Raw genomic sequence first — 72,089 nt, forward strand, 5'->3', positions numbered from 1 at the left:
GAGGTAAATAGACAAGCAAGAAAAAAAAGACTACTGTAGAATTCTAGGTATGCCCATGGCAGAAAGCCTTCCTAAGTATATGGGTAGGAAAGGTTCATAGATTGCTACAGTGTTAAAGAACAGAGCCGGACATATGCAGGATTCTTCTCCAAGACACTAAATGACAAAAGCAATTAAATAATGTATCTATGAACTGGAAGTGAATGACATCCCAGCCATGTCCTTCCTCATGTATGAAGACAAAGAAAGAGTTTTTCAGAAAATACACCATTGATGTAACCTTCTTGAAAAAATGTATTTAAGATATACTCTACCTCCTCAAGCTATGAGATGAATAAAGACATAATAATGTCAGAATTGCTTACTTTTCCTGTTACTGGAAACTGTCATATAATAGAAGTAGGGGGGTAAAGTTTTGCTTTTTTTTTTTTTTTAACAACTCCAGGTAGACAGAAAGTATAATATAGTCTTATTTAGGATGTAGGTTAAGAGGAGGTCAAACTTAATGAAAGGAAAGACCTGAGACCAATATCTTATACCTATTTCATTCTTAGGACCCGTTTTCCCCATCAGCTCCTTAAACTTACTGGCCCCAAAGACCAACTTCCACCTCTCCCTTCTGATTCCCTTCAGAAACTCAGTGATTGCAAACTGGAACTGAAGGCCAAGGCTAGGAGACAAGACAGTGAGGTGGGAAACAAGGTTTTAAAGCAATTAGCCTATAAGGAAAGGAGTTTCCAAGAAGAAAAGTTTTTGTTAGTGACCCCGGAGGGAAGGCCACAATTTATGTCCTGAGAGTCAAGAATGAAGGCATTCATGGTTATGGAGAAGCTTGGGGCTCTCAGAGATACTCTGGAACCCCCAGGTCCTATGGACTCTTGAGAATTGGAGAATAATAGTCATGGTACAGAGACAGATTTACTGTGATGCTAATGAAGACTAAGATTCAAGGGTTTTCACCTGTGAATAGTGGATGTTGGTGGGAGTTACAGAGTGTTTTGCAGGAGGGGGAGCCAAGGTGCAATCAAGAAGCATATCTGTGTAGTTCTACTAGAGACCTCAGGAAAAAAAAAGGAAACTTGTGTCTCCCAGGCTCCAATATTTTACTGGCATTTCTTTTCTCATTCAAAATAAGCACTTTTGTACCTAATTTTGAATTTGTAAATTACCTACTTTATCTAAGGATGGTCTCAAAAACTCTGTAAGCTTCAGATCTGTCACCTGGAAAATACCACTTAGGTAGTCCTGAAGAAGACTGGAACTGAACTAAAGAGCTATGCTATACACTTTGCTGGCTTCACATGTATGACTGACTGGTCCCGCTGACATCTCTTATAATTTCAGCTGCATGAAAAGTGATTCTATGTTATAGGTGCATACATATTCATAACTGCTATCTTTTCATTGTGAGTCATATCCTTAACATTATTTTATGTCCTTTTTTGTCTTATTTAAACCTAGTTTATATCCATTTATTCTACCATGTCTCATTAAGAACACAATCTGTTTTCTTTTTACTTGCCTTTACTCTTTTTAATTTTAACTTTGAATCAGATTACTTTTAGATTTGTCTGTTGTGTATAGTACAGAGGTAGGTTTTTCTTTGTCATCCAATCTTTTCTTTTCCACATGTTTTAGATCGTTATCTTCACTTACACGACAGGTGTATTTGAATCCTTTCATAGTGTTACATTACTTATTCTGTTTTAATTAATAGACTTTACTTTTTAGAGAAGTTTTGGGTTATAGAAAAATTGATCATACAGTACAGAGAGTTCCCATTTATATCCCTCTTTTGCTCACAATTTCCCCTATTATTAACAGCTTGCAGTAGTGTGATATACAATTGATGAAATAATATTGGTGCATTATAATTAACTAAAGTCCATAGTTTGCGTTAGGGTCACCCTTTGTGTTGTGCATTCTGTGGGTTTTGACAAATGCTTAATGTCATGTATCCACCATTAAAGTATAATACAAAATAGTTTCACTGTCCTAATAATCCACTGTACTCTATCTGTTTATCCCTCCCTCCCTCTCCTCAAACTCCTGGCAACCACTGATCTTTTTATTCTCTATAGTTTTGTCTCTTCCAGAATGTCATACAGTTAGAATCATATAAGATGTAGCCTTTTCAGACTGGCTTTTTTACTTAGCAATATGCATTTGGGTTTCCTCCATGTCTTTTTGTGGCTTGGCTTGATAGTTTTTTATTGCTAATAATAGTCCATTCTATGGAAAGGAACAACACTTTGTTTATCCATTCACCTTCTGACGGACATCTTGGTTGTTTCCAATTTTTAGCAAATGTAAATAAAACTGCTAAAAAGATTTGTGTGTATGTTTTTATGTGGACATAAATTCAACTTATTGGGTAAATACCTTGGAGCATGGTGGCAGGACCATATGGTAAGATGGTTTAACTTTGCAAAGTTGAGCCCCCAGGTGTTTTTAATCTCTCAAACTAGCCCATGCTCAGTCTCCAGCAATTAGTCAATTATTACTTACGTGTTCCTACCAGCTACTGATGTGAGCTGCCGGATTCTGCTCCTGGGCCTCTACTCCTGGTAAGCTGTGATTCTCTGTATTCACCTCTCTCTTTAGTTTTCAGGGTGGCAGTTTACACTGTGACGTCAGTTATTTGATAGATCTAAGAAGGGTTGTTAATTTCCAGTTTTTTCAGCTTTTATCTTGTTGTAAGGACAGAATGACGACTTTCAAGCTCTTTATTAGTGACTGGAAACTGCAAGTCTCTTCTGTTTTTATAAATACGTGTATTTCACTAGATGTTCTATTTTCTTTGCTTTTTATTCCAATTCTCTAATATTTAAGAAGTTTATTTCTTTTCTACTGGCTACTTGACAGTTTTACTTTTATAAAACGCTCTTAGTTCCTTCTTTCTTCAGTCGCTACCTATCAGTTCCCTATTATGAGCTACAGTAAAATTAACTTACGTTCTACCCGCCACTGGTAGTTGAACTGCACAGTCAAGAATTTGATCTTAGTGTTTGTATTTGTGAAGGTGTTACTATTCCAACTACTTGACTTCTCAGCTGTAAGTGATATCCTTTGACTCCCAGGTATCACAGCTGGTTCTGTTTTCCACCGTCTCTTTTCTTTGGCTCCTGATTTGTGTTACTAGTTTCATTTCTACATTGAGCATATAACAAAATCACTCCATTCTGTTAGCCTTATTCCCACCTTTTTTAAAAATTAGTCTACAGTTAACAGCATTCATAGCTCCCAACAATAATTTTTCTCACATTTCTCTCTTGTTACTTGCTTGACTGCAGATTCTCCTCTAGAACTGTGCCCATTTAAGATTTCTTACTTGTTGGGCTTCCCTGGTGGTGCAGTGGTTCAGAGTCCGCCGATGCAGCGGATACGGGTTCGTGCCCCGGTCTGGGAAGATCCCATATGCCGCGTGAGCGTCTGGGCCCGTGAGCCATGGCCGCTGAGCCTGTGCGTCCGGAGCCTGTGCTCTGCAACGGGAGAGGCCCTTGTACCGCAAAAAAAAAAAAAAAAAAAAAAATTTCCTATTTGTTTTCATAGAAATTGTGGCAAAAATGCTCTTATTATCCCTGTAATCTCTATTCACATCTGCAGTTAAGTCTTTTTATACTTTTTTCTTTGTTTTTGTTTTGTTAATCTTTCCAGAAGTTTATAAATTTTACTGATAATTCCAATTAATCAGCGTTTGCTTGTTTGTGTGTTTGGCATTGTGTATTCTGTCCATTTTATCTTTGTTTCTACCTCCTTAATTCTTCTACCATTTTCTGTTTTGGTGTTTTGTTTTGAGCTTTACTTCATTGTTCTGACTCTAGTTTCTTGGGAAATAAATGATTAAAGCAGAAGGTCTGCACTGCATTTACTCTGCTGGTCAGGGGAGGAGACATCCCTGGAAAAGAATGAAGGCAGATGTCCCAGTCTAATCTCCTTGTAAACATACTGATGATAGGCATAATAGTAAACAAATGAAATGGTTTTGCAGAAAAATAGGCCTTATCTATGAAAGGCTTTTATCAGGGTGTGCCTAGTTATTAAGAATTGCTTAAACTAAAGAAACTTGGAATCTGTGGATTTATAGGACATGATTGCCTAGAAAATCTCATGTAAACTCTAAGCATCTGAGTAGAAAGCAGAGATGGTTTATGGCCTAGATAGCACCTTCAGTATGAGTGCTCTGAGCCAGAGAATTTCTGATGAAGTTGGAAAAAAAAAAAAACCTGAGAATGCCCAGCTAGAGGTCCTAGACCTCTCTCTGTGATTTGACTATGCTCTTTGACTGTTTGCATCCCTAATAAAGCTTGACCTCTTATTCATGTGAGTCTTATTTGAAAATCCAATCTTTTTAATCTCGATTTTTAACTTGGTCGTTTAACTCATTAATTTAAGCCTTTCATATTTTTCTAATATATGCATTAAATGCTAACAATTTTTGTCTCGGAGCTTCTTAGTTGCTTTCTATGAGTTTTATGTAATAGTTTCATTATTATTCAGTTCAAAATATTTTCTAATTTCCAATTATTTCTTTCTGACCCATAAGGGTTTTTCTAAATTTCCAAACAAAAGTGATTTTCTAGTTAACTTTTTATTGCTATTGACTAAGTTAACTGTATTGTTTTCAAAGAATGTGGCTTATATAATAGCAATACCTTGAAATTGGTTGAGTCTTGTTTTAGGGTTAGGTGGTAATTTTCATTAATGTTCAATGTGTACTTAAGAACAAGGATCAGCAAACTATGGCCAACAGGCTAAATCCAGCCAGGTACCTGTTTTTGTAAATAAAGTTTTATTGAAACACAACTACACCCATTTATTTATGTATTGTCTGTGTTTGCTTTTTTTTTAAATGATTATAGTTTTTATTGTAATATTCATAATGCTTATTATAGACCATTTAGATAATACTAGAAAACTAGAAGGGACAAAATAAATCATGAATTCACTACCAGGAAGCAATCACTCTTAATATTTACTAATTTTTTGACATATACTGTGTTTTTGAGGGATGGTTCAGATTATAGTGCACACACAATGTGTTTGCTTTTATACTACAATGGCAGAGTTGAGAAGTTGTGACAGAAATTCTATGTCCTGCAAAGGCTAAAATATTTACCATCTGGCTCTTTACAGAACAAGTTTGCTGATCCCTACTTTAGGAAAATATGTATTCTGCAGTTTGGGGGCAGTGTTCTGTGTTCCATATAGTATATTTGTTCATTTAACCTTATAATTTTGTAAAATTTTTCAGTTTTGCTGTAGACAGATAGATACACAGATAAATGATTTGTTCTTAGATGCACAGAAACTTAGAATAGTTATATTTTTCAGGTGAATTAATTTTTTAAATTTGAATATTGGATGGAATTCTGGCCTTTTATTAATATACATATACTAACCTTTTTGTTTGGTATTTGCCTGGTATGTATTTCAATGCTTTTATAGTCAATCTTTCTGTGTAGTTATGTTTTCGATTTGTCTCTGCTGAACAGCAAAGAGCTGGAATTTATTATTTATTCCAGGAAAATGATCTTTGCCTTTAAAATTTCTTCCATGTGCATTTAATGTAGTTACTGTTATATTTATTTCTAAAGCTTATATTGGACTTTCTATTTGTCCTGGCTTTGGAATCTTTTGATTCTTTTTTGCCCCTTTCTTGCCCTCATTTGAAATGATTGTTTCTAATTTTATTTTTTCTCTTTAACCTAACAGAATCATGTACCTTTACTTTCTTAGAATACTTTCATTCTACTCAGTTTACTTTCCACTTAAACATAATTTTTCAGTTTATTTCTATCATATTTTAACCTCCTCCCCTAAAATTAGTGTTATCGTTTTTTTCTTTTTTGCATGGATTTATTTGTATTTAACTACAGATTTCTACTTTTTTAATTCACTTCTTATTATATTTCAAATCTTCCATATAAAAAATTTCAAGTAAGGAAAAACTTACAAAAAGAATATGGTGGAATTAATAAAGATAAAAGCAAAAGTTAATTTACTAGAACACATACAAATAGCAGAATCGTTTAATTGAATATTTGTTTATTAAAAAGTATAATAAAGCTGTAATCAAGAATAAAATTAACGAAAGGTTTGTCTTTAAAAATCTGATGTAAATTTCATTGCTAAAAATTTTGAAAGCCTCCATCAAATTACTTTAAAGGAAAATATTGATTGCCAAAATCAGCCCAAGCAGTTATAGAAAGCCTGAATAAATCAAAAGTCATAAATAAAATGAAAAAAGTTGACAAAGAACTTCCTTTAAAAGAGTTCTAGGGGCTTCCCTGGTGGCGCAGTTGTTGAGAGTCCGCCTGCCAATGCAGGGGACACGGGTTCGTGCCCCGGTCCGGGAAGATCCCACATGCCACAGAGCGGCTGGGCCAGTGAGCCATGGCCGCTGAGCTTGCGCGTCCGGAAAGGGTGCTAGGCTTTAGACAGTTTAATGTGTGAGTTAGTAAAACCATTCTTAACACAAATAAATAAATCTTATAATATTATAAAATCCCAGAGCATAGAAAAAGATAGACTACTTTAGAATACACCTTTTTTAGTTTTTGGTCCAGCATATAACACTAATGCCAAAATTTGACAGAGCATTAGAAAGAGAAAAGCTACAGATTTTAGATAAAATTCCTTTAAAATGATCAAATTGAATTCAGAGCTATATTAAAAGCCTTAATGTTATATAAGTTTTATTTTAAGAATTTATACATAAGCTCATATTGAGATATCTATTAGATAATTTATCATATCAAAATTTCAAAGGAGAAAAAATATCACATTTATTTGCTGAAAATCTGTGTAACTAGAACCATGATATATTCCTTGTATAAGGAAAAACTCTTAGTAAATAAGGAAGATGATTATATTTCATTAATCTGATAAATATTAATTTCAGACCTGCAACCAGTGCATAGTTAACTGTAAGACACAAAGTATGTTGATAAAAGTCAGGAATACACAAATAGACTTTCCTTACTATTATGTATCATTGTTTCTGGAAATTTTAGGCAATGCAACAAGGCAAGAAAAAGAACAAAGAGTTTAGATATTAGTAACAAGGAGATACAATTGTTATTTGCAAATTTTGTGAATCTCTGTAGAAAAACTTAAAAAATCAACTGAAATAGTATAACAGATAGTAAAGCTTTATTGTGTTTGATTAATCAGAAAATAACTAGGCCAAAAATCATCTTTCCTATTTAACAGTAATTACCAGTTAGAATGTATGAATCATAAGATACTTTCACTAACACAAAAAACAAAACCGTTAAAAACAAGAAAAATAAACTTGAAATATAAAATAAAGAAATAATGATGCACCAAGGAATGATTTTTTTGTTGTTCTGATGTAATACCCTACCAGAGAGGTGCGTGTGTGTTTCACCCCTTTCTTCATCTTTAAGACAGTAAAGATAACATATCTTTGAAGGAATCAGGTAGGTGTTTAGGGCTGTCATCCCTAGAAAGGAGTGAGATGCATGGATTTATAGTAGCTATCCTTTGTTGGACCTAACTCCATTACAGGAAGAGAGGGTTTCATAAGCCTTTTATTTCCATAGGGCTTAAGAAATCATGGAATCCTGGAGAATTATTGGTACAGGCAGAAGGGCAGGGGTTACAGATGCCCCTATTGAAACATATCTGATTCCTTTCAGCCATAGCACCTCCAAAGAACACCTCAGGAGAGGGTGGCTGTGAGTGAGCCCATAAGGCCTGGATGTGCTTTAGGTGAGGAATATCGCTGACTTCAACATTAGGAAACAGGATATGGATTCAATCCGAGCCTAAATTCCTTTGTAGGACCAGTTGATTTGGACAAGTGGCTGAGAAAAACAACCACATTACAGCATAGAGAAGCCAGGCAGAGTTGCAGATGATTGCCGATAGTGTATTCTCTTCTATAAAAGGATAAGTAGGGGTCATGGACAGAGAGGAGGCTTCTCCCTGTCTCTAAGTTGAATGTCTAGAGCTCTCATTTGCAGCTGAAGAAGGCTTCCATCTCCCAGTAATCTTAAACTATCCAAGTGAAGCAAGAGAATTCTCATAGATTTGTAGTGGACCATCTGTCTTGATAAGAGGACCTGGAAAAATTATAATATGATTTTACAAAATAGAGATAGAAATATGACCCTAAATGCATGCTTTGTGTTACTGACAAATTTCTTATATTACAGATGACAATTTTATTGCAAATGAAAGTATAGATATTATGCAAACCCAATTAATGGAATGGGGTTATATTTTTAGCTTGAAAAACAGATTCTGAAATTAACCTGGAAAATAAATGTATCCAAATAGTGAAGAAATTACTTTTAAAGAAGAATAAAACACTGTGATATTATTGTAAAAATCAATATAAATCTTTAGAAAAGAAAGTTAGGTAATAACCATTTATTTTCTAAGAAGGGCAAATACTGGTCTTCAGTAGTTAAATGTTTGAACTAATGACAATAATTTAGAAATATCCTGATTTTAAAGGTAATTGTCTCCTTGAAGCATAACTCGTAATCTTGAGATAAGGCTAGCCTTGATTATTAGTTACAAGAAATGACATTTGCATACAAAAGTTTGATTTATAAAGTAACATTTTATTACAGACAGCAATATTTGTTAAAAAGTTGTAAATAGCTTTGGTTGTTCACTTAAAAGTGTAGACTACTATTTGAAACAAAAGTTTTTAGCAGGTAATCATTAAACTGATGGTATACCATCATTCATCTCACTCCAGTAAACGCAAGAAACAAAAAATGACTGAGAATATATTCTTTAAAATTATAGCTGAACAACTGCTCTATGTAAAAAAAAAATGTATTTTACAAGTAAAAGTTATCTGAAAAGATTAACTTTAAAACACAATGCAGAATATCAATTTGTCATGAGAATTATAGTGCTGTGATTCAGATGAAAAATTTCCGGGAGAGGATGACTAAGACAGAGCTCTTCTGTATCAAATATAAAAGAACTGTTTAAGCAAAATATAAAATTAACCTCCATTTTAGTTTCAGAGGGGAATAGCTGGCCTCTACTGCAAAATTCTAATCTAGGACCATATCAATTTGTATCTTTGCTGAAGAATTTATTAGCTTCAAATACTAGGTAAGATAAAGTTATAAGTGCAACTGTGGGGTTAAGGGGCTTAGGCTCTGAAGGTAGTTTCAACATATACAGTTGACCCTTGAACAACTCAGGGGTTAGGAGCACCCATGCCTGTGCAGACAAAAGTCTGTATACTGCTATCTCTGCCTCAAAAACAAAGGAATTAATAAATGACTCACTCAAGGTCAGGAAGCAGAAACAGTTTAGATAGAATCAGAACTCAAACCCCAGTTCTTTTGATTCCACATAATGTGATCTCTAATCAAACAAACTTTTCCCCACACTTAGTTAATTCAAAGATCTGTAAAATTAAAATATATGTAGTATATTTATTGAAAAAATCTGCATATAAATGGACCTGTGCAGTTCAAACCTGTGTTCAAGAGTCAACTGTAATTTATATTCTGTACACATTAAGAGTTATGAATGTAAAAATCAGAGTAAGTTTAAAAAAGAGAACAGGAAAATTGATCTGTGGTTCTTAAAACTTTAAATATTATTTCAGTTTTAAAAGTGTTTGTCAGATTTCCCTAGGATAATGGTGGTTACTTAAGTAATAATCTCTCTACACATCCTCCAAAGACTATATGGATCCATAAGGAGATATAATAAAACCACCCATAACTTACATCTAGAGCAAAACTAAAAGAAAGGTAACACACAAACTTCAATTTACATGTAATTGAGGAAATAATGTGAAGATTATGCCCCCAAAAGAGGAGAGTGTAGTGGGATCCTGCAGTTGGAGAAATACAGATAATATTACCCCAAGAAAAAGAGGGGTTTACCCAAACTGGAGTGTGAGATCTGGATCAAAGCCACGGCTGTTGGGGAATTGGGAAGGAGAAAAGACATGGAAGCTGCAGAACCAAAGGTGGCAGACTGGGGAAGACGTTGCTTAGGGTGGCAGTGAGACAACCGAAAAGAAGTAAATAGCCCTTGGAGGCTTGATAGACTTGATAGTGAATGGTAAGAAGGAAGAAAATGATGGAAAGTAAGAATCTCATAGAAAGTTCAAGAATTACAGCAGTAGAAGACACACCACAGTGTAAAGTCTTTATAATTCTGTGCACCAGCAGAAAAGAGTATTCCTGAACTAAGAACCCTAGTCAGCCACCCAAACCCCTTGTAGTGCTCCGTGGGATGCTTGTTATTGTTGACTCAAGAATATCCAAGACATCAGGGGTCCCCAACCCCGGGCCGGGCCCCGGACGGGTACCTGTTAGGAACCGGGCCGCACAGCAGGAGGTGAGCGGAGGGCGAGCAAGCGAAAATTCATCTGACGCTCGCATTACTGCCTGAACCATCCACCATCCCCCACCCCCATCCCCACGCCTGCCCTGGTCAGTGGAAAAATTGTCTTCCACAAAACCGGTCCCTGGTGCCAAACAAAAACGCTGGGGACCACAGCAAGACACAAGCTGTTCAAAAGGAAAACACTAGATACAGAAAATAGGCCAAGCAAATCATGTGTATGTATAAATAACAAAAGTAGCAAGAAGAAAAACAACTATAAAATATTTAAATTTGGGTCAATTTTGATATGTTACTCAGTAAATTATTAGACTCAAAAATTAAAGAACAAGCCTCTGGGACTTCAGGCTAAAAGACCAAGTCACAGAGGCAAACAGATATCAACAATAGATTTCACAGCATTATTGATCCTACCACCTTTTCACTCTCTCTCCCCTTGATGCTTTCCTTCCTCTTTTCATATAGCTTAAATTTCATAATTTCAACATTAAATATAATGTTAACTGTAGGTTTTTGTGGGCATCCATTTTCAGATGAAGGAGGAGCTCTTCTATTCCTACTTTGTTGAAATTTTTCTAATCATGAATTGATACTGAATTTTATCAAATGCCTTTTCTGCATCTGTTAAGATGATTATGTGATTTGTCATTTATTTTGTTAATGTGGTCATTTACAGTGATTGATTTTCTTATGTTGAAACTGTCTTACACCACTGGGACAAACTTCACTTAGTCATGATGTGTTGTATATTACTGCATTTGACTTTGTAATAGTTTGTTCAAGTTTTGTGCATCTATTCACAAAGAAGAAATTGGCCTATAATTTTTCTTCCTTGTAATGCCTTCCCCAATTAGTTTTAGTCTTGAAAAATGGGAAGTATTTCTTTTTTATTATCTTCTAGAAGAGATTTTGGAAGTTAGGATTATTTCTTATTAAAAGTCTGGGATAATTTACCAATGAATCATCCATCTGGGCCTGAAGTTTTCTTTGTGCTAAAGTTGAACTGTGGCTTCAAGTTCTTTAACAGATACGGGAACATCCAGAATGTCTTCCTATTTTCATGTTAGTTTTGGAAACAGGACCAGCTTAATGGGCGTGCATTCCATGTGGTCACATGCATTTACAAGGGTCCTGCTCTTGGTTTAATGTTTTATTGTCACCATCTTTAAATTCCTAATTAGTGTTTGAGCAAGGAATCTGCCATTCTCACTCTGTACTGGACCCCTCAAATTACATAGCTTTTCATGTTTTGTCTTTTTTTTTTTTTGCCGTACGCGGGCCTCTCACTGTTGTGGCCTCTCCCGTTGCGGAGCACAGGCTCCGGACGCACAGGCTCAGCGGCCATGGCTCACGGGCCAAGCCGCTCCGCGGCATGTGGGAGCCTCCCGGACGGGGGCACGAACCCGCGTCCCCTGCATCGGCAGGCAGACTCTCAACCGCTGCGCCACCAGGGAAGCCCCGTCATTTTTGTTTTTAAAGGAATTTGCCTATTTCATCTGAGTTACCAAATGTATTGTTATGAATTTGTTAACAATATCCATTAATTCTATTTTCAACAACTTTGTGATTTGTAATATTGTCTGCTTTTCTATTTGTGATATTAATAATTTATGTTCTTTTTCTTTTCTTTAAAATCTTGCTATTAACAAAATACTTGATTAACATTTTTAAAGAAAAAGTTTTGACTTTATTTTCTTAAAATTTATGTCTGTTTTCTAAACATTTTTATTGCTGTTATCTTTATTAACTTACATTCTTCTACATTTTTGGGGGGTGCTTAAATAATGTGTTTAATATGGTTAATTTTCTAGTTTCTTGAGATGGAGGATTGGAACATTGATTTTCAATCTTTCTTCTCTTTAATTACTAATTTAGAAGTATAAATTTCCCTTTGATCACTATTTTAACTGCATCTCAGGTTTTTGATATGTCAGATTTATTTTCACTTAGCTGAAATCTATTCCATTGTGATTTCATCTTTGGCACATGTGTTATATAATAGTATGTGTTTAATTTCCAAACACTCAGAGATTTTCCAACCATCTTTCTAACTTTCTAGTTTAATTTTGTAATCAGGGAATATATATATATGTGATTTTGATTCTTTGGAATAGATTGAGACTTACCTATGGATCAGCAAGTGGTCCACTTGGTAAATATTCCATATATACTTACAAACAATGTTTATTCTGAATCTGTTGGGTATAGTGTTATTTAAATTTCTTATTTCATTAATTTTTCCTACTTTTTCATTTATTGAAAGAACTGTGTTAAAATATCAAATTATATAAATTACAATTATAGATATGTCTATTTCTCCTTTTAGTTATCTCTGTTTTCCTTTCATATATTGAACTTTTTATTAGACATGTAGACATTTATAATTATTATATCCTCCTATTGATTAAATTGAACCTTTTTATCCCTGTGAAAGTCCCTCTTTATTTTGGCTATTCTCCTTGTCTCAAAATCTTCTTTGTCTGAGATTAATAAACTATTTTGGTTAGTAGTGTTTATATGGTATACCTTTTCTATTCTTTATTTTCAGTTATTTATAACATGTATATAAAGCATGTGTCTTGTAAACAGTATTGAGTTGAATCCTGGATTTTTGTTTGTTTTTTAATTCAATATGACTATTTCTTCCTTTAATTGGAGTGTTTAGCCAACTTATATTTAATAATATTACTTAGATAGTTGGGTTTAAGTCAGCTATCTTGCCACTGTTTTCTAATTGTCCCATCTTTTGTTTCTTCATTTCTTTTTTCCTGCTTTCCTTTGGATTAATCATTATTCCATTTTTCCTATTAGTCCATTCTTTCCTCTACTCACTTTTTAGCCCTATCTGTTTTGTTATTCTTTCACCAATTACCCTTAACTTACTGTATGTATTCTAGCTAGTAAGTTGTAATACTCCCCAAAGTATACAAGAAGCTGAGAAAAGTTTAATTCCATTAACCAACACTCCTACCTTTGGTGCTATTAATTCCATATATCTAAAACCTACATGTTTTAAATTCATAAGATATAATACTCAATACTTTTAAACAGAATATTCATTTATAGTTTTTCACACTTCTATCTTCTAGTGCTCTCATTCCACTCTGGGATCATTTTCCTTCAGAATTTCCATTAATGTTTTCTGTAGTGCAGATCTGCTGACAACACATTCTCTTGGCTTTTGTTTATATGTAAACATCTTCATTTATCCTTCCATTTTGAAGGATGTTTTTGCTGGGTGTACAATTATTGGTTTGCAGGTTTTGTTTGTTTAGCACTTTAAAATGTTAATCTGTCATTTTCTGACTTCATAGTTTCTATTGAAATATCATCAGTCATCAGTCTTTTTGATGCTCATTTGGAGATACTTGTTTTTTTCTAGTTACATGAAGATTTTCAATTTGTTTTTAGTTTTCAGAAGTTTGACTGAGATGTGGCCAGTTGTATTTTTCTTTGAATTTTTTCTGTTTGGAACATGTAGAGCTTCTTGAACATATAGTCATATGTTTTTAGTTAGGAGAAGTTCTTAGCCAGTAATTTTTCCAATATTGCTTCTTTTTATATTCTCTATAATAATTCTTATAGTACATAACACTTTCCTTATCACTTTGTTCAAAATGTTGCAGTGTTTTATTGAGGAAATATCTCACAATCTACTGGGCTTTGGCACAAATATCATACTTCCTGATTTCTTGTAAGGATGTCACATAATCCATTTAAGAGTTGAGAAAGTGCTAAATGAATCCTGCTTAATGCCATATCATGAAATAATGTAGCTTCACAATCCAACTTGCAGAGGAAAACCAAAATAACATCACTATTTACACAAATTGGAAGAAGATATCTGTAAATCATAACTAACAAAAGATTCTTACCCAGAATACATAAAAATATACAAATTAATGATACAGAGTCAAAGGGAAAAATGGAAGAAATACAAATGGACAATTTATAGAAGAGGAAATGAGAATGGCCAACAAATATAAAAAAATGATTCTCAGCATCATTACTAATCAGGAAAATAAAAATTAAACAACAATGAGGTACAATTTCTCACTTATGAATGGCAACAATTAAAGACTTTGACAGTGTTCAGTGTTGTCAAAAACTTGAAGAAATAGAAATTTGTATACATTGGTGCTTAGTGGTACTAATATTTTGGTGAGTGATTTGGCAAAATACAGTAAGTTGAAGATGAACGTGTCTTTAACTAGCAGTTCCACTTCCAGGTCCATGTTTGTGTAATATGAGATATGTATATAAACATTTGTTATTATATTGCTTATAAAAGCAAAAATTTGGGAATATACGTCAATAGGGAAATGGATGAATATACTGTATTCATGTACTGGAATAACATTGTGTAGTCAAAATAAATGAAGCAGATCTACATGAAACAATGTGGATTTATAGACTATACCTAAAACATAATGGTAGCAATGCATGATGACAATGGATACATAGTGTGACATCATAAATAATTTTAAAATGTGTAACAATACTTCATATTGGTGTGGGTGAATATATTCATAATACAAGCATTAAAATATGCACAGAAAGTATATACTCCAACATTAGGAGAGCAGTTACTTCTCAGGAGAGTAAGGGAGAGATGGGATGACAGAGGAACATTTGAGTCTTAAGCTCTATTTGCCACATCTCATTTCTTAAAATAGAAAAAGCACCTGAAACAAATCTGGCAAACTCCTATCATGTATTTTAAATTGGGTCAGTTATAATGTTTTCTGTAATTTTCTATGTTTGAAACAATTCATTATTAAAAATTCGATTATAAAATATTAGCTCTATTTTTATGTTAACGTTGTAAGCTAAGTTTAAAGGGAAGTATTAACCTTTAATGAGAGAAAATGTATAATATTTTTAAGTGCAACATTTAGTAATAATCTTGGAAATACCAGTTAAAATAATGATTAGATACCACTTAATTATAAAGAAGTGATTTATTTTTCTGTTTATTTTAAACCAAATTGTTGGACATTTGCATAGATTCTTAGGTGGGGATAAATTGATTTAACTTTGTAATGCAGTTTGTTAGTATATACTGAGAGCATAAAAATGCTCATATCTCTTGACTAAGTTATTTCTCCCTCAAGGAGACAAATATTGTTAATCACTTAGTGGTAAAATATTGGATTGTTTTTATTTTTATCCTTATATTTTTCTTTTATTTTCTATATATTATACAGTGAGTATGATAATATATTTTAAAATGAAAAAAACCTATTAATTTTGCTTGAAAAACCTGAACACCCTAACAATAAAACTCCTGGGAAAATAATTAAATACTGTGTTAGAGTGACTGGGAATTGTATTGGGTATAGCCAAGCCCACAGAACAGATGGTTAAACCTGCTTGAGGAGGGTCAAGGAATGCTGTGCCAACAAGAAGATTCAACTTGTCAAGTAGTTCTTAAGGAGGGATGGATACTATTTTCAAAGGAAAATTAAACATTCTAAGGCATAAAACTGTGTTCCTCACGTGTCATGCAAGTATACGTTCTAATCATTTGGATCCAGTGTTTTTAATGTACATCTTTGAGTGCCAACTCAAACCACTAAATCAAAACCCCTGGGCATGGGGCTTAGGAGTCTGTACTGTGCCTGGCTGCCCAGATGGCTCTCATGCACAAAATATAATAACTGTATTATAGAAAAATAAAGCACTATGCTTTGGAAATTGAACACAATTTAGTGCAACTGAATTGTAGGTTATAGATGATGGTGTAATCGGGGAGATGAAGCTGGAGCAGAATGTCATGGTCTACTTGTATGAAGTCTTAAATGACATACTAGGGGCTTGGACAGTAACATGAAGATTTAATGGGAAACCACTAAAGAGTGTTTTTTTTTTTTGTTTTAGGGTTTTTTTTTAGAATTTTATTTATTTTTTTATACAGCAGGTTCTTATTAGTTATCCATTTTATACATATTAGTGCATATATATCAATCCCAATCTCCCAATTCAACCACTAAAGAGTTCTAAGCAGAAGAGTAACCTGATAAGATTATTTTTTTTTTAAGAAAGATTACCCTGGCCTTAGTGTGGATGATTGGATATGGAGCAGACATAGGCAGGGAGGAAACTTGGGAGAATGTTTTAATTTTCTGGAGTAAGATAAGGAGGATTAGAATAGGTTTGAATAGATACACTTGGCGACCAATTGATACAAGAGTGAAGGGAGAAGAAATAATTGTAGATGATTTTGATTCCCACATTACTTGCCTCCATCTCTATATTTATGACAGAATATATAGACAACAAATATTTAAAGCTACAACTCTGCACTTTTCTATTTTTTCTTATTTTTATCACAAGACATTTCTTTTTTCTTTTTTTTTTTTAGAAACATGAAGCTTCTAAAGACAAGCTTCTATGACCACTCTTACAATACAGGGAAGGACATGCCAAAGGACAGTCCCTTACTAAATAACATCATTAGCTAAATGTCTACAAGACTGTTGGCAGAGATAACATGTACACTTGGAGGTACCATGATCCAGGCAATCTAGAAGGCTCCACTGCAGTTTCTGTCGGTGAACATGTGACAATGTGTGTGCATAAGTGGTAGTCCAGAGTAATTTTTTTCAGTAAGAGGCTGTGATATTCGAAAGCTAGCCATTCCTTTTTTTGTGTCACGGAATGAGACATTCCTTTTAAACAGCTGTCTGGTAAAATCACAGTAGTGACCTGTCTTCAAGCTGATTGTGGCAAAAAGGAATTTCCCTTCAACTGCAGAATGTCCTACGACAGTTCTATTTATTTCGTCATTAGATTAAAATGGCAGAGGTTTGGGCTATTAGAACAGTTATATCAGAAAGTCTACCTCCTACCCTTGCTGAGCAGAAAGCTGTAGCTGTAAACTAAGTCAGGTCCATGATCCCCAAAGGGCTTTGGTCCCAGGGTGGGTTAAAGTCAACAAATAAATCAAGCTTCCCTGTAGTGCTTGAAACCCCCTAACCACCATGCCCAGAGGCTCTGTATCGCTCACTCGACAACCCCAGAGCACACACAAGATCCTTCTGCTATAGTCATTCTCAGAAACCACCAAAAGCAGTCATAAATACAGGCCTTATTCAACTGAAAACCTTTTAATGACAGGCTTTTTGTTGTTGTTACATCTCATACTCTATAAAAGCACTGTCTCCTCTTTTTCCTCCTTTTAAAATTTGTTTTGGTTTGTTGGAGAAACTAGGATATTTGTCCTGTAGAATGTCCAATATTATGTATTTGGCTGATTGACTTTCCCTGGTTTCTTCCAACTTGCTCCTTTACCCACCAAGAGTACCTTACAATCTGGCAATATGATAGACAGTAAGCTCTAGAGACTGGCCTAACTTCAGGTTTAATTTTTCCTCTCTTTCTTTCTGAAAGATTACTTCATCAGAAAGGGTGTACACTTCTTATTGCATCACATCCAGAAGTGAATAATGTCTGTTGGCACACTTTTAGTAATGTTAAAATTATCCATGGGTTCGGAGACATTAGTCTGATTTCTCCATGATACTGTTCCCCATCAATCTTTCATGCCATGGTTTCAGCATCCACAGATGATCATTACCTAGATGCATACTTCATTAGGGGTATCTTCTAACATTTTATTGCATGTATTAGGTGGGATTCTTCTATGAGTAACTTTCTCTCGTACACTATTTAGTTGTTAAGACTAAATAAAAAAGGATAAGTACTTTAGTATTTTTCTAATTCATCAGTTTTCAGAGTAATGAGATAATGCCCTAGCAACCTCTAAGAGTCACCAAGGAGGTGTATGTGTAATTATTAACTCATGTTATATTCACACTTATATACTTATATATTTGTGGTCATTTTTTGTTTTGATGCTCATATTGCCTCATTTTAGGTCAGTGGAAGTCCCCTAATGTTACTCTTCTGTTTTTGTGACGTGATTCATTAGTCTTTTTTTTTTTTAATTCATTAGTCTTTGATAGTTTCCTTGCTTTACAGCGTAAGACGGCCCAGGTTCATCTTACACATTTCCTGTCCCAGACCTAGACTCAGCAAGCTCTGGTTTCTTTTAGTGACCATAATCTGGACGGTAGGTGTACTTACTCCTACTGGATTGTCAAAAGACTTTTCAATGAAAGGGTGGCAAATACATTTTTATAGAATATATAATATAGTATTCTATGTATGATAGGTTCAAAATAACAATATTACTAATCAGACTAAAAAATGTATTTTTAGATATCTTCAGAATTTATTTGACTCTTAGATTATATCCTCCAAAAGATACAGAGTCAAAATACTAGTTTTGAAAGTCACTGAAAATAATTATATACCCTTTTTGTAGTTATGCCGCTATTTGATATTCATTTAGGTTCAATTGTTTTGTCTTGTTTCCAGTTTTAGAAGGAATGCTTTTTATTCTTTTTGATTTAATTTTGTTTTTTAATTACACAAAATATTTACATGATCCAGGATCAAAATTATAGTAAGGTACATTCACATAAATTTCACTTCCATACCTGTCCAATCCTTTGTCTCCTACCTCATCTTATAGGTAAACATTTTTAATATCTTTGTATCTTCTGTGATTTGTGTGTGTGTGTGTATTTATTCATATTGTTCTAGACCCTGTTTTTCTTTAATGTATCCTGAGGATCAGATGATATCCACATATAGATAATTTGCTGATTTTTCATCCATAATTTCTTCAACCAACCCCCTATTGATGAGTATCTGGTTTGTTTCCAGTTTTCAGTTTTTCCAAATAATATATCAACTACAGCATATTAGCATTTTGGGTTTTTTTTTTTTTTGTCACAATACCTTTGGGATAGTTTTTTAAAGGAGGGATTGCTCAAGAAAAGGGCAAATGTACTTATAATTTGGCCATATCAGGGGCATACTTTTAAACATTAATCTTGCCAAGAAAATGTAGGAATTTAAAAAAATCTTGTTATTACAGAGAAAGAAAAAAACTGTTTAAAATGGGATGATCATATTTATCAGAAATATTTTATTAGTGGAATTTAAATTATTAAATTTATGCATTGTCTCTGGTATAGTATAAATAAGCACCTTGAACAGTACAAAAATTTTAACAACTTAATGCTGAGTGGGGATGGATGGATAGCTGAAGAGAGAGAGAGACAGAGAATCCCCCCACCCCTACCCGAGGAGTGCATTTCTGGTTGTAATTACTTTACTAGCTTTTTAATTCAGTCAAAAAAGTTACTTTATTATCTTTTAAATGACACTGTAGAAATAGAAGTAAGTTAGCAGTGTCTACATAGTAGCATTTGTAACATTTTTTGAAGTGTTGGTAAGTCTGCAAGTTTGTCTCCGTGGCCCCAAAATATAATCTAACTTTTAAATGCAAAATTAAATATATTTGCTGGTCCTTTTTATAATCCTATGTGTTAAAAGAATATAATTATATTGTCTTATATTTTTCAGTTACTATCATCTTCTGAAATCAGGGAGAACAACCCCAAGAACTGGGTGAGTCATATTTGCTTTTATATCTTATGCACAGCAAGAATTTAACCTCATAAAAAAATAGTTGAACATTAAATTTAAAATAATAGATTCGCATTTGAATAGCAGCTAGTTATGTATAAAAAATACACAAATTTAAAAATATAAGAACTGGTGAATAAATCACTAATGATTCGCTTACTTGTGTTACCATATTATCCTTCAGATATAATCATAAAGGCATTCACAAGATGACATACAGAAAAAAGAAAGGGTTAAAATCGCTTCTTCTTAATTTTCAGTCTTCTACTTGCAAAGAGAAGCTTTGGCATCTTCTTGTTCTTTCCCTTTTTCAAGGCTAAGGTCAACAAAATAAAAATAAACATCATATTACCCAGTCTGTAGGCTCGCTATAAATCACCACTTACGACATGCTTACAAACTCACCTCATCTTAATTTTAATGATTATAAAGTCAGTTTTACTCAGTATCCACTTAGTCAATAACACTCTACCTAGCCAGTATAAGCACTTTGACAAAACTGACCAGTACTAAAGTGCTGTCTATGTAGAAGCAGTCTAGAAATGGCAATATGTTATTAGTAAAATGGATACATCAAAATATAATTTTGCTTATGAGTTATTTATAAAGTTAGTTTAAAAATTGAATAAGAAAAAAATCCACTACCTTTTACACAAATGCGTTTGCAGTCCTTCACATTAACAAAGTTATTGTTATTCCCTCCACAGCCAGTATAGGTGAAGGCCTCACAGGCTTTGTGTCTTGGATTAAAATAATAGCGAGTTGCATTAGCAGAGCATAGTCCCTCATCTTTTGGACTATAGCAAAACGATGGACCTTAATGAAAAAGAAAATAAAATTAAAAATGCAGTAATAGCAGATTTACTAAACTGTGCTGATTACTGAAGTAACTGAAGAAAATCTAATCCCATAGAAGCTTCGTTCTGAATCCAAAATATACTACACCATTTAAAAAGTGTGCCTTGAATTTCAAAACAGCTGACATGCCATATTTTGTTAACTCTAAATTTTTATAAAGTGGACAGAATATCAAGCTATATCCTTGTATCGTTTGAATGTGTAAAGAAATTAAACCCGAAAAACAGATATGGACAGGTAAAAATGGGCTACATTTCATGGGAAAATACGTGACATGCTTTGGTAAACTCTCTTGTGTTGGTAGTTTTATTTTAAATGTTTTTATCAGCTCTCCTTCCATTATTAATCAAGAATACATGTATCTAATTCCCAGGTAGCCACTGGAACACTTACATTTACATAAACAATTTAAAAGAACGCCAGCAAGAACCATCTCCTCATTAATTCAAGATTTTGCATATTCAACACTGTATAGCTACAGAGCTTTATCAAAGTCTCTGCCAAAGCAAGTTTTCCTTGTTTGTTGAACTTATTTATCTCTGTGTACGTGTCTCTGCTATGCCTACGGAAAATGCCTGTACAAACATTACATACTACCCAAGTAACCCATGGTTTTAGGGATTGTGTGGGGGGAATGTAGGTAAGCAATGGGGAAGAGAGAAAAGAGGGATAGAGATCAATTTGTGCTACAATTTGTAACTACTAAAGAACACAGAAATCTAACCAAAAACTTTAGAAGTTTTCAGGTTTCACCATGAAGTCTTTCTATCACACTATCTCATATATACAACTGATTTCATACAAACCTGAGGTCATGTCATTAATGAAGATTGTAATTTTTACGTGTAAATTACGTAGATGAGAAATAGTTCTAAAGAAACAATGCAGAAGAGGAAGCAAAACTTGAATCATAGCTTTGTCACTTTCCAGCCCTGAGAACTTGGCAAGTTGTTAACTTCTAGCTTGCACTCTAACATGTAGAACAGGGGATAATAATACTCCCTCACAGGGCAATAGTGTGAAGACTGATATCATATTATATGTGAAATCACCAGAACGCAAACCATGTTCATTCCACATCAAATTGTTAACTTTTTCACCCTAAAGCCTTAATAAAGAAATGAAATAGAAACACTGTAAAAAGAATATTTACCTTTCTTTGGTGCACAGAAGCCCATACAAGTAGCTTCATCCGGGAACCGGTTCTCACTGCTGTGACACCCGCCAGATATGAATTTTTCACATGCCATGGAACTTAGATTGAAGAAATACACTTCTCTGAGCTCCCCACACTGCCTCTTACTGACTTCCAACCGGCAAATCTTGGGAACTTCTAGGACAAGAAGAGCATAAAACAATGTTAGTAAAAATTTAACCTTCTTGGTATTACTTTCAAAACTTTACTGTATTTTCAGAAACAACTGGTGGTGGCCAGGGTGGAGTGGGGGAAGGCATCATATTTAGTGCTGGGCTAGTAAACCCCCAAAAGACTGCCCACTAGTCCAGTTACAGTGAGACCTTGTATCCCTGGGTCCAGAATCCACAGATTCAACCAACCCCAGACAGAAAATATTCAGGAAAAAAAATTCCAGAAAGTTCAAAAAAAAAAAAGCGAAACTTAAATTTGTCCTATGGTGGCAACTATATGCCTAGCATTTATGTTGTATTAGGCATTATAAGTAATCTAGAGATGATTTAAAGTATAAGGGAGGATGTGCATATGTTATAGACAAACGCTGTGGATTTTGGTATGGGTGGGGTGGGGTCCTGGAACCAATCCCCACAGACACTGAGAGGCAACTGGATTCGGCTTTTTTTTTTTTTTTTAACAGTGTCTCCAGACTTGGCTCGGCTATGATAAATTTTCAACTTCAGTGGAAAGACTGTTCTCTCAGAGTATTCTGATTGTTTCTACATACGAAGTTAATCAAACTTATTCGTAGGAATACACATTTTTCCCTGGCTCAATTCCTTGAGTAGCAGAGCCCCAGGTTCTGTTACAGGCCTTAACAGAGATAATAAACATAATTAAAATAAAATCGAAAACAGCATCATGAATCTCCACTATATCTCTATACTAATCTAAGATCTGATGGGGTATCGGGGACAAAAATAAGGTTATAATTAGCTAAATCACACTTTAATAACAAAATCCACTAAAAGTATTTCAGATTGATAGATAGTGGACACGAGAAAATGCTATTCTCAAGGAGGCATAAAAACCATAGGTTTAGAACTATAATAAATACAGAAAAGCCCTTATGTTGCACCTAATACATTATACTCTTGCAGTGTTACGTCTTACTGGTGAAATCTTTTCCTGAGTCTGCACACGCAGTGAATTACGATAAATGCCAGTTAGGAGAGAGGAGATGTCTTAGGCGTTGTAAACTTTGTGATCACTTGTGGTAAACTGAAAAGCATTAAAAGCCTTAATATTTGAGAAAATTCAGGCTAAAACTTACTGTAGAAGATGGGATCTGGAAAATAAGCTAAGTTACTACTAGCCCTTCAGTGCAAGGAGCAGCACAAGAGTCCTGAGTGTGCGTGCGAGCACTTACTCTGTATCCTCCAGCAAGCTTCATCGCAGGCCTCCCAAGTTTCGAAATTGTTGGCATTGCCCTCGCAGCCCCCATACATGAACTCGCGGCAGCTCTGCGTATACCTGTCATAGTAGTAACTGGGGATCCGGGCCCGGCAGGGCCCTTCGTCCGGGGGTAGGAGGCAGATCTCCGCGTTATTTCCTACAGGAGGGGCAGAAGGAGAGCCAGAGAGTGAGAGAAGGAGGTCAGCCACATCTCCGCGGAGGGAGAAGCTTCCCGGGGAGTTCTGTCCCGGCAGCTTCCCAGCACAGCAGAAGGGCATCTGCAGAGAAAGAAAGTGCAAACTTGGGCGCAAGTGCCCCGTTGCGTGGTGCACGGCAGGGATCGGGGAAAGCGGGGCACAGAGAGCGAGTGCAGGGGTCCGCGGAGCCCTCGCCGCCTGGCCGGGGCGATAAGGGGGTCCCCTGGGCAGGGAGATACCTGGCGGCGCTTGAGGAGCATCTCCCAGCGCAGTTCCCACCAGGAGCAGCGGCAGAACCACCAGCTGGAGGGGGCGAACAGAGTACATGGTGTCTGGATTCAAGCCGCCCGTGGGGTGAGGCGTCCCCAGAATGTGCCAGCGGGAGGAAGGTGCACAGCGTCCAACCTCGAGGCAGTCTGAGTTCCAGCGTGGTGGGTGCCGCTGCTTTATGTAGGGTGAGCGTCCTTCTGACCTGGGACAGGGCGGAGCGTGCCTTTGCGGAGCCTGGAGGGGAGACTGATTCATGCCCTGAGAGCGCTGACCCTGCCGCCCCCTGGACGCTGGAGAGTGTGTGCGGCGGTGGGTGGGGGTTGGGCGGGGAGAGGAATTCCCCACCAAGTTGAACCTGCCTCCCAAACTTTCTCCAGTGGCCGAGCGGGGATGACCAGATGGGGCATTGTGTCAGAGATGGGAAGTCCACAGGCTAGAGGGAAATGACCTGGGTGTGATTGCACAAGGTTCCAACTTGCAGCATCACGCTGAAGCTTGAATCCACACTTTGAAAGCACAAAGTCCAGGTCTTTGAAGGGCAGAAGGTGTGAAATTCACAGGGCCAAGGGGAGCTGGGCTCATTGCATTAGACCCTTTAATAGAAATTTAAGTATATGTATTTCTTTACATTTATACATAGATATACACATTCATATTTCAATCGAGCTCTAATTTACATTTCATAAAAGGTTCATAATATTACAGTTGGATCAGTTTTGACAACTATATATACCCTTGTAATCACCACTCCAATCAAAAATTAAACATTTCCATCACCCCAGAACATTCTCTCAAACCCTTTCCCAGTCAATCCTTCCAACCCCAGGCCAGGGGCAACCATTCTGAGCACCACAGATTGGTTTCACCTGTTGTAAATCTCATGCAAATGGAATCATAAGATATTTACTGTTTTGTACTTCTTTTACTCCACTACCGTTTTTAAGACACACATGCTATTGTAGAGTTTGTTCCTTGTAAGTGTTGAGCAGTCTTCCAATGTATGAGTATACAACAAAGGTCCTATTATTGGACATTTGTGTTATTTCTATTTGGGGCAACTATGAATAAAGCTGCTTTGTGTGTGCAAACAAATTTTATTACTCTCAAGTAAAATATTTTAAAATATTAGAAACTGCCAGACAGTTTTCCAGAATGATTATACCATTTTACACCGCCATCAGCTATGTGTTAGTGTTTTAACTGTTTTTGGAGCTGGAACATGAAAGTCCAAAGAGAGGTGGCCTTAGGGGGGATCCTGAAGCTTTGGCCAGATCAGCCCCTTCCCATACATTTCTTAGTGTCAGTGCATCTATTATAGTTAATTGTTCCTTTGATATATTAGCCTGAGCCTAACTTTTTATCTATACAAAACAAATTATCTACACTGGGATTTTACATGAAATATCAAGGATATTTTTGGAGAACATTTTAATGGGTTCTCTTGATGAATGTGTCTTCCCTTCCTCCCCCTTTTCCTCTTGCTCTATTTAATATTCTTAAGGGAATAATTATCCTTGGCTTCTCCTAAAGATACTGGAGGGAGTTTACAGGAATTCTCTTTCAAGTTTCTGAGAATCTCTGTGCTTACAGCAAGTTAATCGTCTGGGATGTTTTCACACTATAACCCATTGGGCCAGTTTTCAGTTATCCTGATGTCATGACAGAGAACCATATTCCTAGGAAAACTAACCTGGTCTGGAAATACTGTGTCATTTATGCTGTCAGATTACTAGATATCTATGATTAAGAATGACAGAGATGTAAGGATACATGTTTAACAACAAGCTCACCAGGAGAAAAAAAAGGGCGGTGGGGCGGCGGGGGGGGGCGATTGGTGGTTTGTATATTTTACTGATTTCCATGGAGTAAATGCTCTCACTTTGGCTTGATTTCAAGCTGCCAGAGTTGGAAATAGATGGGTACAATCAGTTCACCAGAGCCAGTGTGAGCTGACTCCCGCACGCCAAGCCCTGCGGCAGCCAGCTGGTTTTGGAAAAACACACTCATATGAGAATCAGATAAGACCTTCCCAATACCTCCCAAATATTATTAGGGGAGGAAAATTTTACCACACGTTTATACAGGATCATGTTTGGAAGAAAAGCTAATTCAACGTCAAACTTAACCTATTTCCATTCTTCTGAATATGATTAAATATATCTCCGAAACGGACTAAAACAAATTCAAGGACAGAGACTCAGTCAGACTTATCATTTAGCATTAACTATTGTCACTTCTGTTCTTTGTTCTCAGCTGCTGGCAGTTTTTAATCATCTTTTGCTTCATGTAGAAAGAGAAATCTTTGGAATTAGGGCAGATTATTTTGGGAAATTGCATAGTGCAATGGGAAAGCAGACTTGGGAGTCTGAGGAAACCTGGATTTTATTCCTTGTTCCTTTGGACAAGTTACATAAAATCTCAGAGCCTCAGTTTTCTTATCTGTGAAATGGATATAATCACTGTCCCGTACAAGTGTGCTATAAGGATTAACGGGAAAGCGCCTAGGAACTCTGAGAGATGTGCTCCTCACATACAGGCACAGAATCCATCGGAATTGTCCCATGTCGCAGTTACCACTGAAAGCCTCGGCAGAGCATTTTAAGATGGAGCATTAGCCACAATCAAGAAACACAGCAGCATGAACTGGCCTTGCTCCCATCAGCTCTCCTCTTTGGCTGTGCTCAGAGGTCACCTCTCCACGTAGGAAGGTGTCACACAATCAAATACCACTTTGTGATAGTCTCTTCTGGGGAAATGAGCTTCAGGGTTCTCTCAGCCCCAGCAGATACTCAGTCCACTCAGGCCTGCTGTGTAACAGATGGAGGCGGAGGGGTTCAAAACCAGGCTTTTCACCCCTCCGTGGTATGGAGTCTATAGACACAGGTTGAAATCTGTATTCAGAGGTTCTCTAGAAATGTTAGTTTCCTCCCTTGTTCTATGCCAAATAGGGTGCGTCTCTAACACCTCTGTGACCGCTGAGTAGGGACAGGGAAGAAGTGAACAAGTGGGGGGAGTCAGAATTTTGAGATTGTCAAGCCAGATGATCAGGAAGGAAATTACTCCTCAATTGCAAAACACTTGAGTATTTTTATATCCATGAAAAAGATACTTTCCTATATAAGAGGAATCTAAAATTCCTGGGACTACTTTAAATTACTGGATTTGTCCTTAGGATTATGTGGAAGTAGCCATGTGACCACCACGATCAGCCTCCCCATAGGGATGTCATAGTACTTCTATTTCCTTAAACCAGTGTCTAGGCCAAAAGGTTACCACAGCTGAGGAAAAGAATTCCTTAATCCAAAGTCAACAGGAAGTACAAGGCTGGAGGGATCAGGGAAGAACCGTCACCCAGATTGATTTGTCATTGCCAGACCAAGTGACAGCTCTAGTGGCTGCAGCTAAAGACAGAGGCTCAAAATAGTTTAGATCTCTGTAAAATAAGGCATGGAATTCTTATAATTTGAATGCTGAAGAGAACTATCAATACCATCTGTTCCAGTATTTTTATTTTACATTTACAAATTGAGACCTAGAAAGATAAAATGGCTGGTCATGTTTAATTACCTTCGTTTGTTGGCAGAGCTGAGACTAGAACCCACATTCCTGATACTCACTCAGTCTTGTATTCTTTCTGACATACCCAGACCTAAGCTCTTTCTACTGTATCAAGACCGTAGAGCAGAACACTACACTCCAGAATTGAAACACACAAAGGCTCCCATGAGTTCAGGAGCAGCTTTGAGGTGTCAGATCCTTGCCTCTGTTCTTCTCCACACCCTCCCCCGCATTGGACCCATAACAAGTGGATGTGAAGGTGACTTGGAACACAGTAGCTCCTAGAATTCCCAAGCCTTGAGCATGCTGTTCTACCCTCTGAGAGCTCCACAGTCTTGAAAGGTGACCGTGAATTTAAAGAAAAGATTGAGATAGATGGTCTTCCTCTCTGTCAGATACCTTAGGGAGAGGTGGCATGTCTAACTTACGAGTGAATGAGGAGAATTAATTTAGCCCAGTGATTTGGGGTTGTGTATAACATAACATAGTCACTTAAGGAGTTACACTGATAACTTTTTTTTTTTGCGGTACGCGGGCCTCTCACTGTTGTGGTCTCTCCCGTTGCGGAGCACAGGCTCCGGACGCGCAGGCTCAGCGGCCATGGCTCACGGGCCCAGCCGCTCCGCGGCATGTGGGATCTTCCCCGACCGGGGCACGAACCCGTGTCCCCTGCATCGGCAGGCGGACTCCCAACCACTGCACCACCAGGGAAGCCCACTGATAACTCCTGAATAAACAGAGTTCTTGCTGCCCGTTAGTTTAGCCCTGTCAAAATAAAATCTGAAATGAGTCCAGCTGGCACTAACAAGGAGTTTGCACATCTGCTAAGAAAGGCAGTTAATCTCTTCTGAGAGATTAGGGGTCATGAGAGTTCTGTTAAAGTTTAGACAGCTCCTTCACCAACTAGACATTTTTCCAGCGGGTTGGGCCTTGTAGGAAATGTTTGCTCTAATGCACCCTCTGTCGGACACAGAGTGCATTTGTCAGTGTTGTAATAAAGTGGAGTCACTTAGAAGATGAGACATTCCCCATGCCTAATTTTTTTATTCTCCTTCTCCCTAGGCAGAACAAGATAATGGAGTGTATAATGTGTCTCTTACCATGGCCATTCTTTCATTCACCTATTTTAAAAATAAGCAGATTAAACATTTAAAATGTGCCCAACTTTGTGCCTTTGTGCACATTTGGGATACAAAGATGAATAAACACATTAGGGATCTCACGGCAAAATAGGGTAGACAGATGAACACTCTATGACCCAGTCACAATATAGTGTTCTTATTATAATATTAAAAATATGTACCAGGTTCTATGGGACTATGGAGGATGAAATAAATAAAACTTAAGCAAGAGTTCAATTAGAAATAAAAACCAATCCACACAAACATATCTCACATTACATCTTCAGTGCCTGTGGGACACAGACACTTTTCTTCATCAGCTAGTTGCTTTGGTTGGTTCTTTTAGCAGCTGTGGTTATGACAAAGCATTGCCTTCTGCAGAAGGGCAGGATCTCAGAAACCCCCTTTCTCTTCTTCCTAGATGTATGTTCCCTCAAAGGTCGTGCCTACGTAGGATGCGGACCATCTTTTTTCTCACTCAGGTACTGCACATTTAACTATGTAGGGCACACAGAAGGTTGGAACGGATTTTGGACTATTTTATCCAAGACTTTTCTGGCATAATGCAGCTTCATCACCTACCCAGAATTCTAGCTGGGGTTACCAGTCCACGAGAGTGACACATTAAGAATGGGGGAAGAAGGGGAAAATTTCCCCTAACTCTTGTATACCATGTGGAAACCTCAATAGCAATAATTACAATACTGGATAAAATGTTTATTATTGAGGGTTTGCATTGTACCTTGCATTCATTAGCTCATTAAACCCCCCACGATAACCACTTGAGACAGGTACTTTATTCTCCCCACTCTGCAAATGAAGAAGCTGAAGCTTTAGATAGATACATGACTTGGTCAAAACTATACAACTAGCAGTCTGAATTCTGGTCCCCTGGTCTCTGTGCACAGATCCTTTTCTTCCACATTAGTGGGGACCAAAGCCAGGTTCATTATATAGAGCATGTGCTCGTGACCCTCGTTCAGTACGTGGACAGCTCTATCTCAGATTTCCTTTTACTTCAAACATGAAGTTTATAATTGAGAACTAACAGATAGCTACAATTTAATACATTGCTCTAATGCTCTAAGAGAAACATCTGCCAAAGTTGGTAATCAGATTAGAGGATTGAGAGAGTTAATCCCTAAAGACCTTATTATCAGGGTTATATTTAGCAGTAAGTAATGGATCTTGACCTTTCAAGTATAAAGATACCCTTTCATGAAAATGCCTTGTTATTTTTATACTCTAACCCAAATTTCATGTTGCTTATACATTACTTACTAAAGTGTCATAAGCCCTCCAAATGTTCATTTGTTCTAGCTTTATGTAGAAAAACTTTGTATATTAAATCACACAGGAGGGACAACCTGCCATTTGGGGGCAGGAGAAAACATTAGTTGCAGTTTGAAATGGGCATACATCTCCTAGCACTACCACTATTTTTTTCCTCTTATTGACTATCTATTAGCTGAGGGAAAAACTGAATTGAACTGAAATGTCTGTATTAGAAGAGAATTGAGTACACTAGTCTGGACTAGATATACTGAACCAGCCAGAGAAGGGTCAGTTGTTCCTACTGGGCAACTGAATGTCCTGTATTCTCTGTCTTGCTTTTTCTTGCAGTGGAGGGCATGCGCTGGTCTGGTCAGAGACCAGCCCCTTGGCTACTGCTCTGGCTCCTTTCCTCTCTTGCCTTCTCAAGGACTTCACTCACTCCTCTGCGACATTCAGCACATACACCCAGGTTTTACGTTTCCATTTGGAGTGCTCTATCTCTGATTCTTTTTCATCCCAAACTTAAAATTCTTACTTGATTCTACATCTCTTTCCTGTAAGGACCCCACTTCACTGCTCCCTCTCCCAGCAAAACTTATCAAAAATGTTATCTTCGCTCTCTGCCTCCACTTCCTCTCCCTTTTTTCCCACATTCCACTCAGTAAACTTTCATACTGGGAAGAGGAAGAACAGGAAGTGCTCTTGTCAAGAGCAACTCATCATGTTGCCACATCTTACTGGACCTCTCAATACGTATGACAAAGCAGCTGGCCCTAAGGTCACCAAAGACCACATTTTTCCATCTGCATTGTGTTTAACCTCTCAGCAGTATTTAACAATTTCAAATCCTTCGTCATTCTTGAAATGCCTTTTTTTTAGTCTTTACCATACCACATTCTTTTGGCTTTTTCCTACGTAGTTGACTGCTTTTCAATCAATTTATCCTTCTCCTCTGCCTGCCAATTAAAGGTTGGGCTGACTCAAGGCTCTAACTCTACTCTCTCCTTATGTGATTTCAAGTACATATACACATAAACTTTACATACACATACATATACATATATTTATGGATAGTCTCGATCTCACCACTGGATTCCAAACACTTTTATCTACTTAACATATCCACTTGGATGTCTAACAGGCATCTCAAACGCTATATGTCCTAAACTGGAGTGTTGGTGATAACCCCCAATCTTCCTCATTTCTGTAAATAACACACTTGGATTCTCAAGCTAAAAACTCTGGAATCATTCTTAACACCTCCCATCCATTCATTGCCCAGTCTATCAATAGTCCTGTCAATTCTACCTCCAAATCACGTTTTTAATTTGCCCGTATCTCTTTATATCTACAGTCACCAGTTTAGTTCAAATCTGTCTGTTCTTATGGGACCATTATGTTAGGTTAGTGGAAACTCCCAGTTTCCACTTTTGTTCTCCATTAAACCCCACAGAGCAGAGTATTTTTAACACATTAGACTGTGCCACAACACCTGACATCTTCAAAATAAAAATAAAGCCCCCCATTTACCTCCTCATTTATTTCTCACCGTGGAAGTCACTAACTGAGTGACTATGGGATCTGACCACTGTCTCCCTTTACTGACCTCATCCCATCACTCTTTCTTGACCTTACTAGACTCAAGTTACACTGTGTGTTTTATTCTCCTCATACAAGTTCGTTCCCACCTCGGGTCCTTTGCATGAGCTGTTCCCTCTGCTTAGCCCTTATCCCTGCATGAAATGCTCATCTCCTGATCTTTACTTCACTGACTCCTTCTTGGCATTTGGGTGTTGGTCCCACTAGCACTACCTCTAATCAGCCTATATGATGTTGCCCAATATCTCAGTCACTCCTTATGACTTCATGGTATCACAAACTATCCTTATAGCTTTATCATTTGAAATCACTATGTTTATTATTTTAATTTGACTTGTCTAATCCTCTCACTATTATACAAGTTCTATGAGAACAGGAAACTTACCTGTCATACTCACCATTGTATCCCGATGCTAAGAACAAGACCTGAAAAGTAGGATCTCATAAATGTCTGTGGAACAAACGAATTACTTATTATTGCCACAATCACACTTCTTTCCAAACGTCTTGAAAACCCATCTGGCTCAGTAGAAACAGAGAAATAGAGTTGCCCTGGGGAAGAAAGCGAGTGGTCATAGAATATATTTGAATGTCTATGAGTCACATGTGTCTTAAGTATAGGCTATAGGTTGAGAGAGATTGGTATTCATGTAACAAAAATAGCAATATATACAAAAGCAACTGGCTTTTTTTTTTTTTATGTTGGAGTATAGCCGATTAACAATGTTGTGATAGTTTGAGATGTATAGCAAAGGGACTCAGCCATGCATATACATGTATCCATTCTCCCCGCAACTGGCTTTGAAAAATGAAATATGATAAAATGTGTGATCAACTTGATTAGATGGAAGAAAAAACCCCAAATACAAACTACCTTTTATGTGATAAGAAAAAAACCCTCAGCTGAAAAGAATGATTTATAGAGTGATGTAGTATAAACACAGTAAGAGATAAGAAAGTTGATTTTGTTTGCTGCTTCAACCCCTAGCAATCAAGAGTGCCTGGTCTGTGGTAGTTACTCAATAAATATTTGCTGAATAAACACATGCTTGTTAGCTGCTATCATTTTATTGGTCCACGTACAAAGACAGAGGGAAGAAGAGTAGCTACATACAGATATAAAGCGATAGAGGTATTGCATATGTGTGTTCAGCACAGTGTCTGGCACATGGTGAATGCTCAAAAGTTATTAACTAATCATCACAACAAACTCACTTTCCTTTATTAATTTTGTCTCAACTCCCTCCCTTTAGAGGGTTAGTGTTTAATCCTTTGTTCTCTTCTCTTTCCTATTCATCCTGGGTATTCCCATCCATTCTCATGGCTCTCTCCTAAGCTCTGGCCTTTCCCCTCAACTCCAGACTGCCCATTCAAATGAATGTGTAACAAGCATCTTAAACATGGGATTCCCCTTCTCAAGTCTTCCTTATCTCAGGAAACAGCATTCCTTCTTCATTTGTTCAGACCCAAATCATTGATGTTATCTTGACTTTTTCTTGACTTTTGATCTCTCAGCATATCCTATTATCTCTACTTTCAAAATATATTTAGAATCTCACCACCTGTCCCCACCTCCACTGCTATTACCCTGGTTTTAGCCACCATCATGTCTCACCTTAATTACCGAAATTGTCTCTTCTCTGCTTCTACCCTTGCCCTCTATGGTCTAGCCTCAAAATAGCTGCCAGAATAATGCTACTAAAATATATGACAGATAGTATCACTCTATTACTCAAAACCCTCCAGTGTTCCCTAAGTCACTGAGTGAATCCAGAGTCTTTACAATGGCCCGAAAGACCCACGTGATCACTGATACCATAAACTACTCTTCCCCATATCACTTGGCTCCTCCCAGTCGTACTAGCTCACTGCTCCCTGGAATAATCTTCTCTTATAATCAATAATAAGCAATAAGCATTCATGGCTCACTCCTTCAGGTCTTCATTCAAATAGCATTGTCTCAGAGAAGCCTGCCCTGGCCACTCTCTCAATAATTGAAATACTTCTCTTGACACTTCCTATTCCTTCTCTGTTTTATTTTTCTCCTTAGGACTTATCACACTATATTGCCTCATTTAATTTTTTTTTAACCTTATTCATTGCCTGTCTCCTTCATTAGACTGTAAGTTCCCTGTAGGCAAAGTTTTCTGATTTTTTTTTCTCTGCTCTACCCTCAAGCATCTAGAATAGTGTCTGGCACATAACAGCACTTGGTAAATATTTGTTGAATGAATGAATAAAATGTTAGCTGTTATTCTTTAATAGTCCCGAGTATAATGTCAGGATGAAAAAGAACAGTATGAGACAAAATTTATACCCATATGATTACAAGCTTATTGTACATAACAGAGTGAATTTGTTTCTGAAAAAAATGTGTCAAACTGAATGTTTATGAATCAACATATTTAAAGTGCTAACATTTCTATTTCAAAGAATCTGTGATTGACCCTCTGTATAAAACAAAGGACTTTTAAAAATTAATTTTAATAATTTCCCCTAATATAGCCCTTATAAGTTAAATATTTTATTAGTCAAGTTTTCTTTTTTTTTAAATAAATTTATTTATTTATTTATTTTTGGCTGCATTGGGTCTTCGTTGCTGAGCGTGGACTTTCTTTAGCTACGTCGAGCAGGGACTACTCTTCATTGTGGTGCGTGGGCTTCTCACTGCGGTGGCTTCTCTTGTTGTGGAGCACGGGCTCTAGGCATGTGGGCTTCAGTAGTTGTGGCACGCACGTTCAGTAGTTACGGCACGCGGGCCCTAGAGCACAGGCTTAGTAGTTGTGGCACACGGGCTTAGTTGCTCCATGGCATGTGGGATCTTCCTGGACCAGGGCTCGAACCCGTGTCCCCTGCATTGGCAGGTGAATTCTTAACCACTGCACCACCAGGGAAGCCCTAGTCAAGTTTTCTTACTTCAAAATATGTTAGTCTATAATTGGTAAAAGCAAACAGGAAACAAGTAGCCTTTTGACTTTACACTAGGCCGTTTTAGTTCTAAACAAATTATCAAGAAACCTATGGAAACTCTGAAAGACATTAGTGAGACACTGAGCTACTCTACGTAGTTCTATCCTCAACATCCCTAACCAGTACCTACAAAACCAGTGAAAACCATAAACAACATGACAGTTTCAAAAGGCCCCCTAGGGGGCACTATTGCTCCCATTGAGAACCAGTGCTCTGTGGATGGGGTACAGCTCTGAGATACTTTCTCCCCCTCCTCTTCTCTTCTTGGGTTTTTTGGGCCTTAGCTCCTCTGATAGTAGTAGTGCAGGATGGAGGAAGAAGTAAAAGGTGACATATATTCTACCTAATGAGGGTATGTTTCTCCCCTGAATTAGCTGTAACTGCTACCTTAGCTTGTTGGTCTGTGAGTCTCCAGTCCTCCCGTTATATTCTGGTGAAAGTGGGAATGGGGATACTTGGTAACAGTTCCAGCAATCTGATCTAGCCCCTCTTAGGTCTTCCCATGGAGGGTGGCCCAACCTGGAAGTTTAGAATATAAGTGGCCTAGTTAGTGGAGGCACTGGGGGGATGGAGGTGGTTAGTGCCCTTGGTTGTCAACTCTGTGCTTTCTTTCTCTATGTAATTCTGGAGTGATGGAGTATATATATATTAAAAAAAAAAAAAAAAAAAAGCAAACCTACTCTTTTAAACTAGTTTGAAGAGGGTAACTGAGAGAAGTGTGCTAGAGTGGAAAACATCCTAGACCAGAAAACAAACACTTGTGTTATAGCCCCAGCTCTGTTGTCACCAACTGTGTGATTTGGGGCATTTCAATTCTCTGGATCACCTTTGCCTCATCTGCAAAATGGGACAAAGAGAAATTAAATGATAAAACGGCCAAAAAAACACATGAAAAGATGCTCAACATCACTAATTATTAGGGAAATGCAAATCAAAACTACAATGAGGTATCACCTCACACTGGTCAGAATAGCCATCATCAAAAAAATCTACAAACAATAAATGCTGGAGAGGGTGTGGAGAAAAGGGAACCCTCCTACACTGATGGTGGGAATGTAAATTGGTACAGCCACTATGCAGAACAGTATGGAGGTTCCTTAAAATACTAAACATAAAACTACCATATGACCCAGCAATCCCACTCCTGGGCATATACCTGGAGGAAACCATAATTTGAAAAGATACATGCACCCCAGTGTTCATTGCAGCACTATTTACAATAGCCAGGACATGGAAGCAACCTAAATGTCCATCAACAGAGGAATGGATAAGGAAGATGTGGTACATATATACAATGGAATATTACTCAGCCATTAAGAAATAACAAAATAATGCCATTTGCAGCAACATGGATGGACCTAGAGATTGTTACACTGAGTGAAGTAAGTTAGACACAGAAAGACAAATATCATATGATATCGCTTATTTGTGGAATCTAAAAACGGGTACAAATTAACTTATTTACAAAACAGAAGTAGAGTCGTGGATACAGAAAACAAACTTATGGTTACCAGGGGATAAGGTGGAGGAGGGATGAGATTGGGATTGACATATATACACTACAATATATAAAATAGGTAACTAGTAAGAACCTGCTGTATCGCACAAGGAACTCTACTCAATACTCTGTAATGGCGTATATGGGAAAAGAATCTAAAAAAGAGTGGATATATGTATATGTATAAATGATCCACTTTGCTGTACACCTGAAACTAACATAACATTGTAAATCAACTATACCCCAATAAAAATATTTTTTTAAAAGAGTAATTAAATGATATTATATCTGAATCTTTTATTTTTTTAGTTTGTAATTTTATATTTTCACTATAATTAAAATGAATATATGTATATAACTATATATTCAATATAATAAATTTACATATAATTTTTAAAGATTCCACTTTTATAATTTTTGAAGGTTCTATATTATTTATTTATTTTTTTAATACATCTGTATTGGAGTATAATTGCTTTAAAATGTTGTGTTATTTTCTGCTGTACAACAGAGTGAAACAGCTATATGCATACATATATCCCCATATCCCTTCCCTCTTAAGCCTCCCTCCCACCCTCCCTATCCCACCCTGCTAGGTCATCACAGAGCATGGAGCTGATCTCCCTGTGCTATGCAGCTGCTTCCCACTAGCTATCTATTTTACATTTGATAGTGTATATATGTCAGTGCTACTCTTTCACTTCGTCCCAGCCTGCGCTTCCCCCTCTGTGTCCTCAAGTCCATTCTCAAAGTCTGCATTTTTATTTCTGCCCTACCACTAGGTTCCTCAGTACCATTTTTCTAGATTCCATATATATGCATTAGCATATGGTATTTGTTTTTCTCTTTCTGACTTACTTCACTCTGTATGACAGACTCTAGGTCCATCCATCTCACTACAAATAACTCAATTTCATTTCTTTTTATGGCTGAGTAATATTCCGTTGTATATATGTGCCACATCTTCTTTATCCATTCCTCTGTCAATGGACACTTAGGTTGCTTCCATGTCCTGGCTATTGTAAATAGAGCTGCAATGAACATTTTGGTACATGACTCTTTTTGAATTATGGTTTTCTCAGGGTATATGCCCAGTAGTGGGATTGCTGGGCCGTATGGTAGTTCTATTTTTAGTTTTTTAAGGAATCTCCATACTGTTCTCCTTAGTGGCTGTATCTATTTACATTCCCACCATCAGTGTAGGAGGGTTGCCTTTTCTCCACACCCTCTCCAGAATTTGTTTCTAGGTTTTTTGATGTTGGCCATTCTGACTGGTGTGAGGTGATACCTCATTGTGGTTTTGATTTGCATTTCTCTAATGATTAGTGATGTTGAGCACCTTTTCATATGCTTGTTGGCCATCTGTATGTTTTCTTTGAATCCTTTTAAATCCTTGACTTCAATACAACTCTGAGCATTTGAACTCTCCATGCAGACAATATATGCTGTGCTTCTCTGTGTATCTAGGTGTCCCTGAGGGTGGTGAGAGTTTTGATCCTCACTCTTTGAAATTTTTCATACAAGACCCATGGTATCAAATTTGGCAAGCGTTCTCAAATCTTCTAAGATTCACCTCCACCAAATGAAGTGTGTTTTGCTTAAATTATTATTAAATATGGTGAATCACAGCATTTTAGAGTTAAGAAATCATTTGTTATTAATATGAAGTTATATACTGGAGGGGAGCAGAATATGCCACCCCAAAGTATTCCTCTCTGGCATAAAGAGTATTTTGAGCTAATTATTTTTAAGAAACAGCAGACACAGGGGAAGCCATGAAAACCAAGTAGAAGTTATCCTCTTATAAGAGACATTTACATTTATAAGGGAAATCTCCATTTGTAATTGTGTCTCCCTCTCTGTACCAGAAAGAGGAGGATGAATCTAAATCTCTAAAAGCACTTATCAGTGGAGAAGGCAGCAACTCAACTCTCATAACCCTTGTTTACTGTGCTTTGCCTGCTAACCTCCCATGTCTGACTCTCCCTCCCCCTCCCCAGCATCTTCTTTTGTATTTAGCTGGAAGCAGCGTTTAAGGTGGTGGCTTGGGCCATTTGTGGGAGTTACTCAGTTTTCCTGGGTCTCTCCCACGTATACAGGTGGTATATACGTTACTAAACTTTTGTTTGTTTTTCTTCTATTAATCTTTTATTACAGGATGGTCTCAGCCAAGAATCTAGAAGTATAGAGGGAACATTATTTTTCCTCCCCTGCAACATCATGCACTTTTCTCTATGTCTAGGTGAATATTTCTGATGTAAGTTGCAAGTGACTTTATCAATACTTCATCATTCTCTTCTGTATACCAAACAATATACAAAACAGTACACAGCGATAAGGACATAAGCTATGAAAGATATGGATGCTCTTGTAAAGGTCTTTACAGTCCTTCGTGTCTTAGAGTTCTTAGAAGCAGAGCCTAAGACAGGGACACTTGTCCAAGTGATTTATTGATGGTGAGCTCTCAGGAGAAATCTCTGAAGGAAGGAGGAAAGCAGGATGAAGGAGGAGAAGACAGGCAAAGATGCGGTTTCAGAAGTCTAGCTTCATCCTGAACCCATGGGGTGCTCAGGAAGTTTCTCAATTACACCAAGGCTTTTCAGCCCAGAGGCAAGTTGTCTGGGCTATTAGAACCCCACTTCAGCCAGCCATTTGCTACAGGACACCCACAGGGGCCAGTTGTCATAATCTTCCAGACATCACCAGCTGAAGTGGCTTCCATCAGCTAAGGATAAACGTATGTAAAGGTTTGGTGGTCAACAACTGCAGCTTCTGGAGGTATAAATACCCCAACCTGGAAAGGGAAAGGGGGGTCTGGGAAGGGCACCAACGGCATCTACTACACATGGTATTAAAGGAGCTAAATCATGTCCACATGATATCCTTTAAGAGCATTTATAAAGCCACCTATCAGCAAGTGACATGTAAGACAACACAATCTGAAACTCTAGACGTACAGAGTAAGTGAGTAACATCAGGTAACGTGTACTGAGGGCTTGCTCCATGCTATGCAGTGTTATGTGATCTTTATTCTTCTCAGAAAACATCTACAATGTAGGTACTGTTATTGCTCCTATTTCCTAGTAAACTGAGGCACAGAGAGGTTACATAACTTGATCAGGACCACACAGCCAGCAAGTGCCAGTGAGTGATCATTTCATTGGCAATATATGGTAAAGCTTTACTGGAATAGAGAAAATGAAATTCTAACCCCTTCCCCAAATCAAAATCCCTTAAGTTGGGCCTCTATTTTAACAAATTCCTAAAGTGATTCTTCAAAGTCACTGCCAAGTGGAAAACATTTTCCAAGATGGAGAAAAGTTGTGCAAAAGACAATGTCAACAGGTAAAAATGATCAGCAGAAACAGAGGTGCTTGTGAATTTTTGCAGGTAGTCTGAAGGGAGTAAGAAGGAAGGTAAGAATAACACTGAGAATGGGCTCTTGAATACCAAGCAATAATTACACAGGAAGAAATAACTTTTTTGTTGTCATATTGATTCTTAAAATAAGAACAGAATAAAATAAAAATTAAAAGGATAGGAAACATTGGCTTTGGGTACCCATCGGGTACCTCTGTGCTGGCCTATGTAGGTATTTATCCCTAAAAAATAGGTTAAACTACCTCTTTTCCAGAGAAGAACAGGATATTATAAAACAAAGAAGGAAAATAATATTTCCTCAAATGTTTTGGAAATGAAAATACTATATAAATGCAAGGAAGTAAGTTAATTGCTGAAATGTGATTAGCAGTGTATTTTTATGTAGATGTATGATGTTGTTTTCTGAAATAACATGTGACCTGAATGTGTCTACTTTAATAAAAATATGTCGTCATAGAAGTTGGACCAGAGAAACAAAAGAGAAGAGAGGACCTAAAGAGGACAGACTATAAAGCGTGATGCCACTTGGCTACAATGAAATATTTTCCAGGCAATTTCATACAGGAATCACTAGCTACTGTGCCATCTTTCCCATTGCCCATTGATCTAATTAAGAAGAAGAAGACATTGCTAAAAGGGCAGAAGAGTCTGTTTTTTTATGATATACATCAGGAGATCAGACTCCCCGCATCCCCTTTATCCTGCTGCATTTGCTCATCATTGCTGTCCAATTCGTTGTGACAATTACATACAAAAAAATTCCAGGAGAAACACATCTATGTAGTATGCTAGTTTGTTTCTAACTAACAAGGTTATTTGTTTGCTATAGTTTCATTCCATTGGTTTATATTTCAATCCGTTATTTACAAGGAACTTATAATGACACTTTTTGTATGTTTCTCTGTTAATACCAGATCAAATACTCCAGCGATTTAGGGGATTAATGGGTAGTCCTCAGAATGACCTCAAACTAACTTAAATGGCATAAATCGTATGGGGGAGGGCTTTGGAGTTGGAGATAAGGGTTGGAACCTCAAGTTTTTACACTGTGTCAAATAAACAGGGAAAAGGAGGAGCATTGGATATTTAAGATTATTTACTGACTGAACTGACCTCTCCCCACAAACCTACTAGCAGGTATTTAGAGTCAAATACTTAGTTTAATCATATTAATGAAGATTATAAGGAAGCTTTAAAACCTCAAGGCTAGTGTGCAGTGCTAGAATTGTTCAGAGAGCATTCAAGAGAAATTGACTATCACAGGAAGTTAAAACAAACAGTTCACTTAGTAGGTTAAGAGCTGAGGGAAGGGTTGGCTAACATTAACTTGACGTGAGTCTAGCAATTCAGGTGTATAAACTTTCTACCTTTTCAGCAGGCAAAAGATGCCAGTGATCAATATTGAGGACCTGACAGAAAAGGACAAATTGAAGATGGAAGTTGACCAGCTCAAGAAAGAAGTGACACTGGAAAGAATGCTGGTAAACTGCTGCTCTGTTTTGAATTTTATTTTTAAACTAGAGATAACTGTAGCACTACCAGGTTAAAAACCATTGAAGGGGAGCAGAATTTGCCACCCCAAAATATGCCTTTTTGGCATATGGATTCTTTTAGGCTGATTATTTTTGAAAAATAGCAGACGCAGGGGAAGCTCTGAAAACCAACTAGAAGTTACCCTTTCCTAAGAGACAGTTACATTTATAAGGGAAATCTCCATTAGTAAGGGTGTCTCCTTCTCTGTGTCAGGAGGAGAAGCATGACTCTAAATCTCTAGAAACTCTTATCATGGAGAACACAAGGATTAGATCTGCTTAACAGCCTTACCCTTGTTTGCTGTTGTTAAAAAACAAAATTCAACTGAGTAAATTTGAAGATATAATTGGCTTTATTAAATAATTCATGAATTGGGCAGCATCCCATCTAGCAAATAGAAAGGCTCACCAAGGAGCTGTACAAAATGGAAGGTTTTTATAGGCACAAAGGGGTGGGACAAGGAAGTCATAAACAAAAGAAAGAATTATTTCAGGCAGGAGCAACTTCCTTTGTGGGAAGAGCAGGGGTCTATCATGCAGATTACCTCACTAGTGCTGATCAGGAAGTTACAGATTGACAGGTTTAAATTCCACTCCTGGGAAAGGCTGAAACTGCAGTTAAGTTAGGTATTAAGTTTTGGTTTGTTGATGTGGAGCTTTGTCCATTTAGGGACTGTTCTTTGTTTTTGCTGTGTTTTGTTTTTTTAATACTGTGCTTTTCCTTTTTTTTTTTTTTTTTTTCCCCGAATAAAAAACGTGTATTTGGGGTGTTAAGAATTACAGTTCAGGAGACAGATTTGGGTAAAACGGAAAGAGTGTTCCAGGGAAGAGAAGGAGTCAGGGGCTTACAAAGGCAAAGCCAAGAGGTTGTACTCTGACATAAGGGAGGAAATATTTGTCCTTAAGGGATAGGCTGTCATGAATTATTTTAGGGTAAGGTTCTGGTAATTCTCTTAAGCCCATAACTGGCTCCCCACACCCCTGTCATCTACACCTACCATCTTCTTTGGTCTTTCACTGCAGTGGGTTTTAAGATGGTGGCTTGGACTATTTCAGGAAGCTACTCAGTTTTCCTGAGTCTCTCCCTTGTATACAGGAGGTATACATGTTATTAAACTTCTGTTTGTTTTTCTCCTGTTAATCTGTCTTTCTTATTACAGGGTTATCTCAGTCAAGAACCTAGAAGTGTAGAGGGAAAATTATTTTTCCTCTCCCACATCATTCACTGCAGAAACTCAATATAGTTGAAAACAAGTTGTTCAGATAAAATTCATCAGAAATTAAGAAAATTAATAATCATAATTATCTTTTGATTTAGAGTTAAAATCAACAGTTTGACAAACTATTTTCCATAAGCCAAATCCAGCACTTAGCCTGTTTTTCTATGGCCACTAAGCTAAAAATGTTTTAAAATTTTTATAGAGTTGCTTTATTTGTATTTATTTTTTTATTTTTACATCTTTATTGGAGTATAATTGCTTTACAATGGTGTGTAAGTCTCTGCTTTATAACGAAGTAAATCAGTTATACATATACATATGTTCCCATATCTCTTCCCTCTTGCATCTCCCTCCCTCCCACCCTCCCTATCCCACCCCTCCAGGCGGTCACAAAGCACCGAACTGATCTCCCTGTGCTATGCGGCTGCTTCCCACTAGCTATCTACCTTACCTTTGGTAGTGTATATATGTCCCTGCCTCTCTCTCGCTTTGTCACAGCTTACCCTTCCCCCTCCCCATATCCTCAAGTCTATTCTCTAGTAGGTCTGTGTCTTTATTCCTGTCTTACCTCTAGGTTCTTCATGACATTTTTTTTCCTTAAATTCCATATATATGTGTTAGCATACAGTATTTGTCTTTCTCTTCTGACTTACTTCACTCTGTATGACAGACTCTAGGTCTATCCACCTCATTACAAATAGCTCAATTTCGTTTCTTTTTATGGCTGAGTAATATTCCATTGTATATATGTGCCACATCTTCTTTATCCATTCATCCAATGATGGACACTGTCTTGATTACTGTAGCTTTGTAGTATAGTCTGAAGTCAAGGAGCCTCATTCCTCCAGCTCCGTTTCTCTTTCTCAAGATTGCTTTGGCTATTCAGGGTCTTTTGTGATTCCATAAAAATTGTGAAATTTTTGTCCTAATTCTGTGAAAAATGCCATTGGTAGTTTAATAGAGATTGCACTGAATCTGTAGAATGCTTTGGGTAGTGTAGTCATTTTCACAGTGTTGATTCTTCCAATCCAAGAACATGGTATATCTCTTCATCTGTCTGTATTATCTCTAATTTCTTTCATCAGTGTCTTATAATTTTCTGCATACAGGTCTTTTGTTTCCTTAGGTATGTTTGTTCCTAGGTATTTTATTCTTTTGGTTGCAGTGGTAAATGGGAGTGTTTCCTTAATTTCCCTTTCAGATTTTTCATCATTAGTGTATAGGAATACAAGAGATTTCTGTGCATTAATTTTGTATCCTGCTACTTTACCAAATTCATTGATTAGCTCTAGTAGTTTTCTGGTAGTGTCTTTAGGATTCTCTATGTATAGTATCATGTCATCTGCAAACAGTGACAGCTTTACTTCTTTTCCAATTTGGATTCCTTTTATTTTTTTTTCCTCTCTGATCACTGTGGCTAAAACTTCCAAAACTATGTTGAATAATAGTGGTGAGAGTGGGCAACCTTGTCTTGTTCCTGATCTTAGTGGAAATGATTTCAGTTTTTCACCATTGAGAACGATGTTGGCTGTGGATTTGTCATATATGGCCTTTATGATGTTGAGGTAAGTTCCCTGTATGCCTACATTCTGGAGGGTTTTTTATCATAAATGGGTGTGTAATTTTGTCGAAAGCTTTTTCAGCATCTATTGAGATGATCATATGGTTTTTCTCCTTCAATTTGTAAATATGGTGTATCACACTGATTGATTGGCTTATATTGAAGAATCCTTGCATTCCTGGGATAAACCCCACTTGATCATGCTGTATGATCCTTTTAATATGCTGTTAGATTCTGTTTACTAGTATTTTATTGAGGATTTTTGCATCTATGTTCATCAGTGATATTGGCCTGTAGTTTTCTTTTCTTGTGACATATTTGTTTGGTTTTGGTATCAGGTTGATGGTGGCCTCACAGAATGAGTTTGGGAGTGTTCCTCCCTCTGCTATATTTTGGAAGAGTATGAGAAGGATAGGTGTTAGCTCTTCTCTAAATGTTTGATAGAATTTGCCTGTGAAGCCATCTGGTCCTGGGCTTTTGTTTGTTAGAAGATTTTTAGCCACAGTTTCAATTTCAGTGCTTGTGATTGGTCTGGTTATATTTTCTGTTGCTTCCTGGTTCAGTCCCGGAAGGTTGTGCTTTTCTAAGAATTTGTCCATTTCTTCCAGGTTGTCTATTTTATTGGCATATAGTTGCTTGTAGTAATCTCTCATGATCCTTTGCGTTTCTGCAGTGTCACTTGTTACTTTTCCCTTTTCATTTCTAATTCTGTTGATTTGAGTCTTCTCCCTTTTTTTCTTGATGAGTCTGGCTAATGGTTTATCAATTTCGTTTATCTTCTCAAAGAACCACCTTTTAGTTTTATTGATCTTTACTATCATTCCTTCATTTCTTTTTCATTTATTTGTGATCTGATCTTTATGATTTCTTTCATTCTGCTAACTTTGGGGTTTTTTTGTTCTTCTTTCTCTAATTGCTTTAGGTATAAGGTTAGATTGTTTATTTGAGATGTTTCTTGAGGTAGGCTTGTATTGCTATAACTTCCCTCTTAGAACTGCCTTTGCTGCATCCCATAGGTTTTGGGTCGTGTTTTCATTGTCATTTGTTTCTAGGTATTTTTTGATTTCCTCTTTGATTTCTTCAGTGATCCCTTGGTTATTAAGTAGTGTATTGTTTAGCCTCCATGTGTTTGTATTTTTACAGATTTTTTCCTGTAATTGATATCTCATAGCGTTGTGGTCAGAAAAGATACTTGATACAATTTCAATTTTCTTAAATTTACCAAGGCTTGATTTGTGACCCAAGACATGATCTATCCTGGAGAATGTTCCATGAGCACTTGAGATGAAAGTGTATTCTGTTGGTTTTGGATGGAGTGTCCTATAAATATCAATTAAGTCCATCTTGTTTAATGTATCATTTAAAGCTTGTTTTTCCTTATTTATTTTCATTTTGGATGATCTGTCCATTGGTGAAAGTGGAGTGTTAAAGTCCCCTCCTATGCTTATGTTACTGTCGATTTCCCCTTTTATGGCTGTTAGCATTTGCCTTATGTATTGAGGTGCTCCTATGTTGTGTGCATAAATATTTACAATTGTTATATCTTCTTCTTGGATTGATCTCTTGATCATTATGTAATGCCCTTCTTTGTCTCTTGTAATAGTCTTTATTTTAAAGTCTATTTTGTCTGATATGAGAATTGCTACTTCAGCTTTCTTTTGATTTACATTTGCATGGAATATCTTTTTCCATCCCCTCACTTTCAGTCTGTATGTGTCCCTAGGTCTGAAGTGGGTCTCTTGTAGACAGCATATATACGGGTCTTGTTTTTGTATGCATTCAGCCAGTCTGTGTCTTTTGGTTGGAGCATTTAATCCATTTACATTTATGGTAATATTGATATGTATCTTCCTATTACCATTTTCTTAATTTTGGGGTTTTGTTTTTGTAAGTCTTTTCCTTCTCTTGTGTGTCCTGCCTAGAGAAGTTCCTTTAGCATTTGTTGTAAAGCTGGTTGGGTGGTGCTGAATTCCTTTAGCTTTTGCTTGTCTGTAGAGGTTTTAATTTCTCTGTTGAATCTGAATGAGATCTTTCCTGGGTAGAATAATCTGGTTTGTAGGTTTTTCCCTTTCATCACTTTAAATATGTCCTGCCACTCCCTTCTGGCTTGCAGAGTTTCTGCTGAAAGATCAGCTGTTAACCTTATGGGGATTCTCTTGTATGTTATTTGTTGCTTTTCCCTTGCTGCTTTTAATATTTTTTATTTGTGTTTAATTTTTGATAGTTTGATTAATACGTGTCTTGGAGTGTTTCTCCTTGGATTTATCCTGTTGGGACTCTCTGTGCTTCCTGGACTTGATTGACTATTTCCTTTCCCATGTTAGGGAAGTTTTCAACTATAATCTCTTCAAATATTTTCTCAGTCCCTTTCTTTTTCTCTTCTTCTTCTGAGACCCCTATTATTCGATTGTTGGTGCATTTAATGTTGTCCAAAAGGTCTCTGAGACTGTCCTCAATTTTTTTCATTCTTTTTTCTTTATTCTGCTGTGTGTTAGTTATTTCCATTATTTTATCTTGCAGGTCAGTTATTCGTTCTTCTGCTTCAGTTATTCTGCTATTGATTCCTTTTAGAGAATTTTTAATCTCATTTATTGTGTTGTTCATCATTGTTTGTTTTCTCTTTAGTTCTTCTAGGTCCTTGTTAAATGTTTCTTGTATTTTCTCCATACTATTTCCAAGATTTTGGATCATCTTTACTATCATTACTCTGAATTCTTTTTCAGGTAGACTGCCTATTTCCTCTTCATTTGTTTGGTCTGCTAGGTTCTTACTTTGTTCCTTTATCTGCTGCGTATTTCTCTGTGTTCTCATTTTGCTTAACTTACTGTGTTTGGGGTCTCCTTTTCACAGGCTGCAAGTTCATAGTTCCCATTGTTTTTGTGTCTGCCCCCAGTGGGTAAGGTTGGTTCAGTGGGTTGTGTAGGTTTCCTGGTGAAAGGGACTGGTGCCTGTGTTCTGGTGAATGAGGCTGGATTTTGTCTTTCTGGTGGGCAGGACCGTGTCCAGTGCTGAGTTTGGGGGTGTCTGTGAACTTATTATGATTTTAGGCAGCCTCTCTGCTAATGCGTGGGGATGTGTTCCTCTCTTGCTAGTTGCTTGTCATGGGGTGTCCAGCAGTGGAGCTTTTGGTCGTTGAGTGGAGCTGAGTCTTAGCGTTGAGACAGAGATCTCTGGGAGAGCTCTCAGGGTTGATATTACGTGGAGTCAGGAGGTCTCTGGTTTTCCACTGTCCTGAACTCAGCTCTCCCACCTCAAAGTCTCAGGCCTGACACTCTGCCAGAGCACCAAGACCCTGTCAGCCACACGGCTCAGGGTGAAAAGGGAAAAAAACAAAAGAAAGCAAATAAATAAAGTTATTAAAATATAAAAATTTTTAAATATTATTAAAATAAAAAGTAATTTAAAAAAAGAAGAGAGCAACCAAACCAATAAACAAATCTACCAATGATAACAAGTGCTAAAAACTATACTAAGGTAAACATAAAAATCAGAATCTAGTCAGTCACATACAGCAAACCCCAAGTCTACAGTTCCTCCCAAAGTCCACCTCCTCAATTTTGGGATGATTTGTTATCTATTCAGGTACTCCACAGATGCAGGGTACATCAAGTTGATTGTGGAGATTTAATCCGCTGCTCCTGAGGCTGCTGGGAGAGATTTCCCTTTCTCTTTGTTCGCACAGCTCCTGGGGTTCAGCTTTGGATTTCGACCTGCCTCTGTGTATAGGTTGCCTGAGGGCATCTGTTCTTCACTCAGACAGGACGGGGTTAAAGGAGCAGCTGATTTGGGGTCTCTGGCTCACTCAGGCTGGGGGGAGGGAGGGGTACAGAATGCAGGCCAAGCCTTTGGTGGCAGAGTCTGGCATGATGTTGCACCAGCCTGAGGCCCGCCGTGCGTTCTCCCAGGGAAGTTGTCCCTGGATCCCGGCACCCTGGCAGTGGCGGGCTGCACAGGCTGTCCGGAAGGGAGGTGTGGAGAGTGACCTGTGCTCGCACACAGGCTTCTTGGTGGCGGCAGCAGCAGCCTTAGCATCTCATGCCCGTCTCTGGGGTCCACACTGATAGCTGTGGCTCGCGCCCATCTCTGGAGCTCGTTTAGGCGGTGCTCTGAATCCCCTCTCCTCACTCACCTCAAAACAATGGTCTCTTGCCTCCTAGGCAGCTCCAGACATTTTCCCAGACTCCCTCCTGGCTAGCCGTAGTGCACTAGCCCCATTCAGGCTTTGTTCATGCAGCCAACCCCAGTCCTCTCCCTGGGATCTGACCTCCGAAGCCTGAGCCTCAGCTCCCAGCCCCCGCCCACCCCAGTGGGTGAGCAGACAAGCCTCTCAGGCTGGTGAGTGCTGGTCGGCAGTGATTCTCTGTGTGGGAATCTCCCCGCTTTGCCCTCCGCACCTCCGTTGCTGTGCTCTCCTCCGCGGCTCTGAAGCTTTCCCCCTCCGCCACCTGCAGTCTCTGCCCACGAAGGGGCTTCCTAGTGTGTGGAAACCTTTCCTCCTTCACGGCTTCCTCCCACTGGTGCTGGTCCCGTCCCTATCCTTTTGTCTCTGTTTATTCTTTTGCCCTACCCAGGTACATGGGGAGTTTCTTGCCTTTTGGGAAGCCTGAGGTCTTCTGCCAGCGTTCAGTAGGTGTTCTGTAGGAGTTGTTCCACATGTAGATGTATTTCTGATATGTTTGTGGGGAGGAAGGTGATCTACACATCTTACTCCTCCGCCATCTTGAAGCATCCTCCTATAGAGTTGTTTTAAATAAAAGGGAAAGAAAAATAAAATGAAGAATATGAGACATCATATTTTAGTTTAGCAATAAAGTAAAGCAATGCGTATAGGCATTTTGTTTTTACTTTTCTAAATTGATAAGCTTCTCTTTATTTGATATTGTTGAAATACTTTTAGCCAAGACATCCCCTCCAGCACTGTCATGGCCAGTAATGAATGAATACATTCTATTCCTTCTTTGCAAATAAAAATGAGTTCAGGCACAAGAACTCACTGGTTTCTCCTAAAAACATTTGTCAGATCTTAGAAATGGTTACCAAAAGTCCTCTGCCAGTAGAAGGAGGAGAAATGGCAAAGGAATAAAAGTTTCCACCAAACAGTGACTGGAGCTTAGAAAATGTAGATATGTATTTTAGATTTCTTTGTTTTGGGAACATCAATAGAACAAAAACTCCTTCACAAGTGAGAAGAGTATATTTCATATTTCTTAAAAACAAAACAAAACAAAACAAAAAACCTCATCAGGCCAAAGCAAAAAAAGAAGCTTGTATTATCTTCATACTTTGCTCAAAACTCTTACTCCCAGTAAAAATTGGAATTTTGACTTCTTTTATGTTTATAGTTGTCTCAAACTTCCCTGTTGCCCTTTCCATACAGGCAAAACATGTAATTTTTAAAAGATAAAATTAAATCTGTAAACATCACAGAAGCTTGGAACGCACACCAAAAAAGTTTAAATCCTTATGTTTATAATTGGGGGAAAATAAACTTTTGAGGTAAAGGAGGGTTATCTTTTTCTTCTTTATTTGAAACATCCAAAAGCTGTTTTGTTATTTATATACTCAGGATTATTTTGTAGGCAGTTTGGTTGTCGTCATGTTTACTATTCACTTGTGGCAAGTTCACCTGGGAATTTTTGTTTTGGATAAATATCGCATCCGTCCACATTTGTCAGGTTTTGGGGTTCCTTTGCCCTATTACTCAATGTGTCTTTGCTCTTGGAAGTCAATTTAATCTAGTATCAGACTGCCAAAACTACACATACATGCTCACACACAGAACTTTCCAAGCCTGAATCCAGAGCTCTGACACAGGATAGCATAGTGTCATCACGGTACGTGTAAGTGGGTATCCTCTGGAACCATATTCCTGGTTCAGATTGGGGCTCTACAACTTACTTCCTTTGTAATACTCACTTAAATGAGCTAACTCATCTGTGCCAGTTTCTTCTTCTATAAAATGGGAATAGTAACAATATGTAATTATTATTACTTTAAAAATTATTATTTGTATCTATGAACCAGACCGATTCATAATGTGCCTCAACCTACTTTGCTGTTAAGGCAGCATTATTGTCAGAGTAAGACAACTCTTTGCATCAGTTTCTAAAGCTGAAAGATTTACAATGACTATAAGCAAATATAATAGGCAAAAACTAAAAGCAATCTTTATAGTAATAGCTACCATTTGATTGACTATCTCTGTATGCCAGGTACTTAATGCAATCTGTGTTGCTTCTCATATTTCATAGATGAAGTAACTATACCTTAGATAAACTATTTTAACTAAGGACACACAGCTGGTAAGTGGGCAGAGTCAAAATCAAACCTGGGATGGCCTGAATCCAATGCCCGTGCTCTTTCTACCATGCCATGTAATCCTGTATTAAACTATACAGACTTATAATAAGGCTCCGTGAAATAATTTTGAAGCACATCCACCCACATAGGATTTTAGGTAGTCTGTTCCTCAGGATCCTCAGATCCTAGCCAGGCACTGTCAAAACTAACCCCTCACTGAGTCCTGTTCCTGACAACTGGTTGGGGCCCAAAGAGCTGGTGTTTGGAAGACAGGGGAAGAAGTGAATCTAAATCTCAAGTTTGAATTTTGAGGGGAAAAAAGTGAATCTAAAGTATTGCATATTTCAAATGTGTGCATAAACTCCAAGTATCGTCCTGTGAAGGAGCCACCTGAACAATGTCCTGCCCCCGATTAGAAATGATCTGTTCTAATATGTAGATAATGAGTTTGCAGAGTCTAAGTAATCTTAAGTCTTCTGTCTAATGTTGCTTAGAACTTTCATGCAAAAATGGTGTGAAGATTTTATTAAAACAAAACAATAAATTCCTTAGGTAACTTACAGAATGGTCACTTCATGGACTGCCAAAAATGAAGCAGTTTTGTGTTAATGTCATGAAGGATAAATTAAGTGAAAACAAAACAAGTTGACCATTAAAAGTAATGAATAATTTGGTCCCATGTGTGTATATGCATGTGTATACACACACACACACACGCACACATACTCATACTTACACATGTATAGAACTTTGCCTCTCTCTAAACAGTATGTTACATGGTACATTAACAGGCTCTGGCTGAGTCCATTAAAATACTAAAGCCTGATTTTTCACAGGGTCATTACTATAATGGAGCAGATGACTAAGGAGCAAGCTCATAAGCAAAACGAATGATCTAGTTTAGCCAGTATTTATTTACTGAGCACCAGCTAAATGCAGGCTCTGTTCTAGATGCCTGGGATACATGTGAACACATCAGCCAAAGGTCCCTTTGGAGCTCACCTTCAAGTTTACAATCATGATCAATCATTGTAGACCAGGTTAAAATAAAATTACATGTGTATACTTCTGAGAATCCAGGAGTGGTGACAAGCCTGGAATTTAACAATTATTCATTCCCTTCCACCTTCACAGGTCATATTTTTGGAATGAAGTCAACGATTTAATCTGCTCACTCTGGTAACGTTCTTGACTTGTGCTGTCAGCTGTGTTCTGATCCCTGGACCCTGTCTCCTCTAAAGAAGCTGGAGGCAGCGTGCGCTGAGAGCCCTTAGCTGGAGTATGGCGGCTGGTTAGCCTTTGCCCAGAGATATCCACAAGGACAGGGCAGGGAGCAGCTATTTCTTCTTCTCTCGTAGAAAGTACAAATGCATTGGCAGAAAGCAGAATCACATTAAAAAGATAGAACACACACACAAATTATTATTATAAATGCATTCTTGGATTCTGCAGTATTCTCTATTAAGCCAAATGAGTCATCTCTTTCTTTTTTTCCTTTAAGGTGTCCAAATGTTGTGAAGAAGTAAGGGATTATGTTGAAGAAAGATCTGGGGAGGATCCATTAGTAAAGGGTATCCCAGAGGACAAAAATCCCTTCAAGGAGCTCAAAGGAGGCTGTGTGATCTCATAAAAAAAAATTTTTTTAATTCCATGGAATATCTTGAGCTTTAATGACATACTGTTTGGTCATATGTAATAATACTATTAAGCATGTACATGAATTTTAAAATTATAAATATGAGCATTTAATAAAATTTGGACTGTGATAATGCATAAGTCTATGCTTTTCTTAAAGTACTTAGCACAGGGTTTAACACATAATTGACAACAAATATTGATTGACCCATTTCTTTAACAATAATATGTTTTATAAATGAGTCTATATTATTCCGGATGCCAGCATGTAGTTAATGTTTTATGTTTGTCCATTACCCTTTCAGCACTCTTAATTTCATGGTTAGACTTGTATTTTCCCCAACCTTTCACTTACTTAGAGAATTAAGAAATCTATGCTTTTGATTCACAGAAAACCTATCTTGGCAGAATGTATGCTGTGAAGAGTTTTGTTGTTGATGTTCTGTTTTTTGTTTCCCTCTTTCAACCCCCAGTCAGCAGCAGTGGTTGTAACATAACCTCTTTCTGCATTCTTACCAATTCTGCTTGTCACCAATGACATGACTTTTTCCCAGAATGCCAGTTGGATTAAGGGTTCAGTCTGTGGTCATGGAGCATGGTGGATTTAAGCAGCACTCAAATAAAGGTCATGAGAAGCCAGAAAGGTCTGGCTCTGGCACTTTACTGCCTGCCTGACTTTGGATAAGTTACTTAATCTCAGTTTCTTCTACTGTAGGATAGGGATAATAATGATCCAACCCCCTTTTTCATGGTGGTTAAATATTATACTAGGGTAACTACAGCACTTAGCATATTGTCTGACATGTAGTAAGACCCAATAAGTGTTAACTAGTATTATTACTGGGAACAGAACTAGACAAAATACTTAGAATCCTTTAAGATGCATGCTATTCCATCCCCTCCCCATGAAGACTCACCAGTATAGTCCTTTTTTTCTGCAGCAGTGATAGAATAGACTTTTTTCTGCAGATGATAGAATAATAGCCATCACCTGCATCACCTTCCTAATCAGTTTCCTCCTGGCATCTTAACTGAGTTTTCATAAGCCAAATTTCACTACCTTTGTGCTAATGACTAAGAGATAACTTGCCTACGCTTCTGTAACAAATGACAAGTGTAAACTACCCCAACTCGGAAACTATTTTTGTTGTTAGTGTCTCTTTGTCGCTATCCCACATTTACAGTGCTGTTTTGGATACATTAGTAATCAGAATACTCACAACTGCTAATTGATTGTCATCCTTTTAAAAACAAGATAAGGGCTTCCCTGCTGGCGCGGTGGTTGAGAGTCCGCCTGCCGATGCAGGGGACATGGGTTCGTGCCCTGGTCTGGGAAGATCCCACATGCCGTGGAGCGGCTGGGCCTGAGAGCCATGGCCGCTGAGCCTGTGCGTCCAGAGCCTGTGCTCCGGAACGGGAAAGGCCACAACAGTGAGAGGCCCGCGTACAGCAAAAAAAAAAAAAAAAAAAAAAAAAAAAAAAAAACAAGATAAGAGTTATCTATGATTGGGCCTGGAAGGGAATCTAAAGGTCATCTCAAGTTTGGCTCCTAGCACAGTGCCCTCCTACTCTGGCCAGAGTAAATGTTCAGCAAACATCTATTGACACTTGTCCAACCCCTTCATCTTGGAGTGGAGAAAATCGAGGATCAGAGAAATGAATTGGCAAATTTCTCAGGGCCAAATTCTGGATCTCTGGATGAATCGCTAGCAACACACTCCAACACATATCAAACTGTTACTGAGTCTAAGTGCATACTGCTTGCCGCACAACAGGCCAATAATCAAGAGATGAATTCTTCGGGAAACAACTCTATTCAGAAAGCCAGCAAACTAAAAAAGATGGTGGGCTTGTGTCCCAAAGAACCACCTTGCCTGAGTTAGAATTCTGGCTTCTTTTATACTAAAAGGGGAGGGAGTAAAGTCAAACCTTTCCTGGTTCCCATCAGCCTCTGGAGGGGATGTATTCATTTCTTCTTCCCTGCCATTGTTCACAGGTGGGCCTGGTCAGAATGTTTCCTGTGAGCTAAACAAAGGTATTTTAGCTAAATGCATATTACCTAGGAGGCAGGGTTCCCAAATATGGGCCATTATGTATAATTTAAGCTTATAGGCAATATCCCTTTAGTGATTAACTTGTAATAGAATACAAAAGATTCTTCCCTATTACAAAACATGCTTTGTGTATTAAGGGATTCCAAGATAAACTACAGGAGTCTCGTCTTTTTTCCTCAGGAGAAGCTTTTTTCCCCTGTGTAAAATTACAAAAACCCTCTCCACCCTTACCCCCAGCACTCCCTATCTCCCTTTCCCACTCTAATTTTCCTCCATAATACCCACCACCTTCTAGCATCCTATATGTTTTATCTGTTTGTTTAATTGTTGTCTGTCTCTAGGAGCTTCTTCCATGTGCCATTTAATGTTTATTAAGTGTTCAATATATCTTTTTTTTTCTGATTAAAAAAATATGAAGTCTTGGCTTTGGCATTTAGTAACATGTATAGTCCTAACAACATCTCTACCTTTCATCTAACAACTGGAAATAGATTTGGGAGCCAGAAGATGCTACATTAAAACCCTGACTCATCCACTTTATAGCTGAGACCTTCAGATAAGTAATTTCAACACTTGAACTTTGTAAAATGGATTAAGGTGGATCCTTATGTGACTATATAAAATCATTTAGATAGGAGATAAACATATAGAAAAAAAGTAATAAATGTCTTCTATTATTATAAAACCTTTAGACTTCCTGTAGTCAACAGACTTAACTATTAAATAATCCCTGACGTGCCACCTCATTTTCTCACCTGGATTTAGTCATACTGAGCTCTCCACCCGAAATGTCCCTCCACTCCATCTCATTTCAGCCTTTTGAAATCCTACCCTTCTTCTGATGCTGACTAAAAACTATCTCAGTCTCTCATTCCATTCCCAGCATATATCTCTTAAGTCATTTAACATTACTTTGCTTTCTCTTACTCTAATTTATATGGTTGTCTTAGTATCAATGCTATACTGTAAATTTCCCAAGTCAGAAACTGTTCATCTTTGAAACTGCCATATCAACTAATAAATTGTCTCTACATTTTAATTAACTTAATAAGTGTTCAATTAAAAGCAGGCAAGGGAGGTATTTTTTATATTGGATAACTCAGAATTCTTATTGGCTTAACTAATGATTAAATCAACCATAGGGTAAAATTCCTGTTGCTTAAAAATACAGATTGTCAGCAGAAATTTGAATAAGATAAAAATTATAGGAAAGATGGTCCAGGAAGAAGGTAATAAAATCAGAATGTCCCTCAGCCTACACAGCTACAACTGGCAGTCCGTGACTGTGGGTTTTTTTCAGAAGTTGTTATTCCAGGGCCACCAGTGTACATATAGGTGAGTTTAAACTTTAGCAAGAAAAAAAAAAAAACGCTCACTGTTATTTTAATTTGGATTGATTTGATTTTTGCCCAATTTCAAAACAAGGCTAATTTCAAACTTCCTAAATTCTTAAAAGAATGTATTGCCACAAGGAAGACAGTAAACTGAGTAATGAAAAAGACCAATTATATGCAGTAGAAATTAAACTCTTATATGGATAGAATTGGTAAATCATTTTGATATGATGAATTGTAAGTAATTGTTAATGAAAATTGGAGCATCAGACCTGGTCATCTTGTGATTTCCTATTATTTTTATCTGGAAAAGGAATCTTATAATAAATTGAATGAATATCAAATGAACCGAGTGCATCAAATGTGGGTTAAATATTTCCCTTAAAGAAACAATCATTTTCATGGCCTAAACAGTCACCATTTACTTTATAAATTTTAGAAGAGCAGAATTTGGGAGGTAACCTAGTTTTATTTATACTACAGAACAGAGGCAGAAGGGATCTGTGTCTTGAAAAACTCACAAGATAAAACCAGAACCCTGCTTTTTTGAGCTCATGTTATATTAAATCAACTCCAATAAAATTAACCTCAACATTTGCTTATAGACTTTTCTTTACATGGATTTTTAACAGCATACTTAATACATTAGAAAAATAGTCAAAGAGCTTTCCCTTTCTTTACATGCCAAGGTAAATATGTCATAGTCTTTGCTCTTTTATACTTTAAAAGTGAAAATAACCACATGGTTAATTTTTTTTTTTAATTTAGCAGATTCTTTAAAACATTTGTCAAGAGACAGTGGGCTAATAAAGGTTCATTTCTGATTACATCTGTCATCTTCACTGTAGAATGGTTTCTACACATACCATTTTGTAAAGTAACTTCATTAGAGGTAATATGTACAATATAAGTAAAAACACAATTGGATACAACTAATAATGGATTTTAACATTTGTTTATCCAAAATATTTTGCTGATGAAATATGTCTTCGAGAACACACGAGAAATTGCTTACCATGGTTGCCCCGTAGGAGGTGAAGTAGTGCTTAGGAATAGGGAGCTACATACTCTTGTATTTTGTTTTTTTGTTTTTTAAAGAAAAAAATACCCATCATTTTACCATTTAAAACCAAACAACAGCAAAATGTTTTTCAGTGCCATGTGATCATGAGATGTCAGCATTTCCCAACTCAGTTTAATCAATTTACTTAATATGATATTATTAGCATGTGAATTATTTGATAAGAATAAATTTTAAAAATTATACTAATATGTATTTCATTTCTAATTTAAGTCTCATAATACTGTGGAAGAAGTTAAAGAACCATTTAAAGAACCATTATGGATTTATAAATATCACTGCATGCAACTAGATGATTTCACAGGGAAGAAATTTCAAGGCCAAAATAACTCTATTCTTATGATTTGGAACAGACAAACATTAATTTACTTAACCAACTTATTTAATTTGGGTGCTGAACTTATTTAATTCAGGCCACATTAACTTACTTTCACTAACTTATTTAAGCTAGTTTTAACCAACCTTTTAAATTTAAGCAATGGGGAAATTAAAAAAAAAAAAAAAATCAGTTCTGGAAACAGATGTGAGCTTTTTGTGTTGGCTCACTGCTTGCTAACAGGGAAAACTCCTGCAGTTGATCCAAGTTTTTTGAGCCTGGGAGATCCTGGAATGTGTGGTATTTCAAATACAGAAAATGAAGCTCCTAAATATTTTTCTTTGTGAAAGTGATGTGTCAGATGTAGATACGTAAATACAATTAGAAATGAAATTCACCTTAGCTAATTCACCCCTCCCCTACCCCATGACATATCTCACAAACCAGAAAACCAAAATCCAGGAAGAAATAAGTGACTTTTCTAGTGATGGCCAGTGGCAGAGCAGGGACTGCAACCCATGAGTACTCATCAAGGGGCTCATTGTTCTTTTCATTCTAATATATTTATTGAGGATAAGTGGGTGGAGCCTGGTGAGGAATTATGAGCAAACAAAAACCTCTGCTTACAAAACGGAATGGCTATGGTGTCTAAGGCCAAACACCCTGAAATATTCAGTTACTGCCTCTACTCAACTTGAATTTGACTCTATAGGCAGGAGGTAATCTCTGGGGAGAAAGGAATATGTATCTGACTGCTTGGGATACTTTATTTTTTCTTCCTACATGCTTTATTTTTCTTCTAGTCTTTTGAGCATCATTAACAACGTTTTAGATAGTCAAAGGGAAACCTTGTATTGCATGCAAATGTTTGTCACATCAGACATTGTTCCTGGCTTCACAAAGTAGCAGCTAGATGCATGTTGCTTTCCAGAAAGTGGAGTAACCAATACTAAGCGAATCCACTGCAAACATCCAGGAAGATGCTTGAGCCAGGAATTCAAAACCCTCGGTGTCAAGTGTCACCCAAACCTTGACAGATGGGGAATGGAGAAATACTTTCTGGTAAGAACTTCAAGATTTCTGCTTCTGTCTTTTCTAGGATCATCGGCTTATACTTAGAACATTACAAAACATTCCCCTGAAGAAAGAATAAAACTCTGTTGTTGAGGATGACAATTTATTAATGTCAGAAAATGGCTGTGCGAGTTATAAACAATATTCACATCCCGATGCCTTTTTTATTCCAAAATTTGTTAATCCGCTTCAGGCATTTAACAGACTGGGTGTGTATACATCAACAGATGTGATGGGCGTTTCTGTGATTACAGCTCAGTTTCATTTTCCTCTTGGGCCTTTTCTTAAGCGTCCACATTTCCCACAGTAAACATGTATGTAGCTGGAGGAAAGTTACATGCTGTATATTTTTGAAACTCTTGGAGAAGTGAAGGGCCGTTATTTCCTGCCGGCTAGTGTCCTCCTTTTCTTGCTTCACAAACAAAACCCGGATGTGACTTGGGGGGAAAAAAATGGAACAAAAGTAAAACTTTTGTTGTTTCTCCAGGAAAGTGGGCTCGCTCAACTCCAACCCTTTGGCCCCAGCCCAGGCCGGTCTCCCGCGGGCGTGGCAGGGTCGGGAGCCGGGGCGGGCCCGGCCAGCATCCCCGCGGGAGACCGCACAGCGCAGCGCGCAGCCTCTCTGCGTCCTTGGGCCCCCTCGCAAATTCAACCCTCCCCGGGCTCCCGGGGGCAGGCCTCCTGGGGTTGTGGAGATCTGAGAAAAAGAGCAGGGGTTTTAAGATCCTGGGACGCTAGGCAGGGCTGGCGTGAGGGGAAGTCGTCGGGGCGCTGGGGGAGGCTGTCACCTCCTGCGCTGGCCGGGTGCGCAGGCAACGAAGTTAGTTCGGGACGCGCCCTGGTTTGCGGCACGTCCAGCCGCCCCACTTCCACAGCTGTCCCTGCGCCCAGTCTGGGGCGAAAATGCCGGCCCTTCACATCGAAGATTTGCCAGAAAAGGAAAAGCTGAAGATGGAAGTTGAGCAACTTCGCAAAGAAGTCAAGTTGCAGAGACAACAGGTAAGTTGGATGTCCCAGAATATTTCCTTCTCTGAAATGAACCAAAGTCAGCTTTTCCTAGTTTGTTGCAGTAAAACAGTTTTTGGCTCGGGGGGTGGGGGGCGGGGGTTGGGGTTTTGTTTTTGGTTTTTTTTCCTTTTTTCTGCAGCTTCTTTTGAAGAAGGGCTTTGGTGGTGCTTGGGAACTGCCAGCTGATGTGGGGAAATCACAGGAGGTAAAGGAGAGAGCAAGGATCTCATGAGTAATTTTAAAGCCAAATGTTTGAGAATGAGGGGAACAGACAAGAAATTCTGCCTGCTGTTATTTGGTTTTAAAAACTACTCAAGCTGTAGGGAAAAGGCAGATGGCTACTTAGTTCCTTGATCTTTTTCATAATGGGAAAGAACGGTATTTAAAGGGTTTTAAAAAAAAATCACAATGTAAGTCTTGAATTACCTAGTTTTGAGTTTCATCAGGGCTCTCTAGGAGGTGTGTGATGAACAGTCCACTGGGGCTTGGGAGCAAAACATTACAGTATCTATCTTTATTTGTAAATCTCATCCCTTTATAATTTCCACTTTATGTTTTGTAAGTATGTGCAATGAACTAATACCTATACAGTAGTATCTGTATTTATTTATGAACAAATAATTATACTGCATACAAAAGTTCTTTTTTGTGATCATGATTAGAAATTTTAGAGACCACTGAAGTGGATTACAAATTCTGTTAGAACATATGTCCCAGTGTTCAGAAGTCTCCACTGAAATTTGTTGGAGACTTTGTAATTTTTACTTTAAGTTTTTACTGGGAATACAGGCCTTCGTTTCTTCCCTTTTTCCTCAATCAGGCAACCTATAGTCCAGGAATAGGTTTTTGGATAGATAATTTTTTAAGGGAAAAATAGTCCTTTCTCCCCAACAAGAAACATAGTCCCTTCTCCCCAGCAAGAAAAATTTAAACTGATTTTATTTCTCTATGGTCTAATACTAGAAAAAGGTAAGGAAAAAATGGAAAGGAAGTAGGTATGGTTAATACGTTCACTTACCTTCCTGCTCTAGTTATGGTAAATCTGTTCATAACAAGAGTCTTGTTACTCAGAAGGCACATTTTGAGTGATGTTTGGAATGTGCAGCCTTTTTTGTGTTTTACTCTTTATACATTTCTTTTCTCAAATTTAATCTGTAACTTCCAAATCCCTAGTCTTCCAGGATTTTGAAGTTCACAGTCCTTTTTGTACATGTTGAAAGTTTCTGTGGCTTATTAATACTGCTGTGTTTAAAGGAAAAACCAAAGTTACAGGACCCAGTGCATAGGATTGTTTCTTGAAACTTTAAGGGATCCATTTTGTGGATGGCAAAGCTCACAGTTGGGCATCTGTTGATCACTTAGATTTTTTTCATGCATTGAACCTCAGAGGTTACAAATTAAACAGAGTTGCATATATTGAAGTTGAAATACCTTAATATTTGGTATCACTATGCAGAACTTATAGGGGAAAAAAAGAGACAAGTGTCTTCCAGTTATCAAGCTTCAAATTAGAAATTGGGCAGGGGCCTGGATGCAGCTGACTGTGTGGAAGTTAAAGGTATCCTTCATTAGCCTTTCCTCCCTGCCAGCTCCCTCCACTCCTTAGGACACACCCTGCTGGATTGGCTTTTCAGTTCCAGAAACCCCAAGTCTGTGCCAGAGGGAGAGAAAACTTCAGGGATAACCTTAGAGGGTAGAGGGAGAGGCATCTACGTCCTAATAATGATTCCAGCATTTTATTATGCACTTTGAATTATAGAGTCTTAGTGCTAGAAAAACATTATGGCTCTTAGAGATCATTCAACACACTCACTTTTAAGGATTAAAAAACCTGAATCCTGAGGAGGCTAACTAGCCTTTTATTTAAGACCCCAGAGATAATGATAGAGCAGTTGTGAAAACACTAAAACACATATCTTCTTGATGCCCAGTCCACTATTCTGTCAATAAATTGTTCACTTCTGAGCTGTGTACTCTGTTCAGGCCAAGGATACAAAATACACAGGCTGAATTCTGGCTCTAGCTAGTTGTTGTTCAAACATATCCTCTTGACTGTGGAAGGAAATGCATCAGAGAAGTCATTATTCACTTCCGGAGGTTACACATCTTTTTGGAAACCTAATGAAGAAGCCTCTCTAAGAACAGATACAATTTGGGGAAACATGAGTCTTATCCACAAATTTCTCTGTGACCACAGAGCCCAGCTTATGGACACTTACATCATCACCTCTGAGAATTCACTTAAAATGCCCGCACATGAATGTCAGCAATGATTGACAGCAAATGTTACCTGAGAGAATGGTACTTGTAAAGATTTGTAAAGATTTTATTTTGCCACATTTTAACTGTATCACCTAGGCCTCCACCCTGACGTGCCAAGAATCTTTGAGGTGTGGGAGTAAAACACTAAATTTTTTATTTAAAAAAATTTTTAATTGTGGTATAATAGACATGAAACATTATGTTAATTTTAGACATATAACATAGTGATTTGATATGTGTATATATTGCAAAATGATATATTTTTGGCTAGTTTAGAATCTCATCTTTTAATAATTTCTAGTTTATATTTTATGATTATACATGATGTATTAACACAGTAGTAACTGCACTTACTTATAAGTAAATAATTATGTACATTTTGGGATACATATGCAAACATTTTTTAGTGATCAACATTAAAACAGTTTGAAGATTACTAATCTAGATTACAAAATCAATGGGAACATTTGCCTAGTTTTAAGAGGACTCCACTGGAATTTTCTGGAACTTCTCTAATTTTTACTTCTAATTTCTTACTACTAATGCAGGCCTTCATGAAGACAGTAATCCTTTTTTTTCTTCTTTCTTGTTTATTCCCCTCCCTTTTTTAAAAATCAGTCTTACAAACTGTCTCTTTTGAATGGAGTTTTTGAAGACACTATTCAATCCTTCCTCCATTCGGAAAAAGTTTAAACTACTTATATAAACACAAGCCTCAGATAAGCCTACTAAGCCTCCGATAAGTCTTTTCTTATGATCAATTCTGAGCAGAAACATGGGGTGGGGATGGGGGTGACTTTTGGACAACATTAGCCTCTCCGGAGTCAGACTTTCTTCAATGCTTCTATCATTTTATGAAATTGCAGAACCTGGCACATACCCAGTAAGTGAGACTTTTTGCAGGTCACACCCCCAAACATTTGGGGAGTATCTACTATTGCATCTGTTCATTAGCGTGCAAAATTGAAAGTGGAGTATGTTTCAGTTCCTAAAATATGGTGGACACGTCATAATTGTATTTCAGCAGAGGAAGGAAATCATGAGGCATAGTGGATAGAAAATGCTGGTGGTAATTTTTTTCTTTTAGCAGCTTTATTGGAGTATAATTGCTTTACAACGGTGTGTTAGTTTCTGCTGTATAACAAAGTGAATCAGGTATACATATACATATATCCCCATATCTCCTCCCTCTTGTGTCTTCCTCCCACCCTCCCTATCCCACCCCTCTAGGTGGTCACAAAGCACCGAGCTGATCTCCCTGTGCTATGAGGCTGCTTCCCACTAGCTATCTATTTTACATTTGGTAGTGTATATATGTCCATGCCACTCTCTTACTTGGTCCCAGTTTACCCTTCCCCCTCCCCGTGTCCTCAAGTCCATTTGGAGGTAATTTTTTTAATACAGTGACTTTCAAACTTTTTTGACCCTGACCATAGTAAGAAATATATTTTACATAGGCTGTATCATTCATATATATTATATAGGCTCTGTGCTGTACTCTAATATTTTTATTCTATTCTATTTCATTTAAAAACTTCTGATTGTACCCAATTATATTAATTTCACTGAAGGGTGGTGACAAAGTTTGAACAATCCTGACCTGATTCATTCTTTCTTTCCTTTCTTTTTCTCCTTAAGGTGTCTAAATGTTCTGAAGAAATAAAGAACTATATTGAAGAACGTTCTGGAGAAGATCCTCTGGTGAAAGGAATTCCAGAAGACAAGAATCCCTTTAAAGAAAAAGGCAGCTGCATTATTTCATAAATAACTCTGGGGAGAAACTTCCTCCTCAGTGGAAGAAGTAGTTTGTTGTAGTTTTCTGAAATAAAACCGACGTGCCTTTTAAAGAAGGAACAACAAAATTTAAAGGAGACTTTCTTAAGTGCTCACAGAGATATGGTTTTGTCTGAAAGCTATGTGCTTCTCATCTTGCGCACTACACACCCCTTTTAAGAGGACAGAGAGTATCAAATGTACGATTATGGGAATAAGGACATCACTTGTGCATGACTCACCTCTTTCAGTATATTGCTTGATGCCTCAAATAAAGTTTTATCTCTGGAAAATGAGTGTGGGTGATTTAAGAAGGCTGTTGTTTTGGGGGATTTTTTTTGTTTGTTTGGTTTTTTTGCATTACCTTTTATACTTCTCCCATAACCTTTTGGGTGTTTGGGACCTGTATCTAAAGATTAGGTGGTTTGATAAATCAGGTCTCAGATCCAGCTCTCTCTGCTTCAAATCTCAGGAGGTTTAAAACAGCACTGAGTTCTGACTCCTGGAATGTTTTCATCTAACATTAGCTATTAGGGAACTGAGTGAGTAGAGTTCCTAAAGTTGATGGAGTCAGATTATTTGGGTCAGGAACCAGGCCAAGCCACGTCTACACTAGCACTTCCCGGTTTATGTCATACAGATTTTGTTCAGAGTGTTTCTACGATAGTGGCCTGGAGAAAGGGAGTGGGCTGGGAATCAGGAGGACCCCCTGGGGGCCAGCGCTGGTCTGTCCTCCCGCAGGGAGCCGCATCTCCAACGTGATTGCCAGGCCTTGGCGTGGCGACCCTCCAGTTCTGTGGCATTGGGCACTGGCACAGATGCTTAGCTCTGCGCCTGTGCCTACCAGCCTCTTCCAGCAGGCCCGGGCCAAGCTCGCCTCCTTTCTTTCTCCAAAGGGACAAATTAACCTTTTGCCACTTTCTAAAATTAGCTTGCCTTATTTCTCATTGCTTCGTTGGAATTCTTCATGTATTCTGGCCACTCATCCTTTGCAGGTGAAAGGTGTTGTGAATACTTTCTCCCGATTCACAGCTTAACTTTTCACCATGGGATCCTAGCTACAGAAGTTTTAGCCTGAGGATGCAGCACGCCAAAGTATATGGCCTGGCCCCAAAGATATCTCGGAAAAGCTGTGGACCAAGATTGTAAGGGTTCTGCTGGGTATGTAGGTGTGGGATGTATGGTCAGGCCACTCAAGATGGCTGTTCCCTTGCTCTGTGTACATCCGCTGCCAGACCAGGGCCTGCTTCACCTACACCCTATGCAGGGTACTGACTGACCTTCCTATGCCCTTGCCCCAGGCCCCAGCTGGTGATTGTTATCAGCAAAGGGGTTGTGAGGGGCGTGCCCCTCTACTGGTTTCCCTGGTAACTAATGAGCCGGCCTGACGTCAATTCCCCTATAACTGGTAACCTCTCCCAGCACACCCTCCACCGGCCCCTCCCCACACGCCCTTCCCCGGAGCGAAGACTGCCGTCGCGTCGCGTCCTGCGTGCAGTCCGCAGTATCCGGTGACGTGTCACTCCAGGACCTTGCTTCAGACATGTAAGCTCCCCCGTTCTTTAAACCATTGATGTCTCTGTTGCTGGAAAAAAACAAACAAAAAAACCAACAACAAAGTATATGGCCTGCTCAAGTCTTTCATGAAGGCACCGGCAGCACGACCTCAAAGAAAAGGACCTTTCTTCCTTTCTTTGAGCATTTTTCCCCTCTCGCTCTGTTTTTTTGGATGCAGATTGCGCCAGGTTAAAGTGAAAAGAAAGACGAGCAAAACCGTGACGGGTTAGCTCCAGCTGAAATGGGTTTAGTTACTAACTTGCCCTGCAATTTTCAGTGTGGCATGGAAGCCCAGGTTTCTCCTCAAGGAGGCCTTTTCTCCTGCTTATATGCATAGGTGTACCTTATTAAACTAGAGAGGTGCCCGTGACCTCTAGTAGCTTCCTAAAGTATATCAGCATCCTGCTTCCGAAATTACCTTCCTTCCCCTCTCAGAGAAGGAACAAGATACCCCAGGCCTTTGAAAGAGCAGGTTATAGCAAACCAAGAGCTGGAACGATTTCCTTCAGTTTCCTGCGTTTTTTCCAAGTGTTGACGTCAATTGGGATTACTGGGAGCCCAGGGATAATTTTATCCCAAAGCATGATCAACTCCATGGTAGAGTTTAAAAAAGTAAAGATATTTTTTCCAACAACCATAGTACAATTAGTATTGGGAAGGTATTGCTACTATTAGTTATTTAACATTTAAGGTGGCATGGGATTAGTACCTTGGTGCTTGAAAAGTTTTACTTTAATGAGCTGTTTCATTTCTTTCAAGTCCTAAGGTTTTCTTCGGTTGTATAGGGAAGCAAACATCTGGTATTCTGGTTATTGGGAAGGTAGGTCAAATCATTTGTTTCCTTCAGGGAGGGCCAAGTCAGCACCTGTATCCCCTCACTTCTTGAGAGTTGTGGATTACAAGGCTGATCCTGAATTTCTATGAGTCACATTCACCTATTCAGTCATATATGCCTCCAAGTCCTAACGTTTGCTTTTCATGTACTTTCAACCGTATGACAAATTAGTCAGCCCACTTCAGTTTTTTTCTTAATAAATATCCAATCTCGCAGATGTTTCTACTAAATCTAATTATGTTTTTTTCTCACTGTTTCATCATAGTAAATCAGCAAACCTGTAGAATTGTAATAAAATCCTCTTGATTTTAGAGTGTTCAGCTGCTAAAAATGTATTAGCTTACATTAGGAAGAAAATGAAAAAATATGGTAACTGTGTATTTGGATATATTGTAAAAGTAACCTTCAGTAAGTGGGAATTTGTTAAGTAGAATTTAAATCATGGGTTTAATTTCTTCCCACATATCTAGTTCTGTAATCATTCAGTATCTGATTAAATCGTTACTGTGCTTTGTGCTTTGAGACTTAGATTCTATGAACTCATTAGCAAAATTGGTTTTTCTGTTTCTAGGCAGAATTAACAATATGAAGCTTACCCATACTTGGTATTTCAAGACAATTTATTTTGTATATTGGTTGCAAACTGGTATCTCATTGTTGTCTAAATTTGCACTTCCTTGATTTCCTGTGATTTTTGCAGTCAGATTTTCATGTACCTGTTGACCATCTTCACCTATTTCACTCTCTCAACACCCCACCTCTAGCAACCACCAGTTTCCTGTATCAATGAGTTTGCTTTTCTTTTCTTTTCCTTTTTTTTTAGATTCCACATATACGTGAGCTCATATGGTATTTATCTTTGTCTGTCTGACTTATATCACTAAACGTAATACCCTCAAGGTCCATCCATGTTGTTACATGGTAAGATTTCTTTCCTTTGATATGGCTGAATAATAATTTCATTGTATATCTATAACACAATTTCTTCATCCATTCATCCATCAGTGGACACTTAGATTGTTTCCATATCTTGCCTATGGTAAATAAAGATGCAATGAACACAGGAATGCGTATATTTTTAGAAGCTTATGTTTTCATTTTCTTTGGATAAATACCCAGAAGTGGAATTGCTGGATCATATGGAAATTCTATTTTAAATTTTTGATGAAGCTCTGTACTATTTGCACCAATTTACATTCCCACCAACAGCACACAAGGGTCCCTTTTTCTGCACATCCTCGCCAACACTGTTGTTGCTGGTCTTTTTGATAATAGCCATTCTAACAGGTGTAGGTGATATATCAGTGTGGTTTTGATTTGCATTTGCCTGATGATTAGTCATGTTGAGCACATTATACCTATTTGCATCTGCTTTTATTTGTTTAAACTTTGGACGTTGGTACAGGGAACTAATAAAAATTGCTACCTATTAGGGCCAATGTTGGGTACAGTCAGGTGGGAAAGGATGAGATGGAGATTTCTCATTGTATATTTTTGTATAAAGTTTTGATTTGGGGATCTTGCAAATACATTATCTAGTTTAAAAATAAAAGTAATTCAAAAATAGAGCAAAATTCATATTCCTATGTATAGCCTTTTGAAAGTAAGTATATTTGGGTATTAATATCATATGAATCAGTAATAAGTTTGTATAGTTTACAGGCTATGACTAATCATCATAGAGTTTGATCTGTTAAGCTTATCCCACCAAGTAAGACAAATATATTGAGTCAATAATAGTTATACTCCACCTATATCTCTTCTAATTGAGTCTTAGAAGGATGATGATCAATGAGAAGTAAGCACCTATTTCTATTAGAACAGTCTAGGAGAGCAGGGACCAGTGAGAAGATGTCTTTGATTTAATAGAAGGAGTGGGAAGATCACAGAAGGAAAGTGCTGGGGGCCCTCTCCTGTTAGGGTGAAACCTCATACCGTACTCTGTGCATTGAGCTGTCCTAACCAGGGAAGACCAGGACATCCTCAGCACCTTTTCCAGTCAAGCTACACTCAGTCTGAAGGGAGGAATCCACAGACCATTAAAAACCATTCACTGACACTGGGAGAATGTAGAGCCTCACTGATGCCATTGCTTCCTTTTCCTTTTGGCTCACACACGCATTAAATGATGACCTCTCTTTCTTTGAACAAAGAATAAAATCTAATATTAAAGAGTACATAATTTCATTGAACATGAAAATGGACAGGGAGGGATTAAAATAGGTGGATCATAAATTTCAGAAATTGGCTCCAAAGTTATTGTGCAAAAGTTACACTTAAAATGAAGGAAATAGATCCTTGTAAAATTCTACAGTCATGAAAAATAATCCATATTAACAAATATGTAAAGGTATGTATGCATTTATTTATTCAACAACAAAAATATTTGGAGCTCCCTCTATGTACAGGGCACTGGTTTAGGCCTAAAGGGTACAGTATTGAATTAGATAAAACCCTTAGGATCATGGAATTTAATTTACAGAAATTATACTTACTCAGATATAGGTGGAAATTACAGAGTATATTATGATCTCTAAGGATAAACAGGAAAGTATGTATTGTATTTTTCAGTGGTGATGCTGATGATGGCATGATGATGATTACATTTAAATGATTATTATTATTAACTATTTATTTATTTATTTTTGGCTGTGTTGGATCTTCGTTGCTTTGTGTGGGCTTTCTCTAGTTACGGCGAGCTGGCACTGCTCTTCATTGTGGTGTGCAGGCTTCTCACTACAGTGGCTTCTCTTGTTTCAGGGCACGGGCTCTAGACACGCAGGCTTCAGTAGTTGTGGCATGCGGGGGCTCAGTAGTTGTGGCTTGCGAGCTCTAGAGCGCAGGCCCAGTAGTTGCGGCGCACGGGCTTAGTTGCTCTGTGGCATGTGGGATCTTCCCAGACCAGGGCTCGAACCCGTGTCCCCTGCATTATGATTATGATGATGGTGATAAATGATGATGATGCTGATAGCTTATACATATGAAGTGCTTAATATTTGTCTGACACTGGAGTAAGCTTTTTACATAGATCATGTCTTTTAATTCTCACAAGTACCTTATGTATCGGGTAAATAATTCACTCAGAATCATATAGCTAGTGTAACTAGCAAAACAGAGACTGTGCCTTAAACATTATGCAGTCGTACTCTCTTTTAGAAGCCAAAACATATTCAGAGTGAAAAGAATTATTAGCTCAAGAATTTTCCGAGGTGCCTTTTGGCATATGTGTAGCCAGCTACTATAGCCTCAGAAATTTTTGCCCTGTGTATGACATCGAGTTTTATCGTCACTTATTTTAATTGTTTTCATTTGTTGGTTGATTGGTTGGTTGGTTGATTTTTTTTTGTAATCACAGCCTAGCATAACAATTTTAACTTATCAAAGGGGTGAATTTTGCTTTGTTAAAATCATATCACAACTCTGAATTATTATAACAGTGATGAATTCTAATTATACAATCAAATAGCTTTGCTCTTTTGCTGAAGAATATGTCTCAGTTTAGTACCAGAATTTATCTGATAGAAGCTATGTGAATTATGGTAGAGTGCCAAGAAGAGATAAATCAGACTCTATAAAGACTTTCTTGCAAATACCAAAATTATTAGTGATACCCCTAGAGAACTGATACCCCTAAAGAACAGGTACCAAAGAATCTTTTCAAAGACGTCATCAAATTCAGTCTCTGTAAACTAAGTTTTCTTTAGTAAAGGTAGTTTTAGCTTGTGTCATCTCAACCTTTTCTTACATCCAGCCTGAGACAGATGAAGTAAATGACCTACGTCACAGAGTTGTTTTGGGAATTAATGGGTCTGATTGTCTAGGTTGTGAGTAGAGCTCCTTAAATTCATAAAAAGTCCTCATGTATTGATGATGATCAGTATTTATCAACAAACACCCTCAAATCCCATTTGGAAATAATTCGATTAAATATAAATATATAAAGAATTATCCATCCTACAGACTTGGCGTAGTTACTCCGACTTTCACAGCTCTGATGGGCACAGTACAGAGAAGGAAGGGGAAGGAGTTGGTCTTGCCTTGTTGGGTGTTTTGGAATAGTATTAAAGCCTGGATGTGTCTCAATCTAAGGGAGACAAAGAAGAAAGGAGAGAAACATTTAAAGCGATATTAAATATTTTGAAAACATCATCTAAAAACTGTGATAAATACTGATATAGTTCACTGATTACTTAAGAACAGTTCAAAGACCATTGTTGCTAAATGTTTCCTTTTTATAACTAAAGTCATGTATTAACGAGGAACATACAAGGAGGATGCACTTGCTCTTTAATTGCCCATGTCCAGACTTGCCTTTTCTTTTATTGTTTTAAGTAATTGTTGGAAGATTGGGTTTTCAACTGATTCTTATTTACATATATTATTTTAATATAAAAACACATATAAGGTAGAATAAATTAATATTTGGACTTTTCCATTTGGAGCCGGGAGTAATTCAAACATTTAAAAAGCATTCATTTTAATTTGATTTGACAAATGGATTAAGGGCCTGTAAACATGATACTCTATGGACAAGTTCTGCCAACATTTTGCCTGCATTCTAGGAATTGGCAGTCGAGACAAATGGTGGTGACAGTTATCAAGTTTACTTAATGAAGCCAATTTTATGTGCAAAGTATAAGTGGATTAAGTGTCCGAGAAAAGGAGGGGTAATAAGTGAATGATGAGGGTAAACCTAGGACGTTTTCTACCTTTTCTTCTGGGAACATTTCATGGAAAGAGACACAGTAGCATAAGTGAAGGAAAAGAATTTGTGGTATTAAAGTAAGAGAGAGAAATTCCACTTAGTGAGTTCAGCTTGGCCGACTAAGAAGGCATTTATCAAATTTATATCGCAAGAACAGAAGGAACTTACAGTTAATTGGGTACACTGTCATTGATAGAAAGTCTTTAAAAATGCTTTTCAGTTATTGTGGGCAACACACTACCCCAAATCCAGTGACTTAAAACAATGCATTTATTATTGTTTCTGAGTTCACCAGTCAATCTATCTGGGTCTGGCTCTGTTGATCTTGGTGGGTGTCACTGATTCATCTGTAGTCGATGGATCAGCTCCGGGCTGACTAGTCAGTGGGTTTCGGCTAGGGGTTGGCTGTGGCAAAGTTGGTGACTTTCATCCTTTAATAGACTTGCCTGGGCTTGTTGTCATAGTACAGCAGGGTTCTAAGAGAGTGGAAGCAAAAACAGTGTCTTAAGGCCTAGGGAAAGAACAAGCACACCATCACTTCCACTGCGTTCAGTTGTGCAAAGCAAGACACAAGACAAACTCAGATTCAAAGGAAAGGACAATACGTGCCCCCTCTTGAATGAGGGAGCTTCAGAGTCACGTGGTAAAGGGCACAGATACAAAGAAGGGCGGAAAGTTGGGGATATTTTACCATCTACCTGCATCATTGGGTGAGGATCTTGGTCTCAGTTTTGGACCGTGGAAGCCAACAGGAACAGCCTAGGGATACAGGGGAAAAGCAGCTCCAATAGAATAAACTAGAAGGTTTTGGTGCTAAAAGCAAAACATGGGCATGTTTAGGGCACAGACTCAGGCAGTAATTTAAAAAGGTGGGAAGGGGAAGATTAGAAATCTGTATCAAAGTGAATTTGAGAGTTTCAGTAACTTGACAATCTTTCACAGCTAGTGTGGCAAAGCTGAATTGCACTAAGGAGAAAACGAACAGCCTCTTGAAAATTAATTTTACTAAATCCGTTTACAGACACACCAGTTTCTGGAAAGCGGAAGGTTACGGGTTCTGATTATGTCCTTTTCGCACCTTATGTTAGAGAGTAGAAAGGACCCCTGCGACTTGATCACCTCTTCAAGCAGAGGGGCTCATTTTCAATAGGGTCAAACCCCATGAAGTCACAAGCTTTTATTTCTGTTCCCAACACCGGTCAGTCAGTCTGGTGAGGCTAAAAGCCAATCCTGCTAATATTTCAGAAACTGATATTATTGTGCCACTCCTAGCTCACCCTCTGGGGAAGCCTGCATTTCTTTCTAGTCTCTTCCTAATACTCAGTCTTAGAGGGCTGAGATGAGAGAGATGTCCAGAGTGAATTGGGGTACTCCTCTCCTCCCAAATTTGCTCTTGTTTTAATTCTTCTGAACATTTCATCTGAATGTGGACTTTAGAGGGACCCCTACTGACATTTCTTTGGGTGTATGTATTGGAATTTTTTTTCTTGGTACATTTCTCTTATGAAGGCTGAACTCCTTCTCTTTAATACCGATCAGTATTTCTCTGGCTTCTGATGTCTTTGACGGTGCCAGATGTTTCTCACATAACTTCTCATACTTTGCTATAGTTAAAAGGGTGCAGGTTATCTAGAAGGGAAGGAGTTTGCAGATGCTTTTTGAATAGCGAGGAGCACAATCACACATTTGAGAACACGAAAATCATGGGCTTAAACTATTCCCTGGAATCTAATATTTGTGTTGTTATCATGTATTTGTACAAACTACAAAACGGGTAAGTTTATGAATTCGTCATACATTGGAATGGATACAAGGCAATATCATAAATGTGTTTTCCTGAGGCCACAAATCATAATACGACACTAGATCAGGGGTCGTCAAACTTTTTCTGTAAAGGGCCAGGTGGTAAATATTTTAGCCTTCGCATGCAGTACTATCTCTGTGGCAACTACTCCAATGCTATTTTTATAAAAATAAGCAGCAGGCTGTATTTGGCCCACAGGGCCCTGCTCTGAATCACTGTCTTTCAAACTGCACGTTGAGGCCCATTAGTGGTCAATTTAGTGGAAAGTTACCAATATTGTTCATAAAATAAATTCACACAAACTAGAATATCAGCATACATTCCGTATAGTAAAAGGGTATTTGTCTTATGAAACATGTATATGTTGAAATCAACATGTAAAATTCATTTCTTTTTGTAGGTTCCAGTCAACAAAAATTTGAAGGTTGCTAGTCTAGAGTGTTAGAACTGGAAGTCCAGCTTTTGATAGTATAAAGAATTTAACCTCATCCAAAGAGAGGTCTGGCCTTTCCCTACCTACCTCTGGGGGTGATCTCTAAGCCCTCTGAATGTCCTGCCTGGTAAGAGTGTCTGTGTACCTGGGGACTTTGGGCCGTGTCAGACAGTCTAACGGTGTGACTTATGGGGAATCTTTGAGTCATGTGGTATCAGCTTGATCTCTGGAGAGGCTGGAGACAGGCCAGCCATGGGGGCAGTTGATCATGGAGCACCAACAAAGATTCTGCATATGAAGGCTTTGGTGAGTTTCCCTGCTTGGCAGTACCCAATGCATGTCACACACTGTTTCTGAGAGAGCAGTGTTGGGAGAAGACAATTGGAAATCTGGAACTTTCCTAGACTCTTTCCCATGCATCACTTTCCGTG

General features: G+C 37.8%; 3 protein-coding genes across 3 annotated transcripts; 2 read left to right on the top strand and 1 right to left on the bottom strand.

Annotated features, from left to right (window-relative positions):
- Positions 1-19,342: 19,342 nt before the first annotated feature.
- Positions 19,343-24,063, bottom strand: TFPI2 (tissue factor pathway inhibitor 2). The gene is made up of 5 exons (XM_060156088.1): positions 23,742-24,063; positions 23,280-23,462; positions 21,872-22,051; positions 20,506-20,676; positions 19,343-20,176 (listed from the first exon to the last, which is right to left on the bottom strand). The coding sequence occupies exons 1-5, from the start codon at positions 24,025-24,027 to the stop codon at positions 20,094-20,096; spliced, it is 903 nt and encodes a 300-aa protein (XP_060012071.1). The 5' UTR covers positions 24,028-24,063; the 3' UTR covers positions 19,343-20,093.
- A 16,496-nt stretch (positions 24,064-40,559) lies between these two features.
- On the top strand, positions 40,560-51,417 carry GNGT1 (G protein subunit gamma transducin 1). Its single transcript, XM_060156089.1, has 2 exons — positions 40,560-40,655; positions 51,289-51,417. The coding sequence occupies exons 1-2, from the start codon at positions 40,560-40,562 to the stop codon at positions 51,415-51,417; spliced, it is 225 nt and encodes a 74-aa protein (XP_060012072.1).
- Positions 51,418-57,841: 6,424 nt separating this feature from the next.
- Positions 57,842-62,617, top strand: GNG11 (G protein subunit gamma 11). Its single transcript, XM_060157047.1, has 2 exons — positions 57,842-58,280; positions 62,190-62,617. The coding sequence occupies exons 1-2, from the start codon at positions 58,185-58,187 to the stop codon at positions 62,313-62,315; spliced, it is 222 nt and encodes a 73-aa protein (XP_060013030.1). The 5' UTR covers positions 57,842-58,184; the 3' UTR covers positions 62,316-62,617.
- The last annotated feature ends 9,472 nt before the right edge of the window (positions 62,618-72,089 follow it).

Source organism: Lagenorhynchus albirostris, chromosome 8 (genome assembly GCF_949774975.1).
Source record: "Lagenorhynchus albirostris chromosome 8, mLagAlb1.1, whole genome shotgun sequence".
Classification (NCBI taxonomy): Eukaryota; Metazoa; Chordata; class Mammalia; order Artiodactyla; family Delphinidae; genus Lagenorhynchus; species Lagenorhynchus albirostris.

Bases quoted from the DNA above. Each gene is read 5' to 3' on its own strand.
- TFPI2 (XM_060156088.1), bottom strand. From the start codon at position 24,027: ATGAATCAGTCTCCCCTCCAGGCTCCGCAAAGGCACGCTCCGCCCTGT. The intron at 22,052-23,279 runs GTAAGTGCTCGC...TTCTTGTCCTAG, and splicing joins AGCTTGCTGGAGGATACAGA to AAGTTCCCAAGATTTGCCGG. The intron at 20,677-21,871 runs GTAAATATTCTT...TTTTTCATTAAG, and splicing joins CTTCTGTGCACCAAAGAAAG to GTCCATCGTTTTGCTATAGT.
- GNGT1 (XM_060156089.1), top strand. From the start codon at position 40,560: ATGCCAGTGATCAATATTGAGGACCTGACAGAAAAGGACAAATTGAAG. The intron at 40,656-51,288 runs GTAAACTGCTGC...TTTTCCTTTAAG, and splicing joins TGACACTGGAAAGAATGCTG to GTGTCCAAATGTTGTGAAGA.
- GNG11 (XM_060157047.1), top strand. From the start codon at position 58,185: ATGCCGGCCCTTCACATCGAAGATTTGCCAGAAAAGGAAAAGCTGAAG. The intron at 58,281-62,189 runs GTAAGTTGGATG...TTTCTCCTTAAG, and splicing joins TCAAGTTGCAGAGACAACAG to GTGTCTAAATGTTCTGAAGA.